We start from the raw sequence: 72,089 nt of genomic DNA, 5'->3' as shown, positions 1-72,089 counted from the left end.
AAAACAATTATAATCTTAAAAAATAAGGTGACCCCTGAAAGCCAGATGGAGCTGGGTAAATGAGAGGCGCATTCAGTCTTTATATTACTGTAGCATAGAATATGGTGCAGCAAATGTAGGCCTACCTGTCACAAGATAAAAAGTTACCATGATGAGATGAAAGGTCTACATGCATTGTGAATTGCGCTCCATACTGAGATGGACTGTCTGTCCCCACCCTGAGCGTTGATTCATCATGCAGAGGCCGTAGAGAAGACAGATTTAAACATTGCATATAATTTAACAGTTCCGTTTCACACCATTCGTATAAATAATTTATTATAATTTACTGGTTTCTCACAGTTACTTTTCCCGGGAAAGGGGAGTAGTTTTGGGCGGTAAATCCTGGTGAATCTCGGTAACTGGGTCCCCGCCATTCAACCCTAATCATTACATCTATTTCAGGACAGTTTACATCAATAGAAAATGATTTCAGATCAATAGCAGTGTTTTAGAAGCTGATTTATACCTCATGTATTTTCTTCCTCTTTCTCTGGTGTTTATGTTTTTAAGCTTGCTATTGTTTGACTGTATGGATTAGTGTAATAACTCTGTTAGTATATGGATACCAAGACAGATGTCATTGAATCATGTCTTTGTAACAGATGTCTTTGCATCACATATATAATTAAGAGCATTATAACCTCATTTTGAGTCATAATTCTCAATATAACTTATAATTAACTCACTTTACCACATCTAAGGAATAAATATTCCTGTCATCACAAAACTCAATTGAGCACTAAGTAGCCTTGTTGATAATAGAACTGGGTTGGATGCTACTCTTACCATTCTTGTGGATTAGTTATACAGGTCTTATACCAGTCTAGGCCTTGGGGACCAGTCATAACTAACAGTCATCTGTTTTGAGCTGGTGCAGGACAACAGTACATGCTTTGTCTTCCTATGAATAATTATCAGTAGCTATGGCCAACATAGTGTATGTACTCATGACGGAATTGCTGAGATAGTCCAAAGTTACGGGAACACACACTGCAGTTGGTTGACTTCAATCTCACTGCTCACTGGCCGCAGCACATGAGACGATCGGAAACATTTAGCAGCATTAAGCGTTTCATGATCAGATGGGAGAGTCTCTGAAGACAGAGAGCAGTAATTCACCATTCACAGGTCCCCAAGAGAGGAGGAAGAGAGGGGGAGGGAGGGAACATGGGAGAGAGAGAGAGAGATTGCGAGGGGGTGGGGGTGGGGGGTTAGACAGAGTGAGAGAGTTAGGGAGAGAGCGCGCGAGAGAGAGATCGACAATGTCTGAAACCCTCTCTTTAAAGAGTATCTTAAATAAATCACATAGCACTGACTGCTGATAACTACTTTGTTGAGGGAAAATGTACTTTCTACGATTGCAATATGTTGCTGTCTCAGCTAGTTATCTTAAGATGACTGCACTAATGTAAGTCGCTCTGGATAAATGCATCTGCTAAATGACAAAAATGTCAACCTCGTCTCAGAACATTTTGTATTATTCTTGAGGTAATTCCGAGACACTCCATTTATGTCACGCTTCTTCTACAATTGAACCCAGAAGCAGACCAGGACAAGGAGAGTAAGATGAAGGTGAGTATTTATTTACAAGTTTAAATGTAGTGATAGAAAAATCCAAGTGGCGGAGCGGGCAGCGGAGGTGAGTTGATGGGATTGAATAGGCAGATCCAAGGAAGTAACTGAAGTCACCGACGACCAGGTAGGGATGGGATGAGTGTTCCGGGTGAATGACTGTAGACAGAAAAAACGGAGGTGAGTTCAAGGCAAGCAAGACGTACAAAACAACAAAACAAACTCTATCAAACTGGAGGCTGATACGCTGGCACAACATACTGTTCATGGCTAACGATCCGGCAGGGAATGGATGTCAGGTCAGTGCTTATGAAGTGGAGGGGTGATGATCAGGACCAGGTGTGCAGATAGCGGATTGGAAACAGGTGCGGTAAATCAGAGATCTCCCAACTGGCTACATTGCCCGGCAACCAGACAGGGTGCGTTCCAGGACACCGGAAAAAACACTCCAGGACAGAACACAGGCAAAAACAGACTCAGGAAGCGGGATTCGTGACAGTACCCCCCCCTCCGACGAACGCCACCGGGCGTACTACCCGGAGCGCCAGGGTGGAGGCGGTAGAAGTCACGAAGCAGGTCAGCATCAACGATCTGACGCCGAGGAATCCAACTCCTCTCCTCAGGACCATATCCTTCCCAATCCACGAGATACTGGAATCCTTGACCCCGCCGTCTGGAGTCCATGATGCGGCGCACCGTGTAGGCAGGACCACCTCCGATCATCCGAGGAGGAGGACGAGGAGAAGAAGGCAACCCCGTGACCAATTCCAGAGCCAGATGCGACCAAGGTCGCCGGGGAATAGGTAGGGGGTGAAGAAGTCCAGAGCTGGGCCGATTGGTACTCTTATTCTGCGCACAAACAGGACAAGCGGCAACAAACCTCCGGGTATCTTTTCCCATGGCAGGCCACCAAAATCGTCTGCGCAGTAGCGCCATAGTCCGAGCAACGCCAGGGTGACAAGCTATCTTGCTGGCGTGGAACCACTGAAGGACAGCCCGACTCAGGCACGAACAACCGACCGGGTGGACCGTTACCGGGGCCGGGCTGCGTCCGAAGGGCCGCCATCACATCCTCCTCAATCCTCCATGTAACGGCTCCCACGACAAAGTTCTGGGGAAGAATCGTCTCAGTCTTGACCCCACTCTCCTCCGTCTTGGAGAACATCTGGGACAAGGCGTCCGCCTTGCCGTTCTTCGACCCAGGTCGGTGGGGAGGAAGTGACAGAGCCTTCTGCTTACTGAACACTTCACCCAAATCGTGATAGGTTTCTGGAACCAGGGACAAATCAGGGGGAGCAGACTCACTGACCTAACTGAGAACAGCATGAGAACAGGCAGTCCTAAGGCAGTTAGCATGACACTCAATGCTCCAACTAGTTACCTTACCCGTCACCCAATCAAACGAGGGATTGTGTTCTCTCAGCCAGGGGTAACCAAGAACCAGAGGAACATGGGGCGAAGGCAAAATGAAAAAAGAAATAACCTCTGAATGGTTCCCCGACAACAACATCTTAACCGGTTCAGTCCTCGTAGTGATCCGTGCCAAACTACTGCCGTTCAGAGTGGTTGCTTCAATGGCTTCCGGTAATTGTTCCTTGGAAAGCCCCAGCTGTTCCACCAAGTCGGCATCAATAAAGCTGCCATCGGCACCTGAATCGATAAAAGCGTTTATCGCTAAACTCTGATTCTTATTCATGAGGGTCGCAGGAAAACGGGGTCTGACAGGGTTCTTGGAAGGTAGAAACTGGCTCGCTAAAAGTCCTCCCACACTTAGCGAGCCGGGCAGTTTAACGGACGCTGAGGACAAGCGGAGATGTAATGTCCCGAGCTACCACAGTAGAGGCAGCTGTTGGTCTCACGTCTACGTTGGCGCTCATCCTTAGTTAACCGGTACCGCCCCACTTGCATGGGTTCAGGATCTGGCAGCAAGACACCTCCACTAATCCCGTGTGGAGAATAATGATCCACACGTTCCGGTCCACCTCCTGACCCGAATGGTAACCGAGTAGCTGATTGGACGGACCCCACTGCTTCTCCCTCCTCTCTCGGAATCTATTATCCACCCGAATAGATAATTTGACCAAACTGTCCAGGTCACTAGGCTCTGGATAGGAGATCAGCTCCTCCTTGAGTTGCTCCGACAACCCCTGGTAAAAAGCCGCTTGTAGTGACTCCTCATTCCACCCACTCTCCACAGCCAATGTCCGGAACTCAATCACAAAGTCTGCCACGCGACGAGCTCCTTGGCGAAGAGAGAACAAACGCTTATCTGCGTCCTTACCTCGGACTGGATGGTCAAAAAGCTTTCTCATCTCTGCCGTGAACTCCTGGTATGACGCCATGCAGGTGTCCTGTTGTTCCCAAACAGCTGAAGCCCATTCCAGAGCTCTACCACGCAGCAGTTCAATCACAAAAGCTATCCTAGCCTTATCTGTGGCGTAAGAGTAGGGCTGCAGATCAAAAACTAAACCACACTGCATAAGAAATGAACGGCATCCTCCCAAATCCCCTTCGTATTTATCAGGCGTCGGAACATTGGGCTCACGGAAGGAAACAGCTCCAGGAGCGGCAGGTGAGAGGGGTGAAGCAGGTGGTGGATGATCCGCCGGCAAACTGAGCCGAGCCTGGATACTCGTCAGACTAGCAGAGAAGTTCTGAACCGAAAACGCTAACTCCTGTAGCGCCGTACTGTGTTGTCCCAATATCTTCTCCTGATTGGAAATGGCATGGCAAACGGAGTCCAGGTCCGCTGGGTTCATGTTCGGCCGGATCGTTCTGTCACGCTTCTTCTACAATTGAACCCAGAAGCAGACCAGGACAAGGAGAGTAAGACGAAGGTGAGTATTTATTTACAAGTTTAAATGTAGTGATAGAAAAATCCAAGTGGCGGAGCGGGCAGCGGAGGTGAGTTGATGGGATTGAATAGGCAGATCCAAGGAAGTAACTGAAGTCGCCGACGACCAGGTAGGGATGGGATGAGTGTTCCGGGTGAATGACTGTAGACAGAAAAAACGGAGGTGAGTTCAAGGCAAGCAAGACGTACAAAACAACAAAACAAACTCTATCAAACTGGAGGCTGATACGCTGGCACAACATACTGTTCATGGCTAACGATCCGGCAGGGAATGGATGTCAGGTCAGTGCTTATGAAGTGGAGGGGTGATGATCAGGACCAGGTGTGCAGATAGCGGATTGGAAACAGGTGCGGTAAATCAGAGATCTCCCAACTGGCTACATTGCCCGGCAACCAGACAGGGTGCGTTCCAGGACACCGGAAAAAACACTCCAGGACAGAACACAGGCAAAAACAGACTCAGGAAGCGGGATTCGTGACAATTTAGTATGATATGTTACGTTTCGTATGGTATGTATTAACTTGTGGATGTCCATCACCCATCTCGAATGATAGGAGAGATTAGATGGAAAGACAGACAGAGTAATCATAGAAGACCAAGGGGCATGCAGAACAGTTGCATGCCAAGGGGCATGTAGTGTAATAAGTGGAAGTGACCAAAACAGTCAATGTTAAGTAGCCTGTCTCAATTAGATAAAAATATGTAATAACAAATTCTTAATAACTAATCTTACTGCAGTGTTTCCCTTCACCTTTGAAAATGAAATATATGTTACAAGACTTCACTAGATGTTCTATAGTCAGAATAAGAACCAGATTCCTTCCTTATACTTTATCACCTAAAGTTCAGCTCAAAACATTGTATGACATTTACCGATGTAATGTTTTCTTAAGACACGGATTTAACTTTAACCATTCTGTGTTTTGTAACTTATGGAAACGGCAGAACATATTTTCTTCACGTTAACCTACTAAAACCTTTTGGGATTTCAGTACTGGATCACATACCTATAATGATCTATTCATACCCATTTAACATTTAATAACATCATGTTTGGTTTTCTAATGGAGGACAGGAAGCTGAATGTAGATATAATAACTTCATCATCATGGCAAAACATGTCTTTTTTTTAACTACCCCCCTGTTTACTGTCTTCTTAAAGGAGGTAAAGTTATATAAACAATCTTTGAAATTGGTTAAATCCAAACAAGCCCTTGATTTTTATCATATTTTCTGTAATTTGATTCCTGAATAGACCACCCTATATATTTGTGTTTTTTACTTATTATTTATTTAGTTTTTATTTGTACAAGGTTGCTCAGTCTGTTTATAGAAATACATGTTATTGCTATACAGTGCGTTCAGAAAGTGGTCAGAACCCTTGACATTTTCCACATTTTGTTACATTACAGCCTTTATATAGACAGGTGTGTGCCTTTCCAAATCATGTCCAATCAATTTAATTTAACACAGGTGGACTCCAATCAAGTTGTAGAAACATCTCAAGGATGATCAATGGAAACAGGATGTACCTGAGCTCAATTTCGAATCTCATAGCAAAGGGTTTGAATACTTATGCAAATAAGGTATTTGTATTTTAAATTTTTGATAAATGTGCCAACATTTCTTAAAACCTGTTTCGCTTTTATCATTATGTTGAATTGTGTGTAGATTGATGAGTAAATGTTTTTATTTAATCAATTTTAGACATTTTAGAATAAAGCTGTAATGTAACAAAATTTGGAAAAAGGGAAGGGTTCTGAATACTTTCCAAATGCACTTGGCATGGGTCCTCAGATCTTGAAAAGGTTATACAGCTGATTAATCGAGAGCATCCTGACTGGTTGCATCACTGTCTGGTATGACAACTGCTCGGCCTCCGATCGCAAGGCACTACAGAGAGTAGTGCGTACGTCCCAGTACATCACTGGGGCCAAGCTTCCTGCCATCCAGGACCTCTATACCAGGTGGTGTCAGAGGAAGGCCAAAACGTCAAAGACTCCAGCCACCCTAGTCACAGACTGTTCTCTCTGCTACCGCATGGCAAGCGGTACCGGAGCGCCAAGTCTAGGTCCAAGAGGCTTCTAAACTGCTTCTAAATTTCTACTTTTATTTATTTATTCTATTTCTTTTTTTTTGTGGTATTTTTCTTAAAACTGCATTGTTGGTTAAGGGCTTGTAAGTAAGCATTTCACTGTAAGGTCTACACCTGTTGTATTCGGTGCATGTGACAAATACAATTTGATTTGATTTTGATTTGATGTGAATTATGCCTGTTTGATATTTGAAAATGTCACCCCCCAAAAAAGTCGTAATAAAAAAAAATATATATAATTATGTAGCCTGCCTCAAAGGAAAGATTTGTTTATCTCATTTGGAGCACATTGTTATTGTGAAGACTGACACCACATCCTTGCACATCTTCTGAAGCTATTTCAATATCTCATTTACTATGTTTCCAATTCAGAGACTCATATGCATTGGGTTTAAAGTGGGTAGATGTTTGCTGGCTTTCCAAGTGGGATGCGATGCGGCCTGGTTTGGTTTGTCAGAATTCTTTAGCTAAGTGAATCTCAGGAAACTGTTCCGCTCCAAGTTCTTGATCGCTATGCAATATAAGTATATTGCTACAAGTCTGGGGTTGATAAGGAAAACAAATTAAATCAACAAGATAAACTGTGGGAGATATTGTCTCTGATGGACTTGAAGGTTAATTAGACCATCCTTAACCACTTAGTCAGGGACCCTTTCACAGTAACTTAACCTAAATCCCATTGACTGCCCCTTGTTACTGTACTGTTGATGTACTACATTTAAGCTTAAATCTGTATGCCATTACAATAGCGGACTGTAGGCTTCAACTTCATTTAACTGCTTGGCTGAACTGCTATGAAATAATTAGACCCAATTATGTCATTCAAGACATGACCTAGCCTTAAATGACATAACCTCCAATAAAGAGACTATTTCAACAGTCAGTCAACACTTACATATTAAGGTCTGATATTAAATATGAATCAAAAAGATGTGTGTGTAATTAATACGATATTTTATCAGCTATATTGGTATGCCTTTCAACTGGTACAAAAATCCATGAGAAGTGGTCAGTTTTATGAAGTGGCACTGCCTGAAACAGATTCTCTCTCTATAGCCAGAGTGGAACACCTGACAGAGGACCCACAGGGAGACCTGATCCAGGCTGGAAACCAGGTAGAATTTCACCCCCTCATCTTTGAAGTAACAGAGACGGATTCAGACCCCTTATTATCCTGATACCATCTACACTCAGACATGTAAGTTAGCGATTCAAATCTATGGGGACAGATTGGATTGCGTTAAATAGTGCCATTTTATAGTTTTCTCAGGCTCTCCTGACTTTCTCAAACGGGCGCCGCTAACAATGAGGAACAGAGCTGAACATTCAGTAGCAAAGACTGGCTGGGAAAAAGATATCCCTTTTTGACAGATCGTTTTTTGGGGTCGAGGTTTCCAACATTCACTATGACGTAGTGGGTCTTTAGGACCAATCTAGCAGACATGATATGGACAGAGGGTTCAAATGAATTACACTCACATAGTGTGAGAGTATTACAGAAGATTTGTTATGAATTATGTGCTATATAAAAATACTTTGTGTCCAGATGAAAACATTGGCTAACGTCATACAGTAAGACCGCAGTAAGGGTTGACTGACAATGTGTATTAATGATGTTACACTGTATCTACCTCTGTGATTGTTTCCACGGTTTCCCTAAGCAGCTTGGAGGGGAAATCACATATCTAGTGTTTCAAAATATCCAACAAATTGTTCTCTTGTGTGACAAAAAGTGTTTTCATCAAGGATAATTAGACAGCAGACTACCAGAGAGGTAGTTGAAACACTGACAGCCAGGGAGAAAGGAGGGGGAAGGGCATCTTATTAAGTGAGATGATAATCGGATTGTAGAAACAACCATGTAGGAAATGGGATTCAGAGGAATTTTTCGATTATGACTTAAGTTCTGTTTTGTTAGTTTTTAACCCTGTCGGTAGGATTTATCTCACTAGAGGGACTCTGTGTTATTAAGTTTTGTATTATTTTTTATCACTCTAGATCACTTTCTTTTATACTGTGAGGGATAATCCTGCTAGCCATGTTACTCACAACATCTGAGTGGTACTGGAGACGCAGCCATAAACTACAATCAGAACTGACCATACAGTTCTATCTTGGTATTAATGTATTTACAGCTAACTTAATGACTTCTAGAACCTATGCATGTGTGTATTCCTATAAGCGCTACTTCTATTCCAAACAATTGTGTAAATGTGCTTGTGAAAGTGATGTACTGCCGTGTGTTGTCATTCTACACCAATGAATTCAGCACAGTGTGGTACAGAACAGATGTCCTCTCTCTCTCTGGTATCCCCCCTCTCCTGCCCCTCCCTCCACCCCCCTCCCCCAGAGTGCCTGCAATGTATCCCATGGTTTGTTTGGCCTCTCTCTCACTGCCTTGTAAGAGTGGTAGGGATTCCAGCCGTCTTGGGGATGTTAGCGACACTCTGACGTGTCTGTAATGCAGGTACAGAAGTTACGCAAGATCTGAGCCAGATTCCCTGTGGATGAATAAGGTCAAAAGGCTGAAGTCCAAAAACACCACAACATAAACCAGCAGTGTTGATTAAATAAAGTGTCAAATGTATTGATAACAAAAGTTGGACCCTTACGATAGAGCTCCATCCTTAAAGGCTCCACTCGTCACTGAGCAGTGTCAGAGTCTTGAGAGACATGCATGACATTTCTTTGGCAGCAGTGGAAATGGCTTTAGCATGACCACCAAAACACAAGCTGTTTGATAGGTAGGGAAAGGACCGGAGATAAGGCTTTTGTCTGGCAATGTGAAAAGGAAATTAAACAACAAACGAACCAGACATGAGACCTAGATTCTTTGAAGGGTGAAATCGACTCACACATGGAAGGCCTACTTCAGGTTTTAAAAGCGTAGTAATTCACTTGTTTATAAAGTAATATATAATGGAGTGTCTGTCTGTCCACATCTTTGTTGCTGAGTATCTCAACTCCGTCCATACATCTGTACTGAGTTGAGTTGCGATGAGTGTCGGCGGAGTGTACCACCGACTACATCGAGTACCTATAAGTCGATTGTCACGTTCCTGACCTGTTTTCTCTTGTTTTTTTTATGTGTTTAGTTGGTCAGGGCGTGAGTTGGGGTGGGCATTCTATGTTTTGTGTTTCTATGTTTAGGTCAGGTGTAATTAGCCTTATATGGTTCTCAATCAGGGACAGGTGTTTGACGTTTCCTCTGATTGAGAACCATATAAAGGTAGGCTGTTCACACTGTTTGTTTGTGGGTGATTGTCTTCCGTGTCTGTGTATGTTGCACCACACGGGACTGTTTCGGTTTGTTCGTTCGTTTTTTGTAGTCTGTACCTGTTCGTGCGTTCTTCGTGTTATATGTAAGTTCTCATAGTTCAGGTCTGTCTACGTTCGTTTGTTATTTTGTAGTTTGTTGAAGTGTTTTCGGTTTTCGTCTTTTCTTTAAATAAATCATTATGTCAAATTATCACGCTGCGCTTTGGTCCAATCCCTACTCCTCCTCTTTGTCTGAAGAGGAGGAGGACAGCCGTTACAGAATCACCCACCAACCATGGATCAAGCAGCGTGAGAGGAACCAGCAGCAGCGGCCAAAGAACCAGGACTCGTGGACTTGGGAGGAAATATTGGACGGAAAGGGACCCTGGGCTCAACCAGGAGAATATCGCCGCCCCAAAGCTGAGCTGGAGGCAGCGAAAGCAGAGAGGCGGCGTTTCGAGGAGCTAGCTCGGAAGCAGGAGAAGGATCTGGGCTACACTACGTGGGAGGAGATCGACAGGTGGGCGATCAACCCAGGGCGAGTGCCGGAGCCCGCCTGGGATTCTCTGGCGCAGTGCGAGGAGGGATACCGGCGAATGGAGGCAGCACGACGACGCGGTAGGAGGCCTGTGAGTAAACCCCAAAAATGTATTGGGGGGGGGCTAAAAGGGAGAGTGGCGAAGTCAGGTAGGAGACCTGCGCCTACTCCCTGTACTTACCGTGGAGAGCGAGAGTACGGGCAGACACCGTGTTACGCAGTAGAGCGCATGGTGTCTCCTGTACGTGTGCATAGCCCGGTGCGGTACATACCAGCTCCTCGTATCGGCCGGGCCAGATTGAGCATTGAGCCAAGTGCCATGAAGCCGGCTCTACATATCTGGCCACCAGTGCGTCTCCTCGGGCCGGCTTACATGGCACCAGCCTTACGCATGGTGTCCCCGGTTCGCCTACATAGCCCGGTGCGGGTTATTCCACCTCCCCGCACTGGTCGGGCGACGGGGAGCATACAACCAGGTAAGGTTGGGCAGGCTCAGTGCTCAAGGGAGCCAGTACGCCTGCACGGTCCGGTATTTCCGGCGCCACCTCCCCGCTCCAGGCCAGTACCACCTGTGCCTACACCACGCACCAAGCCTCCTGTGTGTCTCCAGAGCCCTGTACGCACTGTTCCTTCTCCCCGTACTCGCCCTGATGTGCGTGCCCTCAGCCCGGTAACACCAGTGCCGGTACCACGCACCAGGCCTATAGTACGCCTTGAGAGTCCAGTGTGCCCTGTTGTTGTTCCCCGCACTAGCCTGAAGGTGCGTGTCCTTAGCCCGGTACCTCCAGTTCCGGCACCACGCACCAGGCCTACAGTGCGTCTCAGCCGGCCAGAGTCTGCCGTCTGCCCAGCGGCGCCTGAACTGCCCGTCTGCCCAGCGGCGCCTGAACTGCCCGTCTGCCCAACGCCGTCTGAACTGTCCGTCTGCCAAGCGTCGCATGAACTGCCCGTCGGTACTGAGCCTTCAAAGCCGCCCGTCTGCCATGAGCCTGCAAAGCCGCCCGTCTGCCATGAGCCTACAGAGCCGTCCACCAGACAGGAGCCGCTAGAGCCTTCCGCCAGACAGGAGCCGCTAGAGCCTTCTGCCAGACAGGAGCAGCCAGAGCCTTCTGCCAGACAGGAGCAGCCAGAGCCTTCTGCCAGACAGGATCAGCCAGAGCCTTCCGCCAGACAGGATCAGCCAGAGCCTTCCGTCAGACAAGATCAGCCAGAGCCTTCCGCCAGACATGACCAGCCAGAGCCGTCAGCGAGCCATGACCAGCCAGAGCCGTCATCCAGCCATGACCAGCCAGAGCCGTCATCCAGCCATGACCAGCCAGAGCCGTCATCCAGCCATGACCAGCCAGAGCCGTCATCCAGCCATGACCAGCCAGAGCCGTCATCCAGCCATGACCAGCCAGAGCCGTCATCCAGCCAGGATCCGCCAGAGCCGTCATCCAGCCAGGATCCGCCAGAGCCGTCATCCAGCCAGGATCCGATAGAGCCAGCCAGCCAGGATCCGCCAGAGCCAGCCAGCCAGGATCCGCCATCCAGTCCGGTGCTGCCGTCCCTCAGTCCGGAGCTGCTCCTTATCCCGGTGCTGCCCCTTATCCCGGTGATGCCCCTTAATTTAGGTGGGTTTATTTGGAGGGTGGTCATTGAGAGGGGGATACGAAAGCGGGGATTGACTATGGTGGGATGGGGACCACGCCCAGAGCCTGAGCCGCCACCGTGGACAGATGCCCACCCAGACCCTCCCCTAGACTTTTGGTGGGTGCGTCTGGAGTTCGCACCTTGAGGGGGGGGGGGTTATGTCACGTTCCTGACCTGTTTTCTCTTGTTTTTTTATGTGTTTAGTTGGTCAGGGCGTGAGTTGGGGTGGGCATTCTATGTTTTGTGTTTCTATGTTTAGGTCAGGTGTAATTAGCCTTATATGGTTCTCAATCAGGGACAGGTGTTTGACGTTTCCTCTGATTGAGAACCATATAAAGGTAGGCTGTTCACACTGTTTGTTTGTGGGTGATTGTCTTCCGTGTCTGTGTATGTTGCACCACACGGGACTGTTTCGGTTTGTTCGTTCGTTTTTTGTAGTCTGTACCTGTTCGTGCGTTCTTCGTGTTATATGTAAGTTCTCATAGTTCAGGTCTGTCTACGTTCGTTTGTTATTTTGTAGTTTGTTGAAGTGTTTTCGGTTTTCGTCTTTTCTTTAAATAAATCATTATGTCAAATTATCACGCTGCGCTTTGGTCCAATCCCTACTCCTCCTCTTCGTCTGAAGAGGAGGAGGACAGCCGTTACATCGATACTTGTAAACCGTCGCTGGAGGCTCTGGACCGCCAACCGTCTCTGGAGGCTCTGGACCGCCGACGGTCGCTGGAGGCTCTGGACTGCAGACTGTCACTGGAGACTCTGGACTGCAGACCGTCGCTGGAGGCTCTGGGCCATGGATCATCACTGGAAGCTCCGGGCCATGGATCACTGGAGGCTCCGGGCCATGGCTCATCACTGGAGGCTTCGGGCCATGGATCATCACTGGAGGCTCCGGGCCATGGATCATCACTGGAGGCTTCGGGCCATGGATCATCACTGGAGGCTCCGGGCCATGGATCATCACTGGAGGCTTCGGGCCATGGATCATCACTGGAGGCTTTGTGCGTGGAGCAGGCACAGGACGTACCAGGCTGGAGACACGCACTGGAGGCCGGGTGCATGGAGCTGGCACAGGATATACTAGACCGTGGAGGCGCACTGGAGGTCTGGAGCATAGAGCTGGCACAACGCGTCCTGGACAAAGGACCACCTTCGCATGGCAAGTGCGGGGAGCTGGCACAGGACGCACTGGGCTGTGAAGGCGCACCGGAGATACAGCGCGTAGAGCCGGCGCAGGATATCCTGGACCGAGGAGGCGTACTGGAGAACAGGCGCGCTGAGCCGGCACCACCCGTCCTGGACAGGCGCCCACTTTCGCACGGCAAGTGCGGGGAGCTGGCACAGCACCGCAAAACATGGTGCCTGCCCGGTCACACGGGGAGTAAGGGGAGTTGGCTCTGGTTTAAACCCTGGCTCCGTCAACCACCCCGTGTGCCCCCCCCCCCCCCCAAAGAAATGTGGGGGGCTGCCTCTCTGGCTTCCGTTGTGGTCGCGAACCCTGGTGTCGTCGTTGTTCCTCCCTCGCTGCCACCGTCTGCTACCATGGAACGCGATCCTTTCCGGCCTGGATCTCCTCCCACGTCCAGGATCCCTTACCGTCCAAGATATCCTCCCATGTCCAGGATGTCTGCTCCTCCTGGCCACGCTGCTTGGTCCGTTTGTGGTGGGATCTTCTGATTGCGCTCGTTAGATGAATTAGACCAAGGTGCAGCGTGTTAGGCGTACATCTTTCTTTTATTGATGACACCGAAAAAACAACAAATACAAAACGAAACACACAGTTCTGTAGGGCTGGAAAGATCCCCCAAACTAAGGTGGAAAAAAGGCTGCCTAAGTATGATCCCCAATCAGAGACAACGATAGACAGCTGCCTCTGATTGGGAACCATACCTGGCCAACTAAGAAATAGAAAACATAGATTGCCCACTCTAGTCACACCCTGACCTAACCAAATAGAGAAAAAAAAGGATCTCTAAGGTCAAGGCGTGACAATAGCCATAACCGGCTAGCTAACATAGCATCCCTCTGTGTTTGAGCCAGGTGTTTGAGTAGGCTAAACTAGCTAGCTGCATTCGCTAGTGAAGTGAAAGTGAAAATAATACAACTACATATAGCTAGCTCTCTCTCTCTTTCTCTCTATCTTGCTTCTCCTTCATTTAGTAAAAAAATAATTTGTTCAAACTGTTCAACTATTGTCTTTCTCTTTGAGTCATCAATTCACCACATGTTTACTGCAGTGCTAGCTAACTGTAGCTTATGCTTTCAGTACTAGATTCATTATCTGATCCTTTGATTGGGTGGACAACATATTAGTTCATTCTGTAAATGCTCTGATAGGTTGGAGGACGTCCTCCGGAAGTTGTCATAATTACTGTGTAAGTTTATGGAAGGGGGTATTTTTGGTATTTGGTATTTTATTAGGATCCCCATTAGCTGTTGCAAAAGCAGCAGCTACTCTTCCTGGGGTCCACACAAAACATGAAACATAATACAGAATGGCATAATACAGAACATCATTAGACAAGAACAGCTCAAGGACAGAACTACATAAAAAAATGTAAAGGCACACGTAGCCTACATATTAATGCATACACACAAACTATCTAAGTCAAATAGGGGAGAGACGTTGTGCCGTGAGGTGTTGCTTTATCTGTTTTTTGAAACCAGGTTTGCTGTATATTTGAGCAATATGAGATGGAAGGAAGTTCCATGCAATAAGGGCTCTATATAATACTGTATGTTTTCTTGAATTTGTTCTGGATGTGGGGACTATGAAAAGGCCCCTGGTGGCATGTCTGGTGGGATAAGTGTGTGTGTCAGAGAACCATAAGGCTCCTAGGTTTTGTATTGAAGTCAATGTACTCAGAGGAGGACAGAAAATAGCTGTCCTCCGGCTACACCATAGTGCTACCTACAGAGTGCTGTTGAGGCTAAGACCAAGTCCATAGTATGGCAAGAACAGCTCAAATAAGCAAAGAGAAACGAAAGTCCATCTTTACTCTAAGAACTTTGAAAGTTTCTTCAAGTGCAGTTGCAAAAACCATCAAAAACCACCATATGATGAAATTGGCTCTCATGAGGACCGCCACAGGAAAGGAAGACCCAGAGTTAGCTCTGCTGCAGAGGACAAGTTCATTAGAGTTCAGAAATTGCAGCCCAAATAAATGCTTCACAGAGTTCAAGTAACACACACATCTCAACATCAACTGTTTAGGCTCCTAACCAACTGTGCTATTTTTCCCCCACATTGTTTGTAACTCATTTTGTACATAATGTTGCGACTACCATCTCTTATGACCGAAAATAGCTTCTGACCATTAGAACAGCGATTACTCACCTCGAACTGGACAAAGATTTTTTGTTTAATGAGTTCGACATGAAGGATATACCGCTTTGTCAAAACAAGGCCCAAATCCCTGTCATCAGTGTGAAGAAAATATGGAGGAAAACGGGGAGGAGGGCGGGGTGTCTTGTAAGAATTCGCTGACGAGTAGGTAAACCACCACTTCCCTCCGTACTATTGGCCAACATGCAATCATTGGAAATCAAACTGGACGATCTATGATTAAGATTATACTACCAACGGGACATTAAAAACTGTAATATCTTATGTTTCACCAAGACGTGGCTGAATGATGACAAGGAAAATAAAGAGTTGGCTGGCTTCTCCATGCATCGACAGGACAAAGCAGCTATGTCTGGTAAGACGAGGGGCGGGGGCTGTGTGTCTATTTGTCAATAACTGCTGGTGCGCAATGTCTAATATAAAGAAGCCTCGAGGTATTGCTCCCCTGAGGATGAATAACTCATGATAAGCTGTAGACAACACTATCTACCAAGAGTTCTCATCTATATTATTCATAGCCATCTATTTACCACCACAAACCGATGCTGGCACTAAGACTGCAATCAACGAGCTGTATAAGGCCATAAGTAAACAAGAAAATGCTCATCCAGAAGATGCTCATCCTAAATTTCCACCATCATGTCACATGTGCAACCAGAGGAAAAAAACTCCAGACCACCTTTACTCCACACACAGAGACGCATACAAAGCTCTCCCTCGCCCTCCATTTGGCAAATCTGACCATAAGTATATCCTCCTGATTCTTGCTTACAAGCAAAAACCAAAGCAGGAAGTATCTGTGACTCGCTCAATATGGAAGTGGTCAGATGCTACGCTACAGGACTGTTTTGCTAGCACAGACTGGAATATGTTCCGGGAATCATCCAATGGCATTGAGGAGTACACCCCCACAGTCACAGTCATCAATAAGTGCATTGACAACGTCGTCCCCACAGTGACCGTACATACATTTTCCAACCAAAAGCCATGGATTACAGGCAACATCTGCACCGAGCTAAAGGCTAGAGCTGCCGCTTTCAAGGAGCTGGAAACTAATCCGGACGCTTATAAGAAATCGTGCTATGCCCTCAGAAGAAGTATCAAACAGGCAATGTGTCATTACAGAACTAAGATGGAATACTACTACACCGGCTCTGACGCTCGTCAGATGTGGCAGGGATTGAAAAATATTAAAGACTACAAAAGGAAACCCAGACGACTGAAATGCCATGTATGCTCGCTTCGAGGCAAGCAACATTGAAGCAAGCTTGAGAGCAACAGCTGTTCCGGACGACTGTGTGATCACGCTCTCCATAGACGATGTGAGCAAGAACTTAAAACAGGTCAACATTCACAAAGCTGCAGGGCCAGACAGATTACCATGAAATGTACTCAAAGCATGCGCAGACCAATTGGCAAGTGTCTTCATTGATATTTTCAACCTCTCCCTGACTGGCTCTGTAATACCTACATGTTTCAAATAGACCACCATAATCCCTGTGCCCAAGAAAGCGAAGGTAACCTGCCTAAATGACAAGCGCCCCGTAGCACTCACGTCGGTAGCCCTGAAGTGCTTTGAAAGGCTGGTCATGGCTCACAGCAACACCATCATGCCGGAAACCCTAGATCCAATTCAATTCGCATACCGCACAACAGATCTACAGTTGATGCAATCTCAATCTCACTCCACACTGCCCTTTCACACCTGGACAAAAGGAACACCTATGTGAGAATGCTGTTCATTGGCTACAGTGCAGCATTCAACACCATATTGCCCACAAAGCTCATCACTAAGCTAAGGACCCTGCGACTAAACACCTCTCTCTGCAACTGGATCCTGGACTTTCTGACGAGCCGCCCCCAAGTGGTAAGAGTAGGCAACAACACATCTGCCATGCTGATCCTTAACACTGGGGCCCCTCAGGGATGCGTGCTTAGTCCTGTACCCCCTGTTCACCCATGACTGCGTGGCCAAGCACGACTCCAACACCATCATTAAGTTTGCTGACGACACAACAGTGGTAGGCCTGATCACCAACATTGATGAGACGGCCTATAGGGAGGAGGTCAGAGACCTGGCAGTGGGGTGCCAGGACAGCAACCTCTCCCTCAATGTGAGCAAGACAAAGGAGTTGATCGTGGACTACAGGAAAAGAAGGGCCGAACATTCCCCCATTAACATTGAGGGAGAGACATTGACGGGGCTGACGTGGAGCGGGTCGAGAGTTTCAAGTTCCTTGGTGTCCACATCACCAGTGAACTATCATGGTCCAAATACACCAAGACAGTTGTGAAGAGGGCACGACAACACCTTTTCCCCCTCAGGAGACTGAAAGGATTTGACATGGGTCCCCAGATCCTCAGGAAGTTATACAGCTGCACCATCGAGAGCATCCTGACCGGTTGCATCACCGCCTGGTATGGCAACTGCTCGGCATCTGACTGTAAGGCGCTACAGAGGGTAGTGCGTACGGCCCAGTACATTACTGGGGCCAAGCTTCCTGACATCCATGACCTGTATACTAGGCGTGTCAGAGGAAGGCCCAAATAATTGCCAAAGACACCAGTCACCCAAGTCATAGACTGTTCTCTCTGCTACCGCACGGCAAGCAGTACCGGATCGTCAAGTCTAGGACCAAAAGGCTCCTTAAAAGCTTCTATGCCCAAGCCATAAAACTGTTGAACAATTAATCAAATGGCCACCCGGACTATTTACATTGTAAATTTCTTGTGTTACTTTAAAAAAAAAAGTAGTTTATTTAGTAAATATTTTCTTAACTCTATTTCTTGAACTGCATTGTTCGTTAAGGGCTTGTAAGAAAGCATTTCACAGTAAGGTCTACTACACCTGTTGTATTCGGCGCATCTGACAAAAACATTATTTTAAAAGATATATATAAATTCAGAGGAGACTGCGTGAATCAGGCCTTCATGGTCGAATTGCTGCAAAGAAACCACTACTGAAGGACATCAATAATAAGAAGAGACTTGCTTGAGCCAAAAAACACGACCAAGGGACATTTGACCGATTGAAATCTGTCCATTGGTCTGATGAATCCACATTTTTGATTTTTGGTTCACACCGATGTGTCTCTTTGTGAGACGCAGAGTAGTGGAACAGATTGTTGGAAAAGGATTCCTCATGAAGCTGGTTGAGAGAATGCCAATAGTGTGCAAAGCTATCATCAAGGCAAAGGGTGGAAACTTTGAAGAATCTAACATCTAAAATCTATTTGGATTTGTTGATCACTTTTTTGGTTACTACATGATTCCATATGTGTTATTTCATATTATTCTACAATGTAGAAAATAGTAAACATAAAGAAAAACCCTTGAATGAGTAGGTGTGTCCAAACTTTTGACTGTTCAGTGGTACACTCCGCCGACACTCATAGCAACTCAACTCAGTAGAGATGTAGACATGGATGGAGTTAAGATACTCAGCAACATCTTTTCCTTACTTGGTTAGACTGTTTTGTTGTAATTTATGAGGAGGTTCCATTCAGTCTAGCCTTGGTCAAGTTTTAGATACTATAGCACTACAGCATTAATAATGTATATTTTTGACCGTGTTTTTTCTTTGATCTGTATTAATATATGTATTTATTTTATAGGTTTTTCTCTTTCCTGTTATTCATCACTCACGATGAAAGGATAAAGAGCAAACTCCTCAACAAATATCTATTTCTTAAAAGACATGAAGACAACACTCCTAGCTTCACCCTTTATGGAAAATACCAGAAACGGCCAGAAGCGGCAAGGTGGCATTGATAAGACTGAAGTCGAGAGATACCTGACCTGTCTGGCAACACTTCCACCACTGAAAAATGAAGACAGAGAAAGACAGGAAAATAGAGAAATGTAAAAGAGGAAAGACAACATGTACATAAGATAGAGCGGTAGAGATGGTGTTAAGGGAATAGGAAGAGAGAGGAGAGAAGTTGAGGAGAGAGTCCACAATTCACTCCTAACCTGTTCTGAGGAACTGGTAGGGCTTGGAAGGGGAGGGAACAGGGTGAGAGGGAGGGGGTAGAGGAGAGAGAAAGAGAGTGAGAGAGAGAGAGAGAGAGAGGGGGGGGGGGGTGATAGGAGGGTAGAAAAAATGGCCTCTCACACACACACACACACACACACACACACACACACACACACACATACACACACACACACACACACACACACACACACACACACACACACACACACACACACACACACACACACACACACACACACAGGCAACTAAGCAACAGAGAAAAAAACTCACACACATGATCTTCAAAGCCACAAGTTTCATAGACTGACAATTATCCTAAGAGATTACATCTGGGGGATTGCGTCAGATAAATAAGGTGAGAAGAGGGGCAAGACTCAGTCACCTCAGCGCAGCAAGACAGACAGACACAGACAGACACAGACAGACAGACAGACAGACAGACAGACAGACAGACAGACAGACAGACAGACAGACAGACAGACAGACAGACAGACAGACAGACAGACAGACAGACAGACAGACAGACAGACAGACAGACAGACAGACAGACAGACAGACAGACAGACAGACAGACAGACAGACAGACAGACAGACAGGGATAGCAGCTCAGAGAAGAGAAAAGAAGCAGCACTCCACCACTCCACTCAAAGGGACTTGGCTCAGAGCGACGGAGAGAAGAGAAGGAGAGCTCCAGCTCACACTCTACTCTACTCTAACTCAGAGGGACCAAGGACACAGAAAGCCAGCGCTACCGCTCTCACTCCCTCACATAGAGGAGCACAGCACAGCAGAGAGAGAGAGAGAGAGAGAGAGATACACTTCAGCGAAGAGTCTCCATTGCACAGACAAGTGACTTCAGAGAAAAAGCCAAAGAGAACAGAAGAAAACCAAGGATTACATGGGTCCCTTTTTCTCCCCTCCTTGGATTCTTCATTTTGATGAGAAAAAGCTTTAGTTTTTCTGTTTAGAAATTGTTTATTTCATTCATTTTTTGAACATTTTTGCTGTCTCCCCGTACCCTCTTCTAACCCTCCCCTCATCTCATCCTCTCCAGAGGTGGTAGAGGTAGTTTCTCATTTGTATTTAATGAGGAGTGAGTGGTGGAGGGCGAGAGGTGCTTGTTCCCCAGCAGAGGTGTTTTGAGTTATGGACGTTGACACATTCCTTTGGAACACGAGAGGAATAAGCAGCAGCAGTGTTGTCGTCGTCAGCCGCCGGGGGTTCCATCTCCCGCTCTCAGCCCTTCTCCCTCTCCCCTCTCCAGCATGGTCCTTTCTGTGAGCCTCTCTCCAGTCCTCCCAGCTCCAGTACAATGTCCAGATGGACAGTGACTAAGGGTGCTGCCGCCTGGTCCTGCATTCGTCTGTCCCTCATCTCCACAATGCTCATCCTCCTGCTCTACCCGTTGCCCTCCACGTGTCATCACAATGCACCTGGGGTCGCCACTCACTCCGTGCTGCGCTTGCCCAGGGTGGCCAACACCTCTTCAGCCACTGTTGTGGGGAGGCATGTGCGCAGCTATAACCATCTCCAAGGAGACGTGCGCAAGAGGAAACTCTACTCCTATCAGAAGTTCTTTCTCAGGATTGATAAAAATGGCAAAGTCAATGGCACCAAAAACAAAGACGATCTCTACAGTAAGTAACCCCATAAAATATGCACTCCCTCAGCTTATGTTCTGTGAGTTTGGCTTCTTTTCTCTCCCCTCTCACATGTGGGTCCCATAGAGTTTGTGGGGTGGTGGTTTTCCCCCATTGTTATGGCATTGCTCTCAGATTTTTCTCCACTGCACATTCACACATAATAGGAACCTAACCTGGTATTCTGGTGGGCAGCAGTGGTGGGCAGCATAGATCATGTGTAGCCTGTGTTTCGTGTCTCTCTCTCTGCCTGGGCAGCAGAAGGTTCTGGAAGCAGCATGTTTGTTGTCTCAGTTACTCAGTGTACTTTCCTTTAGAGCACGTCTACTGGAACCAATTAGAAATAGCCTGAAGAACCCTTTTGTCTCTGAGCAAATATCTCAAAATAAACATCATCCCTGTATGTTTTCTTTTGTGACTTATTATATCACTTTATTATAGGTCATAATACTAGTGATAGTAGTGGCATATATAATGTTATCATTGTTTGAGGTTTTCATCAACCTCATCCCTTCCCAGTTGCCGTAGCAGTGTCCTTTACCCTTTATGGGCACGGCTGACATGAATCTCTCTAAGTGCTTGTCCATTCACACGCCCCTGCTGAGAATGACACCTCAGCTCCTTGTCATGCTGCTCAAAATGCTACAATTGCCTGCCTGGGTGCCGTAAAGTTTACTATGCAGTGAGCGATACACCAGACACCCAGGACAACACTCGCAGCACCTGACCGCCACAGTCTCTCTGTCCAAACTGGCCGTGCACTTTCTGAACTCTGAACACACTGTGGCCCTAATAAAAGAAGGCTTTGCCATATGGAGCCCATGTGGTGTGAGGCTTCTCCTCACTGACAGGCCCACTCAAACGCTGAGGCTGTGCAAGACATGGCTGAAGGAATTTCAATTAGCAGAGCTTCCTCTCGCCTTCAGCGCTCACAGCACTCACAGTTCAACCATTAGAATCAGACGTGTCAAAAAACACCAAAAGTTCAAGCTTTGAAATCAGGTCACGACATTAACACCCAGGCGTTGAATACTTAGATAGTTTGAAAGTCACTTTACAATATTCTATAGGGGCGTCTTTCTAGTTTATGGAAAGATAGCGGTAAAAAAAGAGAGAAAAAAACTAAAGAGAATATTGACTATTTTGCGGTGAGTGTACAATGCATGCTGCATGTGAGTTGTTCCCGCCAATAGCCAACCACATGTGAATGTAATGCGGTTGTCATTTGCTCCCACATTGACCTTAGGCACAAGTCTGGCTGGTAATAATGCTGAAACCAGATGCACAGAGCACTTCTTGGGGAATTCACATCCCATGCAGACCTAATACTATCCCATCTGAAGTGTAGCTAGACTGGGCCAGGAATGTCTGGGAGGGGGGTTACTCGCCACTTTTTTAGCCTCTAAGGAGATTTATACACAAAAACATTTTATATGAATCTAAAAGTAAAATGCCCACCAGGTTGCAGCAATGTCCTGTGTCCCGCTGACTTGAAACCCATCAGCTTGTGGTGAAAAGTCAAAGATGTGGCACAAGACGTGGTGATAAGCACGTTTTGGTTTATTTATTCAGAAACTGTGGAAACTACAGTTTAAAAACCAGGTCTCCTGGTTTGGTCCTAGAAAGGGGGACTTGTTGACTAGTTGAAATGTCTCAAGGTAGCAGGAAGATAGAGAGCTGCATGGTAATATTGCTATATGTTGGTGGTGATGATAAAGATGCTGGGGGAGCAATTGTTTTCTCCTTGCTCTGCAGTTTGTCCAGTCATAAACCCTGACAGTGGGACAGCTGAAAAAGGATCTTTATTGAGCAGTGGAAGGGAAATGTATCTGAGTACATGTGCATCTAGCCTGTCACCTTCTATTAGTCTATTAGTAGCCTGCCGCATCATGGAATTTGTTTTTTTGTTCAAATTAACAAAATATCAGAAGACTTTCCTCACCAGGACAGAGATGTGATGTTCTGTGCTGAAATAGGTTCACTTGGAGTGTCTCCAGAAAAATGTGTGAAAATGTGTCATACTTTGTGAGGCAAAGCAGACATTGAGTAGGTGTGTCTGTCTGTAAACTTAGATGTCATGGTAGACTGATGCGTGGCAGAATATGGTGAAATTGGCTCTAATTACACAGTGTGGGACCAGTAGACATTGCCTAGCCAGGCCTCCACTGCCCACAGAATTGTAGCCTGTTAGGGTCTTTAGCCTCTGCAGCTTTGATGTGCCCATGTACGGAGGCTAAATGTTTACGTACGGTAGAATCAAAAGCCAAATGAATGAAAGATCTTCTAATTAAATTAAATTAAAAGTCTGATAACATATCTTTCTGGAGAATGATATGATAATTAGTGCATGCTTTTGTTTATTTGTATAACCGTAGGTCAGTTTAAGCCAGACCTTTCAAGAATCATGGCACATTTCTTTAGGTGCAGGGTGAGAGTTGGTCCTTAGTTAAATATTCTTGGTACAAATACTTAGGTAGGACACACTACTTGGGCACAAACCTGGTTTCTTAGAGCCTCTTTGTGTGCTGTGTTGGTCAGGTCTGTGCTGCAGCCTGGCAAGTCTGTTACCCAGCCCCTTTCTCTCTCTCTCAGCCGGGCCCTCCACAAAAGACCCATCTATGCGCTGTTTGAAACCCAATCCAGCCCATATTGTGTGATTCCCTTTCAGAATCCATCTGCACAGTATCACTTTGTCACACTGTGTTAGCAGATATTACTCTCCAGTATTAGAATAGTATAGCACTGCATGTGTGAACCAAACAAACAAGCTTATTTTCATACTGAATCATCCAATATGTCCAATCTTTTTTGTGTTTTCTTATGTCACCAAGCAATAAGAAACTGTTTATAACAGATGGGCGTCTTTATCCTTAGTCATTCTCTCGGATTTGACATCTGGACCCCTCTCCTTTCCTCTCCCTTGCTTATCAATGAAACAAACTGGAATGAAATAAAACACCCTCTAATATACTTAACTCACCCACAGTGGACTATGGTCGGAAGTTATATACTGGGGGATGCTGGGGAGGAAGGGGGCCTGCTAATGAGCATCATTAGACCCTGACAGTTTTGATTGAGGGGACTTAGCAGTTTAGGGTTCAACTGCAGGTTGGATTGTGAGCTCCCCAGTCAGTCTCTTTCCAATCATGTTGTCAACTTTGTGGGGTGTACTTCACGGAGGGGACAGGCAAGTAGCCATCCATCCCCCTCTCACCCCATTCAGCCATTGCTCGATTCTGATGCTGCTTAATTAGTATTACAGACGATCTCTGCCAAAACGGGCTGTTCCGAAGCCAAACTCATTTGTTCGTGTCAAGTTCTAGGGCATTAAGAGAACATTGATGTGTTGTGCTCCCAGATGAGATGATGGTGTATAGCAAACACAGTGTGTTTGTAGTAGCAGCACTTCATCTGTCATGTCATGGTTCACTCCTTTCCTTATATAAGGACCCTGGACATTATGTTTTTTCATTTTATATTGCATCATTTGATACAGATACCTCTAGATCCTATATTCAACTTGCACCATGCACTTTTAACTGATGCCTTAATATACACTACTGGTCAAAAGTTTAAGAACACCTACTCATTCAAGGGTTTTTCTTTATTTGTACTATTTTCTACATTGTAGAATAATAGTGAAGACATCAAAACTATTATAAAAATATTGATAATACAGAAAATATGATAAAAATCAAGGGCTTGTTTGGATTTAACCAATTTCAAAGATTGTTTATATAACTTGACCTCCTTTAAGAAGACAGTAAACAGGGGGGTAGTTTAAAAAAAAGACATGTTTTGCCATGATGATGAAGTTATTATATCTACATTCAGCTTCCTGTCCTCCATTAGAAAACCAAACATGATGTTATTAAATGTTAAATGGGTATGAATAGATCATTATAGGTACACTACCGGTCCAAAGTTCTAGAACAACTACTCATTCAAGGGATTTTCTTTATTTTTACTATTTTCTACATTGTAGAATAATAGTGAAGACATCAAAACTATGAAATAACACATATGGAATCAAGTAATAACCAAAAAAGTGTTAAACAAATCAAAATATATAAGACCCTATAACTATCCAACCTTTAATAGTGGGTGTTATCCTCTGCTGGCCTGGCTGGCTGGATCTATCGCAGGATGCATCTCTTTCTGAGAAGATTTGTGAACGGAAATGGTTCTGACAAGAGGTATCATCTTAAGTGTTGCAAATGAGGTCTTAGTGTACAGCCCTCAAATTAAACTCTGGACCTCAAAGCCAGTTCCACTGCATTTTTTCATGGTTCCCCTCTTATCAGATTCAGATTGTTTAATACTCACATGTACAGGGTTGCAGATGTGATTGCAGGGTACAGTGAAAATCTTAGACTTCGAGCTCCAACATCAGAGACTGATTGAGACCTGGGACACCAGGTGGGTGCAATTAATTACCAGGTAGAATAGCAGGCTCCGGACCTCGTAGGGTCAGAGTTGAATACCTCTGGCACAGAGGATGGGGGGACTAGGTAAATCTAGAACTTTTATGGTTCCACCAGATCCTGGATGATGGAGGACAGGGGCTCTGATGTTCCATGGCTCAGCATTAGAACCATGTCTTAGCAAAAGAGCAATGGAATAGGCTATAGACTAGTGGTACTTTTGGCAATGGACTAATATGATTGGTTGGTGATGATCAATCAAAAGGGGCGAGTGGAAGTTGTAGAAATATTCGTTTTCCTAATAGTTATGTGTTTATGTTCCCTTTTTCTCAGCCCATAATTACAGTTATTGGCTCTTACGTGCTTCTTCATGAGATTTGTGGTGGTGTTGAAACACAAAGCTGTGTGTTCCCTCACTGGTTTGCATTCTCTTAGCAAGTGGAAGTGTGGTTGTGTGTCTCTTGATAATGTGTTTATGCGAGGATAGAAAAACACCATGATGTGAAATGTGTTCATGTGTAAGTAAATGTATGTTGTAACAGCACCCGTCTGCACCACACGGATGGTACTCTCTCTTGAGTGTTCTCCTTCTGTCTGTGGTTATAGTGCACATGTATGGTTCTCCTGGGAAATCTTAACCACACAGGCAATAAAAGTGAGTTATGAGGAGTGTGTGGATGTACAAAAGGTTAGTGCCAGCGTTTATTTTTATTATATTTGACCTTCGTAGACTTTCTCTTTTCTGATTCATAAATAATGACCGACTGTTTGACCAGGGGTTTGGAGAATGTGCATTCCAGCAGTTCTGAATGATGTCTAATTTACTGTTACGTCCTGTCCTTTTATATTTAATATTAGAAGCAACACGTTTAGGGATTATTTTATTCTAGACCAGGGGTGTCAAACATATGGCCCGTGGGAAACAAACTCGATCTACTTTAAAATGACTAAAACCAAATCTAAACTGTGTAGAATGATAATGGACCTACATTCATACAGTTTCTTGACTGTGTCCAGCTCGCTAATAATCACCTAAATGAAAGCTAGACATTCAGGGAGCATCAAACATTGCAAAAACGATAGATAGAGGACAAGTTTTGTTACCTTTTGACGACGAGGAAATATAACCAATTTTCAGTGATGCCCTCTGGACCTCGTTGAAGACCAAATGCCGCCCCCAGGGGAAAATGAGTTTGACCCTCCTGTTCAGGATTCAGGATAAATTATTACACATGAGTATTTTTTTTGCATTGCTTATGAAAACTGTTGTGCAAACATTCTGAGTGTTTCCATATGTGTTATTTCATAGTTTGATGTCTTCACTATTATTCTACAATGTTGAAAATAGTAAAAAATAAAGAAAAACCCTTGAATTACATTTGACTGGTACTGTAGGTTCTGGATGGCAGGAAGCTTGACCCCAGTGATGTACTGGGCTGTATGCATTACCCTCTGTAGCACCTTGCGGTCGGATGCCGAGCAGTTGACATACCAGGCAGTGATGCAACCGGTCAGGATGCTCTCGATGGTGCAGCTGTTGAACTTTTTGAGGATCTGGGGACCCATGCCAAATCTTTTCAGTCTCCTGAGGGGGAAAAGGTGTTGTCGTGCCCTCTTCAAGACTTTCCGTGGTGTGTTTGGACCATGATAGTTTGTTGGTGATGTGGACACCAAGGAACTTAAAACGTTCGACCTGCTCCACTACAGCCCCGTCGATTTGAATGGGGACTTGTTCGGCCCTCCTTTTCCTGTAGTCCACAATCATCTCCTTTGTCTTGCTCACATTGAGGGAGAGGTTGTTGTCCTGGCACCACACGGCCAGGTCTCTGACCTTCTCCCTATAGGCTGTCTCATCGTGTCGGTTATCAGTCCTACCACCGTTGTGTCATCAGCAAACAACTATATGTTGTATATAACGTTTCCCACATTTTCGGACTACTAAACAACTATTGATATAGAATACCGGAGAGTTACCTTAAGTGGCAAAGAAAACCAGAGGTGCCTCCACTATTCTAGCACCATTTCAACTTCAACATTTCAAAATCACCTATGATTAGTCTAATACAGTGACAAATAAAAAACAAAAACAATTTAGTCCAATCAATGTAAGCTAAATATCAGGTGGCTGTCCATTTTACTGATTTCTGTGTGTGTGTGTGTGTGTGTGTGTGTGTGTGTGTGTGTGTGTGTGTGTGTGTGTGTGTGTGTGTGTGTGTGTGTGTGTGTGTGTGTGTGTGTGTGTGTGTGTGTGTGTGTGTGTGTGTGTGTGTGTGCGTGCGTGCGTAAGTTAGTGGTGAAAAAGTACCCATTTGTCATACATGAGTAAAAGTACAGATACCTTAATAGCACAGATACCCAGTAAAATACTACTTGAGTAAAAGTCTAAAAGTATTTGTTTTTAAATATACTTAAGTATCAAAAAGAAATGGAATTGCTAAAATGTACTTAAGTATCAAAAGTAAAAGTATAAATTATTTTTATTTCCTTATATTAAGCAAACCAGACGGAACAATCTTCTCGTTTTTTTATTGACGGATAGCAGGGGCACACTCCAGCACTCAGACATCATTTACAAACTAAGCATTAAAATGTTGTGTTTAGTGAGTCCGCCAGATCAGAGGCAGTAGGGATGACCAGGAATGTTCTTTTGATAAGTGTGTGAATTGGACCATTTTCCTGTCAAAATGTAACGAGTACTTTTGGGTGTCAGTGAAAATGTACGGAGTAAAAAGTACATTATTTTCTTTAGGAATGTAGTGAAGTAAATGTAAAAGTTGTCAAAAATATAAATAGTTAAGTTAAGTACAGATACCAAAAAAAACTACTGAAGTAGTACTTTAAAGTATGTTTACTTAAGTACTTTACACCACTGCCCCCTACACCCCTACACCCCTCCACCCCCTACACTCTCTCCACCCCCTACACCCTCTACACACCCAACACAGGCTTGTGTTGACAATTTCTGACTTTAGACCTTTCAGCCAGTATCTCCCTTATCACAGGGGAAGTTGGAGCTGTTTAAAGAGGTTGTGCATTCACATAGATTTGTGAAGGCCTATTACAGAAAAGTTCAAACTTCATAATTTTGCTCATCTTCAACTAACCCCTGAACCCCTCTCAGGAAAAAAAGGTTGATCAGGGTAGCTTAGCTTTGTCTTCAAAACATCTTCTTCTTGTTTCTGCCCCCTCATTTGCCCTATTTAGAGTTCAACATGGAGGTATGGCGGTCCAGATGTATGCCTAACCTTTAACCCCATTACTTAAAGAGAGGGTCATTTGTGCCAGGGTTAGTCTAAGGGGGAACACAACTGTCTCCTCACTATCATTGTGTCCTGTCTGTCTCTAACAAGCTGCAGTCAGAGAAAAACAGAGAGCGAGAGAGAGAGAGAGAGAGAGAGAGAGAGAGAGAGAGAGAGAGAGAGAGAGAGAGAGAGAGAGAGAGAGAGAGAGAGAGAGAGAGAGAGAGAGAGAGAGAGAGAGAGAGAGAGAGAGAGAGAGAGAGAGAGAGAGAGAGAGAGAGAGAGAGAGAGAGAGAGAGAGAGAGAGAGAGAGAGAGAGAGAGAGAGAGAGAGAGAGAGAGTATGTGGTGCAGTGGTAGAAAATTATGATACCAAATTGTCATACTTGAGTAAAGTAAAAGATACCTTAATAGAAAGTTACTCAAGTAGAAGTAAATGTAAATATAATTGCAAAAATATAGTTAAAGTATCAAAAGTAAAAGTGTAAATAATTTCAAATCCCTTATATTAAGCAAAGCAGACGGCACAATTTTCTTGTTTAAAAAATGTACGGATAGCCAGGAGCACACTGCAACACTCAGACATTATTACAGATAGCCAGGGGCATACTGCAACACTCAGACAATATTACAGATAGCCAGGGGCATACTCCAACACTCAGACAATATTACAGATAGCCAGGGGCATACTCCAACACTCAGACAATATTACAGATAGCCAGGGGCATACTGCAACACTCAGACAATATTACAGATAGCCAGGGGCACACTGCAACACTCAGACAATATTACAGATAGCCAGGGGCATACTGCAACACTCAGACAATATTACAGATAGCCAGGGGCATACTGCAACTCTCAGACAATATTTACAAAAGATGAATTTGTGTTTAGTGAGTCCACCAGACCAGAAGCAGTAGGGATGACCACGTGTTATCTTGATAAGTGGGTGAATTTGACAATTTTCCTGTCCTGCTAAGCATTCAAAATGTAACGAGTACTTTTACAATATTTGCTTTATGAATGTAGTGAAGTAAAAGTAAAAGTTGTCAAAAATATAAAAAGTAGAGTACAGATACCCCAAAAAAGTGTAGGAGTTAAGTGTAGGAGTTAATACTTGTATTCGCGTTGTTTTGCAGTGGATGAATGTTAATTCACACAGGGGCCTTGACAACTTGTGACAGCTAAACTCAGCTGAACCTCTCATTTATATCGCCACACATGAACCCCAATAAATGGTTTGACTTCCTGCAAGGCTGTTTAAAGGCCCAGTGCAGTCAAAACTCAGTTTTACCTGTGTTTTATATTATATAGTACAACAGCTGATGAAACTAACACTGTAAAAGTGTGAAAAAAATGGGAAAAAATGGATTTGTTATTTCCTGATAGTTGCTGGTTGAAAATACAATCTACACAGGACCTTCCATGCGGTACATTTATTAATGCACCAACAACAAATAGAGTTTGAAAACTCTCTGCCATTAACACCTCGTTTTCAGTTTTCCCCTCCACACTCAGACCACTCCCAGACAGTCCTAGCAAAATACTTGCTTGAGAAATAGTTTTTTGCTAAAAAGCCATTTTTGCCATTTTGAATGGAAATCAATTACAGTAAGGTACTTAATTGTTACCCAGAAATGATTTGATAATGATATAAAATCGGCTGCATTGGGCCTTTAACTACTGTTTCTACTCAAAATTCAAATAAGGAAAGCTAGCAGTCTATGTGGTGACTCTTACCAAATTCGCTGGGGACAAGGGGAAACTGAGGCATGGCTCTAGGGGTCACAGTTTTCCCCTATTCTTTAAAAATCATTATTTAAGTATATTGTTTCAGCACTTTCCTGATATTCACCCATCAATTTACTCTTGTGTCAATCATTGACTCATCTAAACATGTTTGAAATAAGACTCAGATTACGTGAATCGCATAGTTCTGCCACTAAACCATCCAGCCACCTCTTTATTCTGTCTTCCAGCAACCTCTCAGCCCTTTGTAAACTCCAGTTTTCTTCTCTGAATGGATTATTTACCATGGAATTTTAAGTTGGCAATCTTTATTTTGATGAACTGGTTTTGAGTTTTCAATGTCTACCTTATTTGCTGAAATAGTGCAGATTCAAAGCCCTTACAGACATGCAGGAATGTACTTATTCCTTAAACCAAACCAGAATGTCAAAGGCTCACAATTCGTCAGAATGATTCAACAGAAGAGCAACCGTTGTACAGACTGTCAGCTCTGCAATAGTATGTTGTTGCCCAGAGCCCAGGATTGGTAAAGCTACATGGCAATTTCTCTTTTTTTGGAAGATGCACTGCTAAGTCTAACTTGGATAGGCCAATGTAGTTGAATGGTAAGCTGTCCAGGGAGGGAAAAGTGAGCATGTTTCATGTGTCTGGGTGCTGCAATGTTACAAACATTCACTAGGTCAGGTCAAAGTTGCAAATCATCGAGAACCACAGACATTACAACACATTCAGAGATGTGTACACACGCACACACACACACACCGAGTGTGGTGGGACAGATGGAAGTTGGTGAGCGAGAGAGGAGAGAGAGTCTTAATGGAATCATCAAAGGTAGCTCAAGGAGACCAGTGCTCCGACCAGAGACGCATCTGGAAGGTCGTCCCATTTTAAAGGAACAGGCAGGAATGCCAGCTAATTACCCATTGCATGCGTGAGAGGGGGGCTGTCCCTGGGCAACTAGTGGCTGGAGCAGGAGCCCTGGATCTTATCCGTCACAGATCCTATATCCCGACACCCACTGCTTTACTGGCTACTAATGCAACACGTTCCCACACTGGGCCAACACTGGTCCAACACTATCCCCATCCACATGGATGACTGCTCTCACATTTATAAGGGGGAACAGAGTGTGTGTGTGTGTGTGTGTGCGTGCGTGCTTGTGTTTTTGTGAATGTGTCACATACTCAATACCTGCCCTCAATCTGGAGGGGTCTAAAACAACAAACAGAAGACTGTAACACAACAGACAGAGGAAAAGCTGTTGATGCACTTTCAGCAGGAAATGTTGAAAGTTGTGGTGATAGGTCTGGAGCGGATTAGTTTGTTAGGCCTACCGCTTGAGTGCTGCAGTGCATGGGACTTTTCCCAGCAGTAAAAAGGCATCTGGACTTCAAAAACATGGCACCTTAAATCCCAATGACCCCAGGTTCATTACATAGCATGACGTAAAGAGTCTATAAAATGTCCAGAACAATTGGAATCACAACATTATGTTTACGCATGCATACCGTTTAGAAAATTCAAGAAAGGTTCTTAATTACCTTGCCAGATCAAACCCATAAACACACATTCATACCACTCAGTGCCCAATGACATGTTTTGACATTTACCGGCAAAGATTTGGTGCTATACCATGCTGCAGAACCAATAGCATTGGGTAAATCACATTATCGGAGAAGACTGCCTTTTTTTCTAAAACCAGCGTGAATATCAACATGCATTTAATTTGGTCTTCAATGTGCTTAATACCACCATGACATAATACACAAGTACTATTACCCGGCATGGTAAACTGATCTCAAACCATGCTAATGTGAATGTTCTGTCTCAGAAAAAATCTAATGCTATCTGTTGGCTGGAAAACAGAGCTCTGGTATTTGAAACATCACATTTATACTCAGTACAGGTGAATATTTTCTTCCAAATATCTGGATTGTCTTTTAATCATGCTTTGGTGCCATGTTTAAAATCACACACAGCTTGACAGTGTGGTTTCAATGTTACTCCCCTGTGTAAGACTGCCCCTAATGCTGAAGCTGTTCCATGGAGATGAACCCCTGTGCCATGGTGAATTTGACAGAGCATCAATCAGGCTGTCACCAATTGTCAGAGGGAAGATCTCTCAGATGTTAGTCACTCTAACCTCAAGGAACGCATATCAAACTTAGAATTGTTGAAAAGTGAAAACAAAACCTGGAGTGTTTTTATACTGAAACCTAACGGTTTTACAATTAAAACAAAGACAAGTACCTTGCCTTCTCACACCCAGTTGTAGGCCATCCAATGGGAGCAGAGCAGCAATATAATCTTAGGAAGGGCCTAGAAGATAAACTGCGGAAACACTTCCACAGCCCTCTTTAACCTTAAAGTCCTGCTCCAGTCTCCTTTTCAGCTAATTTATCACCTGAGTTAGTTAACAACAGGCACATCTCAATAGGTGGTCAAGGTAAGACATAACATGGCACAAATGGGGGAGGGGTCTTTCCTCTATTGTTCCTCAAGCACGGAGGGATGCCAGTGACATCAGAGGGCACCATCAGGCCAACTCCTTGAAGTCTGCACAAAAACACACTATTTTGTTCTAAACATTTTTTTCCCCCATGAAGTGTGTGTACATAACTGTATTTATACATGGGATCTTGTTTTTCAACAGGAAAAGTAAAAAACTGGAGTCACCCCTAACCATGTTTAGGACGCAGGGGGAGTGTGTAGGGGAGGTGAGGGGTGTAGAGGTGGTGGGGGTGTACAGGAGTTGAGGGTTATAGAGGTGGTGAGGGGTGTAAAGGAGGTGAGGAGTGTATTGGAGGTGGGGGTGTACAGGTGGTGAGGGGTGTAGACGTGGTGAGGGGTGTACAGGAGGTGGGGGTGTACAGGAGGTGAGGGGTGTAGAGGTGGTGAGGGGTGTACAGGAGGTGGGGGTGTACAGGAGGTGAGGGGTATAGAGGTGGTGAGGGGTGTAGAGGGGGTTGGTGGAGGAGAGCTGTGCTGCTCTGCAGTGTAATGAAGCCGGTCCTAAAGAGAGCCCAGACCCCTCTTCACTGATCTCTCAGGAGCCTGGGAGCCAGAGTCCTGTGGAGGCCAGATCAAAGGTGTGAAGCACTGCTGTCAGGAGCCAGCTCAGGGTCAACACCTGACCCCCAGCCCCACTCCCTGCCCTGCCACTACCCCAGTCCCACCTCCTCAGCCCCCTCCCCTGCCACTACCCCAGTCCCCCTGCCCAGCCCTCCCCAGCCTCCCTGCCAGCCACTACCCCAGTCCCCCAGCCTCCCTGCCCTGCCACTACCCCAGTCCCCTAGCCTCCCATCCCTCCCACTACACCAGCCCCAGCTCCATCCATGCCACTACACCAGCCCCAGCCACCTCCCTTGACACTACACCAGACATAGCCCCCTCTCCTGCCCTTGCCACTACACCTCCTACCACTGGCCCAGCCCAGCTCTAGCCCCTCCTACCTACCCCTGTAGAGTTGTGAACCAGCCCACTGATAATATGCTTCGCCAACAAGTTTCAGACCCAATCCCAAACCCCAACCCCAAACCGTGCCTCTTTAATAGGGCCTGAGCTGTCTCTACACCCCAGGATCTGGAAGGTTAATTGGAAAGACATGCCTGTCATGGGGGCAGCAAGTTGGAGTTCCCAGGACAACTATGCACACAGTCTGGGGTGACAACATTGGTGGTCTTGTGGCATCTAAGCTGCTTGAACTGTAGTATAGAATTGGTGTCTGGTGTTGATGAGAAAATGTAAGTTCTCTCAGAATACGACATGCATTGTATGTGCTGTAGTAGAGTCTAGGGATAGAAATGGGGAGGCTTAGCAGTAAAGTCGGCTGGATGTGTCACGGACCTTCAAAATTGAACCCAGAAGCAGACCAGGACAAGGAGCGTAGGAAGAAGGTGAGTATTTATTTACAAGAAAATGTGAATGGGTAGATATATCCGGGTGGCGTAGCGGGCATCGGTGGTGAATTGATGGGAGTAAATAGGTGAATCCAATGGAGTAGCGGAATCCTCCGTCGACCAGGCGGGAATGGGGTGAATGATCCGGGTGAGTAACTGAAGGCAAAACAAACGGAGGTAAGTTCAAGGCAAGCAATACGTAAACAAAAATAACAAAACAAATACTATCCAACTGGAGTCTGATACTATGGCACCACATACTATTCATGGCTAACGATCCGGCAGGGAATGGATGTCAGGTCAGAGCTTTTGAAGGGAAGAGGTGATGATCAGGACAGGTGTGCAGATTACTGATGGGATACAGGTGCGGGTGAACATCAATCTCCCAACAAGCTAATTCGCCCGGCAACCAGACAGGATGCGTTCCAGGACACCGGAAACACACTCCAGGACAGAAACACAGGCAAACACAGACTCAGGAAGCGGGATTCGTGACAGGATGAAGCAACAAATGTTTAGGTAATTATGACAAGATGTGATAATGTGAGTTCTGTCACCCTGCCAAGAAACCACGTCCCTCTGTGGAGATAGAGGGTCCGTGGGCAGGGACGGGACGGGAGGAGAGAGGCCACCTACAGAGCCTAGGGTATAAGGCAAGGCTGCTGCCAATGGGAGTCACACCAGGCAGATGACTCGACCACCCAATGGACAGTCAGTGAACAGAACTGAACTGAGCCACCAGCTGTCTGCTCTTCAGTAACCCTGTAATTAGCAGACCTGGCCTCTGCTAATGGTACTGTAGGAGAAACCCCAGACACACACATTACTCAAATACTGTGAACACATCAACCAATTGAGGTTGAAAGAGATAGAAGTCACGACTTACCTTATCCAAACCAAGGTATTTCAGAAATGTTTTACCTGAGCTCATACAATATCACAATACACCATAAACACACTACCCCTTCTTCTGTGCAGTGGTAAATTCCTTTAGTGAGGCAAGCAAACATTGGACCACAAATCTAGGTAGCACAAATACAGTTTCATACAGTGAAATGAGGCGGAAAACTGATTTTGGACTCTGTTAAAGTCTTGTCCATCTCTGGAACTAACCCTTCATTAGCAATGAAGAATGCAGTCGACTGTTACAGGACCTTGAGGCCTGGTTTTACTGAATCTGCAATATAAAACTAACACAGTCCTGCTATATACACAGGTGTTTTTCTTAGTAGTTTCAGAAAAATGTTGATTGCAGAATGTCAGCACCTTATTTTCTTGTTCATTAAGAAAACTCTGGTTATTACACTTTCAATATTGGTCATAAAACTTAAAAGTCCACCCTCACAAAACAAAAATGTCAGTTTTGGTCGACGTGCCAACAACAGGGAGAAAAAAACAACCCCCAAACATAAAAAGAAAACAGATTGAGGAGGAAGCAACAGGGGCAGAAGGAAGATGAACAGACGTAGATGCAGTTAGAGATAAGAGAGGGACAAGAGAGAGAGAGATAAACGACGTAAAGAGAGGTAGAGTAAGGATACTAATTTTACTGTTGTGAATGAAGGGCCGATGAGAAAATGGGTCTGGCCCTGTGCTGTGCTGTGTTGTCATATTACAGGGGAGCTAGAATTTTAAGAGTTATTTTGAACCAGTCACTCTTGCGCAGATGGTGAAGGTGTTTGTTTCAGTTTGTGTGTTTAACTGTGACTGTGTGTCAGTGTGAGTGTGTACAGTAGGTGCAAGTCTATGCAGTGTGTTGTATTTCCACACAATTTCATTATCCCAAGTAGGCTCAATACACCTGTATCATTTGGCATTGCCTCTCTCTCCCTGTGTCTCTCCTTCTCTCTCTCCCTCTGTCTCTCCCTCTCACTCCCTTTGATAAGGAATTATTCCTCTCTAATCTGACTGACTGTCATCCAATCATCCCCCCTTCCCATCCCCTGTTCATGAAGCTGAGGAAGGCAGAGGAGCAGAGAGCAGGCCGATAGCCTTAACACCACTCAATAGCTGTGTGCAACCAGAGCCCATACGGAAGGGGCTCTCTCACGCCCGCCATGTATAGAGAAGCCTGTCTAATCTGTCTGTTGAGTGGTGGCCACACTGCTTGTTCTGCCGGTTCACAGGTGCAGATAAAACCTCTCTGCCTTTTGAAATATGTCTATACATATGCAGGATCTTAATTTGAGCCAGTTCCCTACAGCAGGAAAATAATCCTGCAGCAACATAAGCGAAAATCAAGTCTGAAATTTCAAAGTGGAAATCCCAAACTTCAGGAGACTTTTAAAACCTCAAATACACCACAAGTTTAACATTTCCTGATGGTATAATTATTATGTTCTCAAAATACTTGACTCTTGCCAAGTAAAAACGCCTAGAAGAAGCAGAGAACCATGCCCACTAGAATGTTGTACTGAAACATGAGGTACATGTAGGCTTCATTTATCTACCGTTGTAATTGATTGCAAATATACTGCACGTCTCCACAAAGTACTTAAAAAGTAACTCAGATTGCAAATTTCAGAAAGCTATTGATCGATATGACAGATATTTGAGGTCTTGCCATGTAAAGTGTGATTGGAATTAATTCACTCCAATATAAGGATTCCTCAGCCACAACTAGGCCCCGTTCTTCATTGTCTATGTCGCTAATATTGTCTCTAATATTATCTACATAGCATGTCGCTAATAGCATAGCCACATTCTTAGGCTGATGGAGTAGCGTTAGCTGTTTGGTTCTTTTGAGTTAGCATGCAAGCTATTTTGTTCTCGATTAAACATTCAGATAGTGAGATTCCCACGAGGATAAGAAGTCTCCTCTCCTGCCTTAGAAGGTAACAGCGATAATAACACTTTCCTATTTCCCCCTGTGACTCATCTGTCTTGTGTGTGTGTGTGTGTGTGTGTGTGTGTGTGTGTGTGTGTGTGTGTGTGTGTGTGTGTGTGTGTGTGTGTGTGTGTGTGTGTGTGTGTGTGTGTGTGTGTGTGTGTGTGTGTGTGTTTGTGTCACATGTGTGTATGTCGGTCTGTGTTTCTGAGTGTATGTGTATGTGTGTCTGGGACACAGAGTACCAGTGGGGCAAACCTCTTCAAGATTAATCAATCCCGCAGTTGTGTGCGCTTCCTGGGAAATTGATGCAAGCAAATAGTAAAAAGACTTATAAATAAATGACACAATAAATGACACAATAAATAATAATGTTTGTGTTGTCTGTGGCAGGGGCGAGGCCATACGTTAGCAAGGGAAAGCAGATTTACGCTCGCTGTACATTACAGAGAACGGACACGGTGGGAGACAATAAATATGTTGCAGGAAAGCTCTCCTGCAACAGTGTGACCAAATTAAGATCCTACATCTGTATGTTTTCACACTCCTCCTTTGGACGTTGTTGTCTTTGACTGTAGAAGGAAAACTAGGGGATGGGAAGTCTGACTAGAAGTCATGACCTTTGAGTAGAATCAACAGCTGCAGACTGTATTGGTTCTAAGGTGAAGTTGGTTTACACGGAAGTCCCTGGCAGGGGTAGACTAGAGTCCCCAAGTGAGATACTCTTCCTAAAAACTGTTAACCATAACATGTAGCCCAGTACAGTACAGGCACAGAACACATAGTCCAAATAGGAAGATACCACTGATCAAAGAACCCTGCAACATCCCTCCTAAAAGCAAATCAAATCAATTTGTATTGGTCACATACACGTGATTAGCAGATGTTATTGTGGGTGTAGCAAAATGCTTGTGCTGCTAGCTCCGACAGTGCAGTAATATCTAACAAGTAATATCTAACAAATTACACAACAAATACCCAATACACACAAATGTTAGTAGGAATGAAATAAGACTATATACAGTTGTGGCCAAAAGTTTTGAGAATGACACAAATATTAATTTTCACAAAGTCTGCTGCCTCAGTTAGTATGATGGCAATTTGCATATACTCCAGAATGTTATGAAGAGTGATCAGATGAATTGCAAATAATTGCAAAGTCCTCCTTTGCCATGCAAATTAACTGAATCCCCAAAAACATTTCCACTGCATTTCAGCTCTGCCACAAAAGGACCAGCTGACATCGTGTCAGTGATTCTCTCGTTAACACAGGTGTGAGTGTTGACGAGGACAAGGCTGGAGATTACTCTGTCATGCTGATTGAGTTCGAATAACAGATTGGAAGCTTCAAAAGGAGGGTGGTGCTTGGAATCATTGTTCTTCCTCTGTCAACCATGGTTACCTGCACGGAAACACGTGCCGTCATCATTGCTTTGCACAAAAAGGGCTTCACAGGCAAGGATATTGCTGTCAGTAAGATTGCACCTAAATCAACCATTTATCGGATCATCAAGAACTTCAAGGAGAGCGGTTCAATTGTTGTGAAGAAGGCTTCAGAGCGCCCAAGAAAGTCCTGCAAGTGCCAGGACCGTCTCCTAAAGTTGATTCAGCTGCGGGATCGGGGCACCAGCAGTACAGAGCTTGCTCAGGAATGCCAGCAGGCAGGTGTGAGTGCATCTGCACACACAGTGAGGCGAAGACTTTTGGAGGATGGCCTGGTGTGAAGAAGGGCAGAAAAGAAGCCACTTCTCTCCAGGAAAAACATCAGGGACAGACTGATATTCTGCAAAAGGTACAGGGATTGGACTGCTGAGGACTGGGGTAAAGTAATTTTCTCTGATGAATCCCCTTTCTGATTGTTTGGGCCAACCGGAAAAAAGCTTGTCCGGAGAAGACAAGCTGAGCGCTACCATCAGTCCCGTGTCATGCCAACAGTTAAGCATCCTGAGACCATTCATGTGTGTGGTTGCTTCTCAGCCAAGGGAGTGGGCTCACTCACAATTTTGCCTAAGAACACAGCCATGAATAAAGAATGGTACCAACACATCCTCCGAGAGCAACTTCTCCCAACCATCCAGGAACAGTTTGGTGACGAACAATACCTTTTCCAGCATGATGGAGCACCTTGCCATAAGGCAAAAGTGATAACTAAGTGGCTCGGGGAACAAAACATCTATATTTTGGGTCCATGGCCAGGAAACTCCCCAGACCTTAATCCCATTGAGAACATGTGGTCAATCCTCAAGAGGCGGGTGAACAACCAAAAACCCACAAATTCTGACATACTCCAAGCATTGATTATGCAAGAATGGGCTGCCATCAGTCAGGATGTGGCCCAGAAGTTAATTGACAGCATGCCAGGGCAGATTGCAGAGGTCTTGAAAAATAAGGGTCAACACTACAAATATTGACTCTTTGCATCAACTTCATGTAATTGTCAATAAAAGCCTTTGACACTTATGAAATGCTTGTAATTATACTTCAGTATTCCATAGTAACATCTGACAAAAATATCTAAAGACACTGAAGCAGCAAACTTTGTGAAAAATTATATTTGTGTCACTCTCAAAACCTTTGGCCAGGACTGTACATATGGACGAGCGATGTCAGAGCGGAACGGACTAAGATACAGTAGAATACTATAGAATACAGTATATACATATGAGATGAGTAATGCCAGATATGTAAACATTAAGTGACTAAGATACCGTAGAATAATATAGAATACAGTATATACATATGAGATGAGTAATTGCAAGATATATAAACTTCATAAAGTGACGAAGATACCGTAAAATAGTATAGAATGCAGTATATACATATGAGATGCCTACAGGCAGCAGCCTCTAATGTGCTAGTGATGGCTGTTTAACAGTCTGATGGCCTTGAGATAGAAGCTGCTTTTCAGTCTCTCTGTCCCAGCTCTGTACTGACCTCACCTTCTGGATGATAAAGGGGTGAACAGGCAGTGGCTCGGGTGGTTGATGTCCTTCCTGTGCTGTAAAGTAGGTGTCCTGGAGGGCGGGTAGTTTGCCCCCGGTAATGTGTTGGGCAGACCGCACCACCTTCTGGAGAGCCTTGTGGTTGCGGGTGGTGCAGTTGCCGTACCAGGCGGTGATACAGGCCGACAGGATGCTTTCAATTGTGCATCTGTAAAAGTTTGTGAGGGTTTTAGGTGACAAGCCAAATTTCTTTAGCCTCCTGAGGTTGAAGAGGCTCTGTTTTGCGCCTTCTTCATCACACTGTCAGTGTGGGTGGTCCATTTCAGTTTATCAGTGATGTGTACGCCAAGGAACTTGAAGCTTTCCACCTTCTTCACTGCGGTCCCATCAATGTAGATAGGGGGGTGCACTCTGCTGTTTCATGAAGTCCACGATCATCTCCTTTGTTTTCTTGACATTGAGTGAGAGGTTGTTTTCCAGGCACCACACTCCCAGAGCCCTCACCTTCTAAAAGTGGGTCCCCCCATGTCTCAGGCCGCCCATTAAATCACCCCAGAATGGCAGGATGTTAGAAATGTGTGTCCAAGGAGTGAGAAGAGGGATGGCTCAAATGAAAGATGTCACAGGGGAGGAAGAGTGAAGGTGAATCAGTACCAACTGGTCCCATTAATTACCCTGACTAGCCTGTCAAAGGCCACCTTATGAGACAATATCTCCTCTCCTCTGACCCAGGCTAGGAGGCTCCACACTGGGCCAGACCAGCCACCAAGGCCCTGCCTACTTGCTTGATACAAAGACCCACTTCCACCAAAATTGGTTCTGAGCTAATCCCCTCTAACCCATGATAGCTTTATGGGTTTATGCAACTGACTTCAGGATGAAGGCGTGGGGAAAAGGAGACTAGTTACCACAGCTTTAATCAGTAATTGGTTCAAGAAACATTTAGACTGCAAACTGATACTTACATTTCGGCTTTCCCCAGCGTGCCGCTCCGAAAACAAACAAAAGTGGAGAATTTTTTTCCGAGGCTTAGCCCTGGCCAACACCTTCCACTCAGGATTTATGGCCCGTTAGCATAGGTATGAAATGTCGGCTCAGGCTCAGCCTGTCTGTTTTCCATGACTGGCACACAGACACACAGCCAGGCAGCCAATTAGGAGTCTGTGGTTTTCTGAGGGATCAAGCAAAGATGACAGTGATTATTTAAAACATGGGCAGGGATAACAGGCAGGGATAACAGTGTTAGTTGACCCCCAGTGTGGCTTAGATGGGATTCTGTAGTGTAGATGACTCAATAGGTTCAGTAAACATACTGGAAAGAACTACCTACAGTAACTTACAACATCATGGACTACAACATACTGTATCCCATTACAGATGTAGGATCTGTATTTAACCTTTATTTAACTAGGCAAGTCAGTTAAGAACAAATTCTTATTTACAATGACGGCCTACCCCAGACGACGCTGGGCCATTTGTGCACCACCCTATGGGACTCCCAATCAAGGCCAAATGTGATACAGATAGATTCAAACCAGGGACTGTAGTGACGCCTCTTGCACTGAGATGCAGTGCCTTAGACCGTTGTGCCACTCGGGAGCCCAATCTTAATTCGAGCCAGTTTGCTACAGAAGGAAAATAATCCTGCAGCAACAGGAAATGTGAATTATTATGTTAATTATAATTCATGGATATTTTTGTAGGGGTTGAGGTTGGGCAAATCAAGTCTGAAATTTCTAAGTGGAAATCACAAACTTTAGAAGACTTTTAAAAACGTAAATACACTACAAGTTTGCATTTCATGCTTTGCAGGAACATTTTCTGCAACAAAATAGTGATCAAATAAAGATCCTACATCTACAGTATACATTAACTGTTACAGTTACTTAATCAACTGGCCTGCCTGCATGCTACAACAGAAAATAAACAATGGAGCCTAACAACTCTATGCAGTCAAAACAGAGACACTGCTAGCTTTTTCAAGCATTTCAATGACTCAATGACTTCTATCACATCAGTTTATTGGCCTGGTATAACTAACTTAGAATGTTTCTGTGTGTCCGTCAGGTGTGCTGGAGATCAAGTCAGTGGATGTTGGGATCGTGGCCATCAAGGGGCTCAGCAGTAACTTTTACCTGGCAATCAGCAAGAAAGGAGAGCTGTACGGCGCGGTAAGTTTAGCCCGTCATGAAATTCACACACAGAATAACAATATCCCTAACAAAAACTGGAGCTAATTATTTGGTTGAGTATACAAACTTCCCATTAGACTGATTCAGTGTTCAGAACACTCACTAGTTAGATGCCAGCTAGTGTTTTCACACTGCCACTCTACTGCTGAAATCAAGTCTCCTTTGATGTTGTGTGAGAGCTCTGCTCTCCCCTGTCCTCGGGCTCTTAGAGAAGCCTACGGTTGTTTTAAAGGACAGTTCCACTCCACTGCCCATAAATAATCCCCTAGCACAAGTCGGCCCGGCCAAAAGAGATGTCGTCTAGAAGAAAGTAAGGCGAGGCGCCCCTATCGCCCCTATCGCCCCTCTTTCCCAAACACACAGATCCTCCCATATACCACACCATGCTTGTGCTCCGCTTTATTCAGACCAGAGAAACACAATGCAACAGCTTCTCCATTCTACTAAAAGCCCTCAAGGGCTACCGGCACTGTTTCATGTGCTCTCATACAACATCATCTGAAACATAACAGTGAAAGGCTGTTACTACGGCTCTCTCAATAGTGAAATCAGATTAAATGAGACACAAAAAGAATTCTAGCTAGGAAAATAATTCCCAATGACGTATTCTACTATGTCACACTAAAGTACTGTCATTCATTCAGTAAAGCTTTGGTGGCTTGTCTGTCCCTCATTAAACAAGCATTACATTCTGATAAGCTTGTTCTAACTTCATATATACCATTTGGTGGGAGATCATTTTCACACACGTTTCCATGAGAAAGAGGTAGCCGACATGAGTTAAACACACTAGGCAAAAAAAATATTCTCATATGCTTTGGGAACATTCACTTTACTTCTGGAACTAATTAGCTGTGGCTCAAGAGCATTTTGGGAAAGGAACATTCTTTACTGGATCACAACTGTATTCATTTTCGTGTCTAGTTAGTCAGAACACTGAATGACAAGAGCAGTCTGTTAGAAGCCTGATGGAACCCACTGCTGTTATGACTCTGCAAGTCTGCATTTACACTGTTGTTTAGCTTGCCTTATTGGAGCCAAACAAACTGGATATCTGGATGGGAACTTCTGCTTCATAAATAAATTATGCAAATGTGACCCCAGTTCCATTGCCTGTGCTGCTACAGTTGTTGAATCACTCACTCACAATTTGTTTTTATTGTTTGTTCTCCAGAGGGACTTTGGTGTTGACTGTCGGTTGACCGAGCGGATTGAGGAGAACAGGTACAACACCTATGCCTCAGCAGAGTGGCGGAACAAGAAGAAGCCCATGTTCGTGGGGCTGAGCGCCAACGGCAAGCCCATGAGGGGCAAGAAAACACGAAGGAAAAACACTGCCACCCACTTCCTGCCCATAGTGGTGTAGCCACCTCATTGGACAGTTCCTTCCCCTGTGAATGTTTCACTGCACTGAGGAGAAAGACCGGAAACCTTCAAAGACATAATGGAGTCATATGGAGTCAACTTTTGAACTCATTATCATGGAGTCTGACTGATGATGTCACATATTTGTTTTTAAGTTATGAGTCGGCACAAGAGAAAATATGAAATGTTTTTCTGTGCCAAATAATTTTCAATTAATGAACTGTTGGAGACAAATCTCAATACTGAATAAGAGGACAAAAAAGGGACACTGATTCCAACAGCGTCACTGAAGACAGGGTCAAAGGGCAGAGTGTATCGTGTGTATTTGTCGTTGTGATGATCTGTCGATGCAGTTATTTATTCTGTAGTAACTGATACGAGGAACTGAAATTGACACTCAAGCTTTGTGACCCAGTGAAGGGCTAGATATACAAACAGACAGACACATTACTGGAAGCACTTGGGTGACTAAGATGTGACGAAAGAGAAGCTGGGCCATGGACTGAGTCAAATGCAGAGAATTTAGTCATACAAGCACCATAGCATAAACAACCCTTACAAACATTATTAACATGCAAGTTCACTGTATTGGATATCTCTATTCCTTTACCTGACTGCTTTAAAATAAATTATTTATTTTATGTAATATTTAAAGAAACCAAAAAGACAAAAAATATGGATGAACAAATTCTTTTTTTATCATATATGCTCTTCTTTTTAAATACTAATCTATCGTTTAAACATGAATCAAATAAATATATTTCTCTTTACCATGTTGAATTGTCTCTTTCTAGGTTTGCACCTATTTATATCACAATATCACAGCTTTACAGAGCACATGTTATGCACTGTAGGTCTATACCTAAGCAATAAGGCCCGAGGGAGTGTGGTATATGACCAATATACCACAGCTAATGGCTGTTCCTATCCACTACGCAACGCGGAGTGCCTGGATACAGCCCTTAGCTGTGGTATATTGAAATATATCACAAACACCCGAGGTGCCTTATTGCTACTATAAACTGGTTACCAACATAATTAGATTAGTAAAAATAAATGTTTTGTCTCCCCATGGTATACCACGGCTCTCAGCCAATCAGCATTTAGGGCTCGAACCACCCAGTTTGTAATCAAAAATAACATGCCTGTATCAACAGCAGCTGTAAGTGGTCAGATTAACAAATGAATGGAAATAGTGGTATGCTTTTTGAAATATCAATTTACAACTACCAACCCCTTAATTAATTAGTTGGGTACTGTAGGTACAACAGGAAGGAAAAACGTACAGGTCAGATTTCCTAGCAGCTTGACCAGAAGGAAGGAGCTGTTTAGAAGCTGGTCACGATGCCAGAACATCAAATAAGTATTTGACAGCTTGTTCCTAAATTCTTTCATAACTCAGGGATTGACTTTGAGGTTCCACGGTGGAAAATGTTGACAAACAAACAAACCTCAAACTGGGGTATATTCTGTCCAAGATTCATATGTCAGCCAGTGTTCTAGAGAAAACATTGAGCGGACTTTGAGCAGCACGCAAATGCTTAAATCCTTAAAAGGGGAATTACAGATAAGGTAAAACTATGGACGTTGGACATCTACAGCCCACAGAAATACAAAAAGTGATAACCAGCCAAAGAAGAATACATACAGGAAATACAATATCCCACTGGGCACAGACGTCAATTCCACGTTCCACTGGGAACAGACATCAATCTATTCCACGTTGGTTCAACAACATTTCATTGAAATGACATGGAAACAACATTGATTCAACCAGCGTGTGCCCAGTGGGATGGCAGTTTCAGTCCCCTTTACAGATCTTGCAGTTCACAAAATTGCAGAGATCTTACCAAAATCAAATGTAACATTTCAAACAGACGGGAAGGATTACTGCATAGTTGCATAGTATAAGCACTTTATATTTGCATATAAAGGATCTGATATACTGACGTCATAAAAAGAGAGTTTCCTAAATTGTGAGTATGTCAGTTGTTTTCACATTTCAGCACTATTAAGCAGATGACATAAAGTGGTGCTATGGAATTCTTCATCGTTTCAAATCAAATCAAATGTTATTGGTCACATACACATGGTTAGGAGGTGTTATTGCGAGTGTAGCGAAATGCTTATGCTTCTAAACTCAGCAAAAAAAGAAAGGTCCTCTCACTGTCAACTGTGTTTATTTTCAGCAAACTTAACATGTGTAAATATTTGTATGAACATAACAAGATTCAACAACTGAGACATAAACTGAACAAGTTTCACAGACATGTGACTAACAGAAATTGAATAATGTGTCCCTGAACAAAGAGGGGGTCAAAATCAAAGGTAACAGTCAGTATCTGATGTGGCCACCAGCTGCATTAAGTTCTGCAGTGCATCTCCTCCTCATGAACTGCACCAGATTTGCCAGTTCTTGCTGTGAGATGTTACCCCACTCTTCCACCAAGGCACCTGCAAGTTCCTGGACATTTCTGGGGGGAATGGCCCTAGCCCTCACCCTCCAATCCAACAGGTCCCAGACGTGCTCAATGGGATTGAGATCCGGGCTCTTCGCTGGACATGGCAGAACACTGACATTCCTGTCTTGCAGGAAATCACGCACAGAACGAGCAGTATGACTGGTGGCATTGTCATGCTGGAGGGTCATGTCAGGATGAGCCTGCAGGAAGGGTACCACATGAGGGAGGAGGATGTCTTCCCTGTAATGCACAGTGATGAGAATGCCTGCAATGACAACAAGCTCAGTCCGATGATGCTGTGACACACCCCAGACCATGACGGACCCTCCACCTCCAAATCGTCCCCGCTCCAGAGTACAAGTCGGAAGTTTACATACACCTTAGCCAAATACATTTCAACTCAGTTTTTCACAATTACTGACATTTAATCCTAGTAAAAATTCCCTGTCTTAGGTCAGTTAGGATCACCACTTTATTTTAAGAATGTGAAATGTCAGAATAATAGTAGAGAGAATGATTTATTTAAGCTTTTTTTCTTTCATCACATTCCCAGTGGGTCAGAAGTTTACTTACACTCAATTAGTATTTGGTAGCATTGCCTTTAAATTGTTTAACTTGGGTCAAACGTTTTGGGTAGCCTTCCACAAGCTTCCCACAATAAGTTGGGTGAATTTTGGCCCATTCCTCCTTACAGAGCTGGTGTAACTGAGTCAGGTTTGTAGGCCTCCTTGCTCGCACACGCTTTTTCAGTTCTGCCCACACATTTTCTATAGGCTTGAGGTCAGGGCTTTGTGATGGCCACTCCAGTACCTTGACGTTGTTGTCCTTAAGCCATTTTGCCACAACTTTGGAAGTGTGCTTGGGGTCATTGTCCATTTGGAAGACCCATTTGCGACCATGCTTTAACTTCCTGACTGATGTCTTGAGATGTTGCTTCAATATATCCACGTAATTTTCCTGCCTCATGATGCCATCTATTTTGTGAAGGGCACCAGTCCCTCCTGCAGCAAACCACCCCCACAACATGATGCTGCCACCCCTGTGCTTCACGGTTGGGATGGTGTTCTTCGACTTGCAAGCCTCCACCTTTTTCCTCCAAACATAACGATGGTCATTACGGCCAAACAGTTCTATTTTTGTTTCATCAGACCAGAGGACATTTCTCCAAAAAGTACGATCTTTGTCCCCATGCGCAGTTGCAAACCGAAGTCTGGCTTTTTATGGCGGTTTTGGAGCAGTGGCTTCTTCATTGCTGAGCGGCCTTTCAGGTTATGTCGATATAGGCCTCGTTTTACTGTGAATATAGATACTTTTGTACCTGTTTCCTCTATCATCTTTACAAGGTCCTTTGGTGTTGTTCTGGGATTGATTTGCACTTTTCGCACCAATGTACGTTCATCTCTAGGAGACAGAACGCGTCTCATTCCTGAGCGGTATGACGGCTGCATGGTGCCATGGTGTTTATACTTGCGTACTATTGTTTGTACAGATGAACGTGGCACCTTCAGGCGTTTGGAAATTGCTCCCAAGGATGAACCAGACTTGTGGAGGTCTACAAAACATTTTCTGAGGTCTTGGCTTATTTCTTTTGATTTTCCCATGATGTCAAGCAAAGAGGCACTGAGTTTGAAGGTAGGCCTTGAAATACATCCACAGGTACACCTCCAATTGACTCAAATGATGTCAATTAGCCTATCAGGAGCTTCTAAAGCCATGACATTTTCTAGAATTTTCCAAGCTGTTTAAAGGCACAGTCAACTTAGTGTATGTAAACTTCTGACCCACTGGATGTGTGATACAGTGAATTATCAGTGAAATAATCTGTCTGTAAACAATTGTTGGAAAAATTACTTGTGTCATGCACAAAGTAGATGTCCTAACCAACTTGCCAAAACTATAGTTTGTTAACAAGAAATTTGTAGAGTGGTTGAAAAACTAGTTTTAATGACTCCAACCTGTGTGTATGTAAACTTCCGACTTCAACTGTATGTAAACATTCTTAAAGTGGCATTATTAAAGTGACTAGTGTTCCATTTATTAAAGTCTGTAGGTAGGCAGCCCCCTCTCTGTGTTAGTGGTGCCTGTTTAACAATCTGATGGCTTTGCGATAGAAGCTGTTTTTCAATCTCTCTCTCCCAGCTCTGACGCGTCTGTACTGACCTCGCCTTCTGGATGGAAGCGGGGTGAACAGGTAGTGGCTCAGGTGGTTATTATCCTTGATGATCTTTTTTGCCTTCCTGTGACATCGGGTGTTGTAGGTGTCCTGGAGGGCAGGTAGTTTCAAATCAAATCAAATCAAATTATATTAGTCACATGCGCCAAATACAACAGGACCTTACAAAAGACCTTACAGTGAAATGCTTACTTATGAGCCCCCAACCAACAATGTAGTTAAAAAAAATATGGACAAGAATAAGAGATAAAAGTAACAAGTAATTAAAGAGCAGCAGTAAAAACACAATGACGAGACTATGTACAGGGGGGTACCGGTTCAGAGTCAATGTGCGGGGTCACCGGTTAGTTGAGGTAGTTTGTACATGTAGGTAAATTTATTGACGTGACTATGCATAGATGACATCAACAAAGAGTAGCAGAGGTGTAAAGAGGGGGTGGGAGCAATACAAATAGTCTGGGTAGCAATTTGATTAGATGTTCAGGAGGCTTATGGCTTGGACCTAGACTTGGCGCTCCGGTACCGCTTGACGTACAGTAGCATAGAGAACAGTCTATGACTAGGGTGGCTGGAGTCTTTGACAATTTTTAGGGCCTTCCTCTGACACCGCCTGGTATATAGGTCCTGGATGGCAGGAAGCTTGGCCCCAGTGGTGTACTGGGCCGTACGCACTACCCTCTGTAGTGCCCTGCGGTCGGAGGCCGAGCAGTTGCCATACCAGGCTGTGATACAAACAGTCAGGATGCTCTCGATGGTGCGGCTGTAGAACCTTTTCAGGATCTGAGGACCCATGCTAATTATATTCAGTCTCCTGAGGGGGAATAGGTTTTGTTGTGCCCTCTTCACAAGTGTCTTGGTGTGCTTGGACCATGTTAGTTTGTTGGTGATGCGGACACCAAGGAACTTGAAGCTCTCAACCGGCTCCACTGCAGCCCCGTCGATGAGAATGGGGGTGTGCTCGGTCCTCTTTTTCCTGTAGTCCACAATCATCTTCTTTGTCTTGATCACGTTGAGGGAGAGATTGTTGTCCTGGCACCACATGGCCAGGTCTCTGACCTCCTCCCTATAGGCTGTCTCGTCGTTGTCGGTGATCAGGCCTACCACTGTTGTGTCATCAGCAAACTTAATGATGGTGTTGGAGTCGTGCCTGGCCGTGCAGTCATGAGTGAACAGGGAGTACAGGAGGGGACTGAGCATGCACCCCTGAGGGGCCCCTGTGTTGAGGATCAGCGTGGCAGATGTGTTGTTACCTACCCTTACCACCTGGGTGCGGCCCATCAGGAAGTCCAGGATCCAGGTGCAGAGGATTGTGTTTAGTCCCAGGGTCCTTAACTTATTAATGAGCTTTGAGGGCACTATGGTGTTGAACGCTGAGCTGTAATCAATGAATAGCATTCTCACATAGGCATTCCTTTTGTCCAGGTGGGAAAGGGCAGAGTGGAGTGCAATAGAGATTGCATCATCTGTGGATCTGTTGGGGTGGTATGCAAATTGGAGTGGGTCTAGGGTTTCCGGGATAATAGTGTTGAGTGCGACAGGTCGGTAGTCATTTAGGCAGGTTACCTTAGTGTTCATGGGCACAGGGACTATGGTGGTCTGCTTAAAACATGTTGGTATTACAGACTCGGAAAGGGAGAGTTTGAAAATGTCAGTGAAAACAATACATGTCCTGGTAATCCGTCTGGCCCTGCGACCTTGTGAATGTTGACCTGTTTAAATGTCTTACTCACATTGGCTGCGGAGAGCGTGATCACACAGTCGTCCGGAGCAGCTGGTGCTCTCATGCATGTTTCAGTGTTATTTGCCTCGAAGCAAGCAATGGTTTGCAAGCCCTGCCACATCTGATAAGCGTCAGAGCCGGTGTAGTATGATTCGATCTTAGTCCTGTATTGATGCTTTGCCTGTTTGATGGTTCGTCGGAGGGCATAGCAGGATTTCTTATAAGCTTCCGGGTTAGAGTCCCGCTCCTTGAAAGCGGCAGCATCTGCCTTTAGCTCAGTGTGGATGCTGCCTGTAATCCATGGCTTCTGGTTGGGGTATGTACGTACGGTCACTGTGGGGACGACGTCATCAATGCACTTATTGATGAAGCCGATGACTGATGTTGTGTACTCCTCAATACCATCGGAGGAATCCCGGAACATATTCCAGTCTGTGCTAGCAAAACAGTCCTGTGCTTAGCATCTGCTTCATCTGAGCACTTTTTTATTCATCTAGTCACTGGTGCTTCCTGCTTTAATTTTTGCTTGTAAGCAGGAATCAGGAGGATAGAATTATGGTCAGATTTGCCAAATAGAGGTTGAGGAGGAGCTTTGTACGCGTCTCTGTGTGTGGAGTATAGGTGGTCCAGAGGTTTTTCCTCAGGTTGCACATTTAACATGCTGATAGAAATTTGGTCAAACGGATTTAAGTTCCCCTGCATTAAAGTCCCCTGGGTGAGCATTTTCTTGTTTGCTTACGGCGGAATACAGCTCATTCAATGCTGTCTTAGTGCCAGCCTCTGACTGTGGTGGTATGTAAACAGCTCCGAAAAATACAGATGAAAACTCTCTAGGTAGATCATGTGGTCTACAGCTTATCATGAGATACTCTACCTCAGGCGAGCAATAGCTCGAGACTTCCTTAGATATCGTGCACCAGCTGTTATTTACAAAAATACATAGTGTGCCACCCCTTGTCTTACCAGACGCCGCTGTTCTATCCACCCGGTATTGCGTGTAACCAGCCAGCTGTATGTTGATTGTGTCGTCCTTCAGCCACGACTCCATGAAGCATAAGATGTTACAGTTATTAATGTCCCGTTGGTAGTTTAATCTTCCGCGTAACTCGTCGATTTTATTCTCCAAAGATTGCACGTTTGCTAGCAGAATGAAGGGAAGTCGGGGTTTATTCAACCGCCTACGAATTCTCAGAAGACAGCCCGCCCTTTGGCCCCTTTTTCTCTGCCTCTTCTTCACGCAAATCGTGTGATGTGTTGTGCAGACCGTACCACCCTCTGGAGAGCCCTGCGGTTCTGGGCTGTGCAGTGGCTGTACCAGGGGGTGATACAGCCTGACAGGATGCTCTCAATTGTGCACCTGTAAAAGTTAGTGAGGGTTTTCGGTGACAAGCCAAATTCTTTCAGCCTCCTGAGGTTGAAGATGCGCTGTTGCGCCTTCTTCACCACACTGTCTGTGTGCATGGACCATTTCAGTTTGTCGATGATATGTACACCGAGCAACTTAAAACCTTCCACCTTCTCCACTGCTGTCCCATCGATGTGGATAGGGGGGTGCTCTCTCTGCTGTTTCCTGAACTCCACGATCATCTCTTTTGTTTTGCTGACATTGAGTGAGAGGTTATGTTCCTGACACCACACTCTGAGGGCCCTCACCTCCTCCCTGCAGGCTGTCTCGTTGTTGTTGGTAATCAAGCCTACCACTGTAGTGTCGTCTGCAAACTTGATGATTGAGTTGGAGGCGTGCATGGCCACGCAGTTGTGGGTGAACAGGGAGTACAGGAGAGGGCTGAGAACGCACCCTTGTGGGGCCCCAGTGTTGAGGATCAGCGGAGTGGAGATGTTGTTTCCTGCCTTCACCACCTGGGGGCAGCCCGTCAGTAAGCCCAGGACCCAGTTGCATAGGGCAGGGTCGAGACCCAGGGTCCCAAGCTTAATGATACGTTTGGAGGGTACTATGGTGTTGAATGCTGAGCTGTAGACAATGAACAGCATTCTTACATAGGTATTCCTTTTGTCCAGTTGGGATAGGGCAGTGTGCAGTGTGATGGTGATTGCATCGTCTGTGGACCTATTGGAGCGGGAAGAAAATTGGAGTAGGTCTAGGATAACAGGTAGGGTGGGGGTGATATGATCCTTGACTAGTCTCTCAAAGCACTTCATGATGACATAAGTGAGTGCTACGGGGCGATAGTTATTTAGTTCAGTTAACTTAGCTTTCTTGGGAACATGAACAATGGTGGCCATCTTGAAGCATGTGGGGACAGCAGACTGGGATAGGGATTGATTGAATATGTCCGTAAACACACCAGCCAGCTGGTCTGCGCATGCTCTGAGGACGCGGCTAGGAAGCCGTCTGGGCCGGCAGCCTTGCGACGGTTAACGCGTTTAAATGGTTTACTCACGTCGGCCACGGAGAAGGAAAGCCCACAGTCTTTGATAGCGGGCCATGTCGGTGGCACTGTCGTCTGGGAGTAAGACGTCGATGTCCACGACAGGGCTTGTTTTCTTTTTGTGATTGTCTGTAGACCCTGCCACATATGTCGCGTGTTTGAGCTGTCAAATTGCGACTCCACTTTGTTTCTGTACTGATGCTTTGCTTGTTTGATTGCCATATGGAGGGAATAACTACACTGTTTGTATTCGGTCATGTTTCTAGTCGCCTTGTCATGATTAAATGCGCTGGTACGTGCTTTCAGTTTTGCGCGAATGCTGCCATCAATCCACGGTTTCTGGATAGGGAAGGTTTTAATAGTCATAGTGGGAACAACATCTCATATACACTTCCTTATAAACCCGCTCACCGAGTATACATACACGTCAACGTTATTGTCTGAGGCTACCTGGAACATATCCCAGTCCACATTATCAAAGCAATCTTGAAGTGTGGAATCCATTTGGTCAGACCAGCGTTGGATAGACCTAAGCACGGGCGTTTCCTGATTTAGTTTCTGCCTATAGGAGGGGAGCAACAAGATGGAGTAATGGTCAGATTTGCCAAAAGGAGGGTGGGGGAGGGCCTTGTATGCATCGCGGAGGGCAGGGGAGGGCCTTGTATGCATCGCAGAAGTTAGAGTAGCAGTGTTGGGACTAACCTCCTGTAGAGTAGCAGTGGTGCAGGAGGGACTGCAGGAGGGACTGGTGCACTTCACAAAATAGATGGCTTCATGAGGTAGGAAAATTACGTGGATATATTGAAGCAACATCTCAAGACATCAGTCAGGAAGTCAAAGTATAGTCGCAAATGGGTCTTCCAAATGGACAATGACCCCAAGCATACTTCCAAAGTTGTGGCAAAAGGGCTTAAGGACAACAAAGTCAAGGTATTGGAGTGGCCATCACAAAACCCTTACCTCAATCTTATAGAAAATTTGTGGGCAGAACTGAAAAAGTGTGTGCGAGCAAGGAGGCCTACAAACCTGACTCAGTTGCACCAGCTCTGTCAGGAGGAATGGGCCAAAATTCACCCAACTTATTGTGGGAAGCTTGTGGAAGGCTACCCAAAACATTTGACTCAAGTTAAATAATGTAAAGGCCATGCTACCAAATACTAATTGAGTGTATGTAAACTTCTGACCCACTGGGAATGTGATGAAAGAAAAAAAGCTGAAATAAATCATTCTCTCTACTATTATTCTGACATTTCACATTCTTAAAATAAAGTGGTGATCCTAACTGACCTAAGACAGGGAATTTTTTACTAGGATTAAATGTCAGGAATTGTGAAAAACTGAGTTTAAATGTATTTGGCTAAGGTGTATGTAACCTTCCGACTTCAACTGTATGGTTTCCAGTTGCATATAGTCCTGTGAAGTTCTTTGATGGCCGTCTTGGTATCCCCTTGCGGGAGTATATACATGGCTGTGACTATAACCGAGGAGAGTTCTCTTGGGAGATAATACGGTCGGCATTTGATTGTGAGGAATTCTTGGTCAGGTGAACAAACGGAGTTGACTTGAGTTCTTGTATCGTTAAACATGAAACATACACCCCGCCGTTCTTCTTACCAGAGACATGTTTGTTCCTGTCGGTGCGATGCACTGAAAGTCCCGTTGGCGGTACAGACTCCGACAGCATGTCCCCAGCTAGCCATGTCTCCGTGAAACAGAGTATGCTACAATCCCGGATATCTCTTTGGAAAGCAACTCTTGCACCTAATTTCCTCAACAATGTTAACTAGGGACTGGACATTAGCGAGTAATATACTCAGAAGTGGTGGGTGGTATCCGCGCATCCAAAGCTTCACTAGAAGACCACTCCGGCACCCTCTCCTCCAACGGCGTTGTTTTGGGTCGGCCTCTAGAATCAGTTCAAATTCCCTAGGAGGTGCAGACAAAGGATCTGCTTTGGGAAAGTCGTATTACTGGTCATAGTGCTGGTTGTGCTGGTAAGTTGACGTCTCTCTGATATCCAATAGTTCTTCCCGGCTGTATGTAATAACGCTTAAAGTTTTCTGGGCTAACAATGTAAGAAATAATACATAAAAATCAAAATACTGCAGTTTCCTAAGGACTTGAAGCGAAGCTGCCATCTCTATCAGTGCCATCTTGCCATAAACGATACATGTGTTCTTTAATCTCTTACCAACAAAAGAAACCCTGTTTTTGGAGGTATGACTATGAACGTGGCCTCTCTCTACTTGGGCAGACATTTCTTCTTTTAAAAAAAGAAGCTTTCTCAAGGTGGCATAGCAGCTGAGCACGTTCCACCTTGACCTGTGATGTCTAAATCAGGATGTTTCCCTCTGCCTCTCCAGTGAGTGTCAGATACAAGGCGAGGGCATATGGTGTAACATAAATATTAGAAAGTTGTTCATGAGCTGATTCTAATTAAGCATGATGTAATGGTTTCATTTTTCTCCTCGTAACCTCCAGATCAGTTCCAGCAATTAGCAGAATCAGACAGAGAATTAGGGCAGGCATCAGGACACACACACATGCGGGACCCCCCCCCCCCTCACACACACACACACACACACACACACACACACACACACACACACACACACACACACACACACACACACACACACACACACACACACACACACACACACACACACACACACACACACCACCATCCCCACCCAAGGGTGTGTTCAATCACTGTCAATACTCCAACATCTGTTACTCTCTGAGGTTATTTCTGATTGGAATCAAAATCTCTCTGTTGATCCTGTTGTTTTTATATAAACAGACTTTATCTTTTGTTGGCCTCAATAATACAAAATGTGTAATAGTCATGTCAAAATGTGAGTAAGTATGATGCATTTGAACAAGCTTCAAATTTGCTTTAATCTTAACAGAACACTCAAGCTTTGTTTATATGATTACTTGGGTGTTCTGTAAATATATAATGTACAGTTAGACTGAAATGTATTCAAGGCACCAGTAGAATTGTTTTTCCTTTACAAAAATAAAATGATTCTGACAAAGTGTTTGTTTGTTGAACTTAAAGTGTAGGACTATATGTCTGAATACAGGTTCAAACTCTACTTTACATAGTTCATCTTTCACATAACTTGAACTTCTATATACTTCCAGAAATGTGTTTTCTGATGTCTTCAGGAAAAGGTACAGATGAGTTTTTTGTTGATTTAAGGGCGGTATAACGTTGCTGTTTTGACTACATCATTTCTAACAAACCTGTGTGGACCTCAAATGAAATCCACACCGATGGCTTCACACATTCACAGCTTCTCTGTTTGCTCAAAGGAATTTGCGGCTTCAGGACCAAACCACAGTACCAGCTGTGAATATTTTATCCTGGAGAGCTCACTTTCTGATGCTCTGGTGGACAAGGCAGTAGATGTTAATAATAACTCAGAGAGCCACGGTTCTGATGTTATGGTGGACAAGGCAGTAGATGTTAATAATAACTCAGAGAGCCACGGTTCTGATGCTCTGGTGGACAAGGCAGTAGATGTTAATAATAACTCAGAGAGCCACGGTTCTGATGTTATGGTGGACAAGGCAGTAGATGTTAATAATAACTCAGAGAGCCACGGTTCTGATGTTATGGTGGACAAGGCAGTAGATGTTAATAATAACTCAGAGAGCCACGGTTCTGATGTTATGGTGGACAAGGCAGTAGATGTTAATAATAACTCAGAGAGCCACGGTTCTGATGTTATGGTGGACAAGGCAGTAGATGTTAATAATAACTCAGAGAGCCACGGTTCTGATGTTATGGTGGACAAGGCAGTAGATGTTAATAATAACTCAGAGAGCCACGGTTCTGATGTTATGGTGGACAAGGCAGTAGATGTTAATAATAACTCAGAGAGCCACGGTTCTGATGTTATGGTGGACAAGGCAGTAGATGTTAATAATAACTCAGAGAGCCACGGTTCTGATGTTATGGTGGACAAGGCAGTAGATGTTAATAATAACTCAGAGAGCCACGGTTCTGATGTTATGGTGGACAAGGCAGTAGATGTTAATAATAACTCAGAGAGCCACGGTTCTGATGTTATGGTGGACAAGGCAGTAGATGTTAATAATAACTCAGAGAGCCACGGTTCTGATGTTATGGTGGACAAGGCAGTAGATGTTAATAATAACTCAGAGAGCCACGGTTCTGATGTTATGGTGGACAAGGCAGTAGATGTTAATAATAACTCAGAGAGCCACGGTTCTGATGTTATGGTGGACAAGGCAGTAGATGTTAATAATAACTCAGAGAGCCACGGTTCTGATGTTATGGTGGACAAGGCAGTAGATGTTAATAATAACTCAGAGAGCCACGGTTCTGATGCTCTGGTGGACAAGGCAGTAGATGTTAATAATAACTCAGAGAGCCACGGTTCTGATGCTCTGGTGGACAAGGCAGTAGATGTTAATAATAACTCAGAGAGCCACGGTTCTGATGTTATGGTGGACAAGGCAGTAGATGTTAATAATAACTCAGAGAGCCACGGTTCTGATGTTATGGTGGACAAGGCAGTAGATGTTAATAATAACTCAGAGAGCCACGGTTCTGATGTTATGGTGGACAAGGCAGTAGATGTTAATAATAACTCAGAGAGCCACGGTTCTGATGTTATGGTGGACAAGGCAGTAGATGTTAATAATAACTCAGAGAGCCACGGTTCTGATGTTATGGTGGACAAGGCAGTAGATGTTAATAATAACTCAGAGAGCCACGGTTCTGGTGTATTTTCAGAGGTCGGACACAGTGACGTTGGTCCGAACCCAGGGAGTTCTAAGAACAGAGGTGAGTCTGGAACATCCGTGAGGAGCATTGGGTCTCTGGGTCTCCGAAGAGCCTCCTGCCTTGCTTGATGTCAGGAGAATCCAACGGCTAGATGGCTATGTATAGAGAATGTTTTACTGCATTTAACGGCATATATTAAAGCTTGGGCCAGTTCAGGCTGAGGCTTGGACCCCTTCGGGATCTCCGGAGGGCTCCAATTTCGGTTCAGCAGGTGTGTCAAACGTTTGCCTTGGCCTTGACTAAGATGAAGCATGTGTTTATCAATTTAGAGAGAGGAGGAGAGGGAAAGAGGGGATGGATAGAGAGTGAGAGAGAGAGAGAGAGAGAGAGAGAGAGAGAGAGAGAGAGAGAGAGAGAGAGAGAGAGAGAGAGAGAGAGAGAGAGAGAGAGAGAGAGAGAGAGAGAGAGAGAGAGAGAGAGAGAGAAGTGTTGCAGGTTCAGATAATATACAGTATGATCTGTGTCAAGCCTTTCTGAAAACATGTCATATTTGGCCCTTCCAACCAATAGGTTTTTCTAATAAGTAACAATGACTGTTGTGACCAGCGGAGCAGAGGCCCTAGCGAGCTCCGGCTCCCACTGACCTTCCTGGTCCACTATCCCACAGGGAGGAGAAATGTGCTAGAAGTCTAAATGAAAATATATTTGTTATTCTTGGACCCCTGACACTGGCGTGATTCTTGGAGAAACCCTGCGCCCCTGGAAGCACAAGCACAAACGCCGACTATTATCCTTGATCACAGGCAATTACAGTAGAGTGACCATGGCAAACATTAGCATTGACAATGTACACTAATATATTTGGTACTTGTGTCAGTAAACCACATAATAGCTTTTCTTTACTAACAATCTTTTTGAAAAAGAGTGCATTAGACTGATTAAAGTGCCAAAGACTAACTGTAATTGCTTTAGGAAAGGCTGCTATGGCTTGGGCCGTAATAATGTGTTCATTACTCTGTGTGTGCAGTGTTCATTAGAAGTCAGTATTGGTCTGCCTCCAGGTCATTTGACTGACTCTCAGCAGTGCCTCATGGTGTGACGTTGTACATGGCTGGTGACATGGCAGAATAACTTGGCTGTTGGAATGACCAGACTCCTTCTCCCAATTTAGTCCTGCAGCTCGAGGTAAATAGAGACCCTGCGGGGAAACACATGGACCTGCCTTGATACTTAATTTCTGGAGCCGTGATATAACTACTGATCGCAAGATACTTAAGTTATGCAAAAAGTTCGACATAATTTGCCCAGAAGGAGTATTTGCAAAGAGAAAGAATTGGCCCCTAAGACCCTAACAAACCTCTACAGATGCACCATTGAGAGCATCCTGTCCTATCATCGCCTGATACGACAAATGCACCGTCCGCAACGGCAGGTCTCTCCAGAGGATGCTGATGTCAGCCTACAGCACCCGGTGTCACAGGAAGGCCAATAAGATCGTCATGGACCTCAGCCACCCGTGCCACGTCCTATTCACCCCGCTACCATCTAGAAAGCGGAGACAGTACAGGTGCGTCAAAGTTGGGACCGAGAGACTGACAAACAGCTTCTATCTTCAGGCCATCAGACTGTTAAAAAGTCAGTACTAGCCAGCCTGCCTAGTCACTGTGACTAGCCAGCTACGACCTGGTAGTCTACCCTGCACCTTAGAGGCTACTGCCCTATGTACAGTGCGATCGGAAAGTATTCAGACCCCCCCATGACTTTTTCCACATTTTGTTAGGTTACAGCCTTATTCTAAAATTGATAACATTTTTTTTATTCCCCTCATCAATCTACACACAGTACCCCATAATGACAAAGCAAAAAAAGTTTTTCACCACAGAAACTGTAATAACACATTTACATAAGTATTCAGACCCTTTCGAATTACTTTGTTGAAGCACCTTTGGCAACGATTACAGCCTCGAGTCTTCTTGGGTATGACGCTACAAGCTCGGCACACCTGTATTTGGGGAGTTTCTTCCATTCTTCTCTGCAGATCCTCTAACGTTCTGTCAGATTAGATGGGGAACATTGCTGCACAGCTATTTTCAGGTCTCTCCAGAAATGATCGATTGGTTTCAAGTCCGGGCTCTGGCTGGGTCACTCAAGGGCATTCAGAGACTCCTGTATTGTCTTGGCTGTGCGCTTAGGGTTGTTGTCCTGTTGGAAGGTGAACCTTCACCCTTCACGAGGTCCTGAGCGCTCTGGAGCAGGTTTTCATCAAGGATCTCTCTGTACTTTGCTCCATTCATCTTTCCCTCGATCCTGACTAGTCTCCCAGTTCCTTCTGCTGAAAAACATCCCCACGGCATGATGCTGCCACCACCATGCTGTGGCGGATGGTGCAAGGTTTCCTCCAGACGTGACTCTTGGCATTCAGGCCAAAGAGTTCAATCTTGGTTTCATCAATTTTCTGGTCTGATGAACCAAGATTGAACTCTTTGGCCTGAATGACAAGCGTCACGTCTGGAGGAAACCTTGCACCATCCCTACGGTGAAGCACTGTGGTGGCAGCATTGTGGAGGTCGTGGAGGTTGTAGAGAAAACACCTTCGTGTTTGTGAGAGTCTCATCATCATAGTTTGTTGACCAAACCGTTCAGACACTACAGACGATTTTGTGAGAAGACCGATTTTTTGGGATGTCTCATGGTCTTACAAACACCGCTCCAACTCTGTCACCTTTCACCACAGATGCGGAAGTGCGACATAGGCGGATGTGGTGGATTGAGACACATCCAATGCAAAAAAAAACAGATATATCTAGCTTACATTTTTTCTTTTTTCTTATGCTAATTTGATTTCCTCGGGGGCGCAGACATCAAACATAGGGGTTACATTGTTGCCTTGGAGAATATGTAGTCCCCATTAAATGTCCTGCTTAGTTTGACATAGAGCTGCTATGTTTCTGTACAATGTTTTGGGTGTTTCATTTGACAACTGTTTTGTCTCAGTGATGATGATGAACATAGTCGCTTCAGAACCATGGACAGCACACGCTATAGCTTTGTCTCTAATGTAAGTATAACATTATGAGACTTTTGCAATGTCACTACTGTAATGTGATCAACAGTTCGAAGGACTTACACTAGTTCGGTAGTTCTCCACTAAACGTATATGGTTTAAAGAAATGAAGCCTTGGTGGAGTTGAAGGCACAACCCCATAATATCTAAACCTAACTAGACCTTTTTGTTTCACAAGTTATTATTTATTTATCCTGGAAAGCAACAGGTACAAGCTTTGTGCTAGGGCAAACACTACATTTGTAAACCTGGCAAAACAACTTTCTGCTTGCCCCTCTGTGCCTGAATCACTGTTTTCTCCCTGGAATTTGTCCACAAGTACAGTTCTGCATCCCCTCACTAGAAAAAAAAGAATGTGAATCAAATTTAGAGAGCTCACCAGTTCAACAAAAAAAATACCGGTCTTTGTACTCTACATAGTACTTCAATATTATTATTGCTACTTATGTGATAGAGTAATAGCTAGGCACGTAGCACAAACAAACTGTCATTAAAATAATTTTGGCACCTGAAAGCTTTTCCAGTCCTGTGCTGTAACTTTGCTCTAAATGAATACGTTGCTACACTCTTCTAAGCTTGAATAAAGATCACATTGACTTGATTTTAATACAGATGGTCGTTGGCCAGTTTTTAATTTGCTTTTATTTTGTTTGATGAAAACAACTGAATAAAATACACCGCATTGCACAAAATTTGAGGATTTTGGTAAAATGCCATGTTTATGGTTTACATTATGATAATCTGAAACTGTATGCCTGAGATCATAATCCATCTGTCAGTGGTTAAGACGTATCTGCAACTTCACATATTGGCACTATCATACACTTTACAGTGACATTGACTACCCAGCAATACCCACAGCTGTAACACCACTTGATCGGCCATTGATGTGGTCAGTACCATGCACTTTGTGTGTGCGTGTGTGTGTGTGCGTGTGTGTGTGTGTGTGAGAGAGAGAGAGAGAGAGAGAGAGAGAGAGAGAGAGAGAGAGAGAGAGAGAGAGAGAGAGAGAGAGAGAGAGAGAGAGAGAGAGAGAGAGAGAGAGAGAGAGAGAGAGAGAGAGTATATAAAATGGGTCAGAAGGTTCCTAATGATATGCATGCATAGGTTCACTCTGCAGCAGAGTGGAGTTCTGGGAGCTCTCGTTTTCAGGGCCGCGTTGCATCATAGCCAAACACCAGCGAGGACACATCTGGCCTTGACATGATAGTTCCCTTTTATCACCTGCTCTCGGCACAGAAAAACAAGTCTGGTTCCTCTCACACAGACGTAGGCTGCTCAGCCCTCTTTGGCTAATCACTGACTGACTATGAGGAGGACGATGAGCTCTCTAATGGGAGAGAGAGGGAGAGAGAGAGAGAGAGAGAGAGAGAGAGAGAGAGAGAGAGAGAGAGAGAGAGAGAGAGAGAGAGAAAGAGGGGGGGGAGCCCTGTCTGGAGCAGTTGAGCTGGAGCCCTCCCTCCCTCCATCCCTCCCTCAGCAACACTGATGACTGTTTCAACACTCGCCACTTGTCCTTTCATCAAAATCGATGAAACAAAAGCAATGATCGTAGCCATTATGGAAATGGGTGTACACTTATTACCTCATGTGAATAGGTTTGATTCACATAATAACATAATAATACAGGTCAAAATGCTAAGAGCAAGAATAATGTTATTTGGATTGTCTTCTGAACGTAAAAACCATTGTGTATCATTTGGAAAGAATGTTTTGGCTCTTGATGTCCATCAAGAGATTTTTATGTGTTTGAACAAATACCAAAATGTCGAATTAAACATGATCAATCATTTGTGATTACAATTACGACACCTATTGAAAAGATCATTTAAAATGATAGTTATAGCATATAGTAAGTATAGAGAGAATGGAAAAATGGAATATGGAGTTGTCGACCAATTCCTCATCTGAATAATGATATTAAACTAATCCAATACATAACTGTCAAACCTCTCACACGTGCCATACTACATTGCAGTGATATAGAACAAACTGTATCATTCTTATGAAGTGTTTTGTACCCATCCCCAGATTAGTTTTCTTCGCTTTAGTTCCATTTGCTTTAGTTCCTATCACCCCGCTATCATCCAGAAGGTGAGGTCAGTACGGGTGCATCAAAGCTAGGACCGAGAGGCTGAAAAACAGCTTTTTATCTCAAAGCCATTAGACTGTTAAATAGCCATCACAGGCCGGCTACCACCCGGTTACTCAACCCTGCACCTTAGAGGCTGCTGCCCTATATACATAGACATGGAATCACTGGTCACTTTATTAATGGAACACTAGTCACTTTAATAATGTTTACATACTGCTTTACTCATTTCATATGTACATACCGTATTCTATACTACTGTATTTTAGTCAATGAGCACCAACATTGCTCGTCCTAATACTTAAATATTTCTTAATTCCATTATTTTAATTTTAGATTTGTGTGTATTGTTGTGAATTGTTAGATATTACTACACTGTTGGAGCTAAGAATACAAGCATTTCGCTACACCGCAATAACATCTGCTAAATATGTGTATGTGACCAATACAATTTGATTTGATTTGATCAGTTAATCTGGTCGTAGTGAGATGCCTCAATGGTAAATATATCCAAAGTGTACATACTGGAAAATGTAAACCACATGCTTGCCACATATGTAAGTAATAAATATATTCTGGCCCTCTGTCCCCAATTACAGCCGTCACACAACACAAGCGTAGATAATAGCAATGATGACTGCCCAAAACACATTTATTGCATGTAATTATTAAGCAGGGCTTTGTTGCCCAGGGTTATAAGAGTGAGAAGAGTCGGGTGGGTTCAAACACACAGATTGAAGACTTAATTAAAATCATATGCAAACCTTCAATGTAATACTAGTAATGTTTAATAATAGATTTTTATATGACCCAACTGTCAAAAGTTGCAATGAGATTGTTACATTGCCATATAATAACAATAAAGTAGAATTAGATATGCCCTAGCAAGTCTTTCTGATATCCCAGAAGTAGCCTATCATATCTGGGAGACACCAGCATTGACATTGACACTACTGGTCTCCTTATTCAATGTAGTCAACTATTAGATGTTGGGGAAAGTTGGGTTGGTCTTCAAACGGGTTGGTTGTCACTCCTATCTGAAAATGTGGACTGTGCTATGACTTCATTTGGACACTAAAATGTGTGAGAGAGAATTAGATTAGATCAGATTAGAAAATACAATAACTGACAACAGTTCAGTCTGTCATCAGCATCTCATTCCCACGTCTAGTTTGATTTACATTTGGTTGAGTTGTCAACTAATGTGAATTCAAGGTGAAATCAGCAAAAAATGTCACCATATCATTGGATTTAGGTTAAAAGTTGTGTGAAAAAAATATGAAATTCCCTTACGTTGATGACTTTTTTCAAATCCAATCATTCCCCACGTTGATTCAACGTCATCCCATTGAATTGATTCAACCAGTCTTTGCCCAGGGACTTCACATGTTAATCCACAGGCCATGGATCTTCAGCTAAATAACAAGGTTCATGATAAATGTTGAAAGAGATGAAGAACAACCGTCAACATAAACGCTAACGCTAACAATGCTAATTTAGCGCAATAGGTTTGTGAAAGGCACGCTATATAAACGGGTGTGTTAAACAACATTTACATGTGTTTGCGCTCCACTACATCCCAAGCTAAATCCATGTGAACAACAGCTACCCATGCTTCAGACAGTGTCCTTGGGCCTTAGACAGGCTCCTTAGATGGTGGATTTCACAGTCTGCTGTATTATTGCACAGTACTTCAACAATTAAAGTGTTAGAACAAAAACAAAGATGGACACAATTCAGAAGACTTTGAGTTGCACTTGATTGCCATTGTGATGTTCTTCTAATGGAAACCAAAGATCGCTGGAAAATTCATTGGCGGTGCCTGATCCTGGCAACTCTCAACTTCACAGCTAGAGAAAAGCACTGGTTCAGAGAGATGGAAACGAGGATAGCTGACCACAGTGTCAGTCATGTCTTTCCCTAGACTGGACTGGGACCGAAAACCGCTAAAAGTCTGCATTATACAAAGGCAAGGATGACAATAGCGGCTAAAGCAGATATTTTTGGTTCTTCGTAACACACATTCCAAGCCGAATCTGACACCACTTGTTGTCACCCACAACATCTCCAGTGTAGAGTACTTTGGTCTACACAAGACCTACCAGTATCATCTGGAGTTTTCAACAGCAATTGACCGCCACTGAAGTAGAAACAAAATCCTAATTGAATCGTTTGAATCGCTGTCATCACCAGAGGTCAGCAGACAGTCACTCCACTCTATCAAACATTATTTATAAAAAAACGAATCAGTTCCAAATTAGTGTGCTATAGAGCTATCCTAATCGACAGTACATTTATTTATATTTTTTATTCCCTTTTATTTATTCAGGGGAGCTCAATTGAGAGCAGGGTTTCATTTTCAATAGTGCCCTAAGATCACAAAGCAAAAGATAAAAAATATAACAAGATACAATAACATGTACATTACACCAGAACATCACCAACATCATAGCCATCATAAACAAGTTATTAAATCAATTAATCCAAACAATTGCACACTTCGGTGAACTCATTTATCATCAGCGTTTTAAAATACCCTAGTGGCACCATGGGAATGACCTTAGCAGTCCAACCACAACCTTTGAGCCATTTGTCAGGTTCCTCTAAAATCTTCTTCATGTGCTCTTTCATACAAGGGAGTTTTCCCTTGCCATATGCAGCCAAGGTGTGTATGTCAATGTCTGGAGATTTAAAAAGCATCCCGTGACAATTGTTTTTATATGAAGCATCCAGGTAGAGTTTTGAATCGCCTGTTGTTGACACAGATCATAATCCAACATGTTTCAAGCAGACCACCATAGTCCCTGTGCCCAAGAACACTAAGGTAACTTGCCTAAATGACTACCGACCCGTAGCACTCATGTCTGTAGCCATGAAGTGCTTTGTAAAGCTGGTCATGGCTCACATCAACACCATCATCCCAGAAACCCTAGACTCACTCCAATTTGCATACCGCCCCAACAGATCCACAGATGATGCAATCTCTATTGCACTCCACACTGCCCTGTCCCACCTGGACAAAAGGAACACCTGTGAGAATGCCATTCATTGACTAGAGCTCAGCGTTCAACACCATAGTGCCCTCTAAGCTCATCAATAGGCTAAGGACCCTGGGACTAAACACCTCCCTCTGCAACTGGATCCTGGACTTCCTGACGGGCCGCCCCCAGGTGGTAAGGGTAGGTAACAACACATCCGCCACACTGATCCTCAATACAGGGGCCCCTCAGGGGTGCGTGCTCAGTCCCGTCCTGTACTCCCTGTTCACTCATGACTGCACGGCCAGGCACAACTCCAACACCATCATTAAATTTGCCGATGACACAATCCGACTACAGCCTGATCACCGACAACGACGAGACAGCCTATAGGGAGGAGGTCAGAGACCTGGCCGTGTGGTGCCAGGCCAACAACCTCTCTCTCAACGTGATCAAGACAAAGGAGATGATTGTAGACTACAGGAAAAAGAGGTTCGAGCACGCCCCCATTCTCATCGACGAGGCTGCAGTGGAGCAGGACAAGAGCTTCAAGTTCCTTGGTGTACGCATCACCAACAAACTAGCATGGTCGAAGCACACCAAGACAGTCGTGAAGAGCACAAAACCTATTCCCCCTCAGGAGACTGAAAAGATTTGGCATGGGTCCTCAGATCCTGAAAAGGTTCTACAGCTGCACTATCGAGAGCATCCTGGCTGGTTGCATCACTGCCTGGTATGACAACTGCTCGGCCTCCGACCGCAAGGCACTACAGAGGGTAGTGCGTACGGCCCAGTACATCACTGGGGCCAAGCTTCCTGCCATCCAGGACCTCTATACCAGGCGGTGTCAGAGGAAGGTCCTAAAAATTGTCAAAGACTCCAGCCAACCTAGTCATAGACTGTTCTCTCTGCTACCACACGGCAAGCGTTACCGGAGCGTCAAGTCTAGGTGCAAGAGGCTTCTAAATAGCTTCTACCCCCATGCCATAAGACTTCTGAATATCTAGTCAAATGGCTACCCAAACGATTTGCATTGTCCCCCCCCCCACCCACTTTTATCTCTTATTCCTACCCTTATTTTTTGGAAACTGCATTGTTGGTTAGGGGCTCGTAAGTAAGCATTTCACTGTAAGGTCTACACCTGTTGTATTCGGCGCATGTGACTAGTAAAAATGAATTTGATTTGATTTCAGTGTGTTAGTGTATGAGGTTTGCTATAAGTTCAGGGTCTAAGCAGGATTTAGAAGTATATCAAAATGGCTTCCAAAAAGACTGCATTGCAAAATGAGTTTGTTTGCAGAGAAAACAAGAGAGGTAGACAGAGGAAAGGACTGCTACGCCTTTTCAGGTCCCTCTCATTAGGTTCAATTTCCTTATCTCTCCGCCTCTCTGGTTTCTTTCCAATATTCTAGCTATTTTTTCCCTCTGCAGACTCAAGTATTTATATTATGCATTCAAAACAATTTTTAAAATCTGTAATTTTCCATGGTAACAAAGTCCATATGGCTTTAAAATATTGTGCCTTTTCTTGCATGAAATTAACACATCTGAATCAACTGCTGGTTCCAGCACTCTTGCACCCCACAATCTCACACCCCTCTTTGGTCTTCACTGACAGCTTGGCCCAACCACCTCTCCCATGTGTCTTTCATAATCAAGACCTTTAAGATACAGACGATACAGGCATCTTTTTCAGGGACTTTCTCCATGGTTCAACTGCTATTCCATCATACTAAATAGGATTCCCTGCCAAGTACCCCAACACTTTCATAATGGCATTATCAGCGATTGTGTGCAGATATGTAGCGGAGTCAGGCGCAGGACACAGGTGTTGAGCAACACAACGGAGTTTACTCAAAATACAAGCAAAATTCCACATAGGAATAATAACAAACACACTAGCACATACAACAACACTAACGACACAAACAATCACGGACAGAACAGAAATGTATGCCAGAGGGTTAAATAGGGAACATGATAGGGGAATTGAAAACCAGGTGTGTGTAATACAGACAAAACAAAACGAAACTGAAACATAGATCGGTGGTGACTAGAAAGCCGGTGACGTCGACCGCCGAACACCACCCGAACAAGGAGAAGGGCCGACTTCGGCGGAAGTCGTGACAGGCATTTAGCCTTTGTTTCAAGTTTTGAGTTTGTATGGAGTACCTGATACCTAAATATAATTATTTCACGAGGATACATCTTAATTTAATTACGGGTGTGAATATATTTTGACATTCCTTGAGAATTTGGTTGAGGAAGGTCTGTCCTCCTCCCTAACAGTTGATGTTTTTGTGTATCTGCAGGATGGTCTGTCCTCCTCTCTAACAGTTGATGTTTCTGTGGATCTGCAGGTTGGTCTGTCCTCCTCTCTAACAGTTGATGTTTCTGTGGATCTGCAGGGTGGTCTGTCCTCCTCTCTAACAGTTGATGTTTCTGTGGATCTGCAGGTTGGTCTGTCCTCCTCTCTAACAGTTGATGTTTCTGTGGATCTGCAGGTTGGTCTGTCCTCCTCTCTAACAGTTGATGTTTCTGTGGATGGCTGAACACTTTCTACTTTTAAACTCGGACAAAACAGAGATGCTTGTTCTAGGTCCCAAGAAACAAAGAGATCTTCTGTTAAATCTGACAATTAATTTTTGATGGTTGTAAAGTCGTCTCAAATTAAACTGTGAAGGACCTCGGTGTTACTCTGGACCCTGATCTCTCTTTTGACGAACATATCAAGACTGTTTCAAGGACAGCTTTTTTCCATCTACGTAACATTGCAAAAATCAGAAATGTTCTGTCCAAAAATGATGCAAAAAAATTAATCCATGCTTTTATTACTTCTAGGTTAGACTACTGCAATGCTCTACTTTCCGGCTACCCGGATAAAGCACTAAATAAACTTCAGTTAGTGCTAAATACGGCTGCTAGAATCCTGACTAGAACCAAGAAATTTGATCATATTACTCCATTGCTAGCTTCCCTACACTGGCTTCCTGTTAAGGCAAGGGCTGATTTCAAGGTTTTACTGTTAACCTATAAAGCGTTACATGGGCTTGCTCCTACCTATCTTTCCGAGTTGGTCCTGCCGTACATACCTACACGTACGCTACGGTCACAAGACGCAGGCCTCCTAATTGTCCCTAGAATTTCTAAGCAAACAGCTGGAGGCAGGGCTTTCTCCTATAGATCTCCATTTTTATGGAATGGTCTGCCTACCCATGTGAGAGACGCAGACTCGGTCTCAACCTTTAAGTCTTTACTGAAGACTTATCTCTTCAGTAGGTCATATGATTGAGTGTAGTCTGGCCCAGGAGTGTGAAGGTGAACGGAAAGGCTCTGGAGCAACGAACCGCCCTTGCTGTCTCTGCCTGGCCGGTTCCCCTCTCTCCATTGGGATTCTCTGCCTCTAACCCTATTACAGGGGCTGAGTCACTGGCTTACTGGTGCTCTTTCATGCCGTCCCTAGGAGAGGTGCGTCACTTGAGTGGGTTGAGTTACTGACGTGATCTTCCTGTCTGGGTTGGCGCCCCCCTTGGTTTGTGCTGTGGTGGAGATCTTTGTGGGCTATACTCGGCCTTGTCTCAGGATTGTAAGTTGGTGGTTGAAGATATCCCTCTAGTGGTGCGGGGGCTGTGCTTTGGCAAAGTGGGTGGGGTTATATCCTTCCTGTTTGGCCCTGTCCGGGGGTATCATTGGATGGGGCCACAGTGTCTCCTGACCCCTCCTGTCTCAGCCTCCAGTATTTATGCTGCAGTAGTTTATGTGTCGGGGGGCTAGGGTCAGTTGGTTATATCTGGAGTACTTCTCCTGTCTTATCCGGTGTGTCCTGTGTGAATTTAAGTATGCTCTCTCTAATTCTCTCCTTCTCTCTTTCTTTCTCTCTCTCTGAGGACCTGAGCCCTAGGACCATGCGTCAGGACTACCGGGCATGATGACTCCTTGCTGTCCCCAGTCCACCTGGCCTTGCTGCTGTTCCAGTTTCAACTGTTCTGCCCGCGGCTATGGAACCCTGACCTGTCCACCGGACGTGCTACCTGTCCCAGACCTGCTGTTTTCAACTCTCTAGAGACCGCAGGAGCGGTAGAGATACTCTTAATAATCGGCTATGAAAAGCCAACTGACATTTACTCCTGATTATTATTTGACCATGCTGGTCATTTATGAACATTTGAACATCTTGGCCATGTTCTGTTATAATCTCCACCCGGCACAGCCAGAAGAGGACTGGCCACCCCTCATAGCCTGGTTCCTCTCTAGGTTTCTTCCTAGGTTTTGGCCTTTCTAGGGAGTTTTTCCTAGCCACCGTGCTTCTACACCTGCATTGCTTGCTGTTTGGGGTTTTAGGCTGGGTTTCTGTACAGCACTTTGAGATATTAGCTGATGTACGAAGGGCTATATAAAATAAACTTGATTTGATTTGATGTGGATCTGCAGGTTGGTCTTTCCTCTCTACAGTTGATGTTTCTGTGGATCTGCAGGTTGGTCTGTCCTCCTCTCTAACAGTTGATGTTTCTGTGGATCTGCAGGTTGGTCTGTCCTCCTCTCTAACAGTTGATGTTTCTGTGGATCTGCAGGTTGGTCTGTCCTCCTCTCTAACAGTTGATGTTTCTGTGGATCTGCAGGTTGGTCTGTCCTCCTCTTTAACAGTTGATGTTTCTGTGGATCTGCAGGTTGGTCTGTCCTCCTCTCTAACAGTTGATGTTTCTGTGGATCTGCAGGTTGTGACTGTCCTCCTCTTTAACAGTTGCTGTTTTTGTGGATCTGCAGTTTCGTCCATCCTCTTCTCTAACAGTTGATGTTTCTGTGGATGGCTGAACACTTTCTACTTTTAAACTCGGACAAAACAGAGATGCTTGTTCTAGGTCCCAAGAAACAAAGAGATCTTCTGTTAAATCTGACAATTAATTTTTGATGGTTGTAAAGTCGTCTCAAATTAAACTGTGAAGGACCTCAGTGTTACTCTGGACCCTGATCTCTCTTTTGACGAACATATCAAGACTGTTTCAAGGACAGCTTTTTTCCATCTACGTAACATTGCAAAAATCAGAAATGTTCTGTCCAAAAATGATGCAAAAAAATTAATCCAATGCTTTTATTACTTCTTGGTTAGACTACTGCAATGCTCTACTTTCCGGCTACCCGGATAAAGCACTAAATAAACTTCAGTTAGTGCTAAATACGGCTGCTAGAATCCTGACTAGAACCAAGAAATTTGATCATATTACTCCATTGCTAGCTTCCCTACACTGGCTTCCTGTTAAGGCAAGGGCTGATTTCAAGGTTTTACTGTTAACCTATAAAGCGTTACATGGGCTTGCTCCTACCTATCTTTCCGAGTTGGTCCTGCCGTACATACCTACACGTACGCTACGGTCACAAGACGCAGGCCTCCTAATTGTCCCTAGAATTTCTAAGCAAACAGCTGGAGGCAGGGCTTTCTCCTATAGATCTCCATTTTTATGGAATGGTCTGCCTACCCATGTGAGAGACGCAGACTCGGTCTCAACCTTTAAGTCTTTACTGAAGACTTATCTCTTCAGTAGGTCATATGATTGAGTGTAGTCTGGCCCAGGAGTGTGAAGGTGAACGGAAAGGCTCTGGAGCAACGAACCGCCCTTGCTGTCTCTGCCTGGCCGGTTCCCCTCTCTCCATTGGGATTCTCTGCCTCTAACCCTATTACAGGGGCTGAGTCACTGGCTTACTGGTGCTCTTTCATGCCGTCCCTAGGAGAGGTGCGTCACTTGAGTGGGTTGAGTTACTGACGTGATCTTCCTGTCTGGGTTGGCGCCCCCCTTGGTTTGTGCTGTGGTGGAGATCTTTGTGGGCTATACTCGGCCTTGTCTCAGGATTGTAAGTTGGTGGTTGAAGATATCCCTCTAGTGGTGCGGGGGCTGTGCTTTGGCAAAGTGGGTGGGGTTATATCCTTCCTGTTTGGCCCTGTCCGGGGGTATCATTGGATGGGGCCACAGTGTCTCCTGACCCCTCCTGTCTCAGCCTCCAGTATTTATGCTGCAGTAGTTTATGTGTCGGGGGGCTAGGGTCAGTTGGTTATATCTGGAGTACTTCTCCTGTCTTATCCGGTGTGTCCTGTGTGAATTTAAGTATGCTCTCTCTAATTCTCTCCTTCTCTCTTTCTTTCTCTCTCTCTGAGGACCTGAGCCCTAGGACCATGCGTCAGGACTACCGGGCATGATGACTCCTTGCTGTCCCCAGTCCACCTGGCCTTGCTGCTGTTCCAGTTTCAACTGTTCTGCCCGCGGCTATGGAACCCTGACCTGTCCACCGGACGTGCTACCTGTCCCAGACCTGCTGTTTTCAACTCTCTAGAGACCGCAGGAGCGGTAGAGATACTCTTAATAATCGGCTATGAAAAGCCAACTGACATTTACTCCTGATTATTATTTGACCATGCTGGTCATTTATGAACATTTGAACATCTTGGCCATGTTCTGTTATAATCTCCACCCGGCACAGCCAGAAGAGGACTGGCCACCCCTCATAGCCTGGTTCCTCTCTAGGTTTCTTCCTAGGTTTTGGCCTTTCTAGGGAGTTTTTCCTAGCCACCGTGCTTCTACACCTGCATTGCTTGCTGTTTGGGGTTTTAGGCTGGGTTTCTGTACAGCACTTTGAGATATTAGCTGATGTACGAAGGGCTATATAAAATAAACTTGATTTGATTTGATGTGGATCTGCAGGTTGGTCTTTCCTCTCTACAGTTGATGTTTCTGTGGATCTGCAGGTTGGTCTGTCCTCCTCTCTAACAGTTGATGTTTCTGTGGATCTGCAGGTTGGTCTGTCCTCCTCTCTAACAGTTGATGTTTCTGTGGATCTGCAGGTTGGTCT

The 72,089-nt window shown here is 44.5% G+C and overlaps 1 protein-coding gene across 1 annotated transcript; it reads left to right on the top strand.

Annotated features, from left to right (window-relative positions):
- Nucleotides 1-20,644: 20,644 nt before the first annotated feature.
- LOC120044229 (fibroblast growth factor 10-like) lies at nucleotides 20,645-43,609 on the top strand. The gene is made up of 3 exons (XM_038988835.1): nucleotides 20,645-20,969; nucleotides 42,119-42,222; nucleotides 43,418-43,609. Exons 1-3 carry the CDS (start codon nucleotides 20,645-20,647, stop codon nucleotides 43,607-43,609), a joined length of 621 nt encoding a protein of 206 aa, XP_038844763.1.
- Nucleotides 43,610-72,089: the final 28,480 nt, after the last annotated feature.

This window comes from Salvelinus namaycush, chromosome 3, assembly GCF_016432855.1.
Source record: "Salvelinus namaycush isolate Seneca chromosome 3, SaNama_1.0, whole genome shotgun sequence".
In the NCBI taxonomy this organism is placed as follows: domain Eukaryota; kingdom Metazoa; phylum Chordata; class Actinopteri; order Salmoniformes; family Salmonidae; genus Salvelinus; species Salvelinus namaycush.
This window is presented reverse-complemented; position numbering and strand designations above follow the sequence as displayed.

Excerpts from the sequence above, each read along its gene's own strand:
- LOC120044229 (XM_038988835.1), top strand. The coding sequence starts at position 20,645 with ATGTCCAGATGGACAGTGACTAAGGGTGCTGCCGCCTGGTCCTGCATT. Across the intron at positions 20,970-42,118 it reads AAACAAAGACGATCTCTACA|GTGTGCTGGAGATCAAGTCA; the intron begins GTAAGTAACCCC and ends TGTGTCCGTCAG. Across the intron at positions 42,223-43,417 it reads AAGGAGAGCTGTACGGCGCG|AGGGACTTTGGTGTTGACTG; the intron begins GTAAGTTTAGCC and ends TTTGTTCTCCAG.